The following is a 72,089-nucleotide window of genomic DNA, read 5'->3' as shown; positions in this document are numbered from 1 at the left end:
CACTGCATCTCTCTTTGTACACTGTGTCCCGTTTCTGATCGTCGAAATGCCTCATCAACTCCAGCAGTTCCTTAGTCAGCCACACCTCTGGACGTCCTTGGATAAACTCTTCTTCAGATTCTCCAAGTTTGGAATTGGACTCAGGAGTAGGCTTGTCTTGTTCATCGGTCGATGGAACTTCGGTCACTAGGGAAAGGGTCTCCTCAACCTCCTCGACGGAGGGAGCCTTCCCTTTCCTTGCCCTTTCCTTGACCAGGCGACGATCCTCTACCACTTCAGCTTCTGTCCCTCGGGCAGGGAACTCCTCCTTCTCGGAATAGACCAAGTCATCCACTTTGTCAAGCAGACTCCTCCTGGCCCTTCTCCTCTCTGTTCTCTCGTCCACGCGGGGTTCGTCTTCTTCCTGGTCGTCCACCAGGTCCACAATTAGATCTAGCCCTTCCTCAATGGGCTCCGGTACTCCAATAGTATCTAGGTTTGTTTCTTCCAAAAGCTTTTCCGGGGTTTCCCCCACATCATCCACCATCGGGGTCCCCCCTTAATATAAACAAGGGTTTCCCTTCCGACATCACTCGGGGTCGCCCCTTCCTCCATGGGTTCAGGGGTCGCTCCCTAAAATCCTCTGGGGTTTCATCCCCAGTCTCCATAGGGGTTTCCCCATCAGCCATCAACTCTATAACAGGGGGTTCCCCTTCAGCACCTTCTACCAAACCAGGGGTTTCCCCCTCTACAATCTCTTCCATAACAGGGGTTTCCCCCTCAGCAATCTCCACTTGAACAGGGGTTTCCCCCTTTTTCTCACCCTCAGAGTTAGGGTTTCCATTACCTTGTCGTTCGGCCTCCACCTCCATTTCACCGTCGTTCCGCCCACCATCCGCCGGCAGTTCATTCGTGTCTCTTCTTTGTCTGCCTCCAGTGAAGCGGTTTCTGCTTGTTGAGAACCAGAGTCCGGTACCCTGGTTGAATCTTGAGGCCTTTCTTCTTGGGGAACTGCGGGTTGTGCCGCCGAATTCGCTGGGATCGTCGGTGGTGGTATGGCTGCCGCGGATGTCATCAGGCTGGTGGAGAACAGAGCGTAAACTTCTTTCCCCTTCTCGACGCTTCCTAATTTTTGTGTCAATTCCGCCAACAGAACCGCGTCGTAAACCGCCGGCTGCGAACTTCTGGTGGCCTGAGTTGGATCCATTGTTGTAAATCTGAAATCAAAAAGAAAACTTGGTCGAATTTGGTTAGGGTTTGTGCTTCTTGAGAGAGAAACAAAGTAGAGAGAAGGGAGAGAGAATGCAGTTCGTCGGTTTGGATTATTGGAGAGAGAAACTGTCGGTCAGCCCTTTTTGGTGAAAAGATGGTGCGGTTGTAGGCGTGATGTAAGCAACCGTACACCTCCCATTAATATCGGCTAATTTGAAATTCAAATTATCTCCGTCCCTCCTTAACTCCCTTCTCTAGACTCTCCTTCCCTAGCTGATTTCTCTGACCATGACGTTATACTTAAAAAAATTGAAGACGCCAGACTCCTAGGACAAGGTTAGAATATAAGGCATCGGTTTTCCTATGGAGTCTGGTGCTTCGAAAATATTTTTGGAAGATTTAAATTGCATATACATTTTTTTGGATTTTCCTCTGTTTGAAAAGCAATTAAACTATTTACACACTCCTTTTGAGTATTCCCGAGATTCCCTGGTTCAGTGTATATATTTAAAATGTCAACCAATTTACCTGACCCAAGAATTCCTCGAGAATATCTGCTTGTCTGACTAGGTGATAATAGAGAGTGCGCGTAGTGGCACTTCCTCCACTACACACAGCTCAGAATTATCCCTATAGACTTTCACTCTGTGACCATTAACAAGAAAAGGGACAGTGTTAGAGGCACTTCCCTGGATCTCTACTGCTCCATTTGCACGGAGGCCGACAATGGTATATGGACCGATCCACTTAGACTTCAACTTCCCTGGCATCAGCTTGAGTCGGGATTGGAAAAGGAGCACCTTCTGTCCCACATGGAGTTCCTTGACCCGAAGATTCTTGTCATGCCATAATTTTGTCCTTTCCTTATACCACATGGCGGACTCATAAGACTACAGCCTCAATTCTTCCAGTTCTTGTAACTGTAACTTTCTTTCTTCCTCACAAGTCGAAGGCTTCATATTCATCTTCTTTACTGCCCAGTACACCTTGTGCTCGATACCCACGGGGAAGTGGCACATTTTTCCAAACACCAGCCTATAAGGCGACATTCCGATAGGAGTCTTGAAAGAAGTTCTGTAAGCCCATAATGCATCACCGAGCCTCTTACTCCAGCCTTTCCTTGACGGATTAACTGTCTTCTCCAATATTGCCTTGATCTCGCGATTAGAAATTTCTGCTTGGCCGTTAGACTGAGGGTGGTATGGGGTAGATACCCTATGGTGAACACCATATTTCTTCATCAGAGCCTCGATGGTGCGATAACAGAAAGGTGTTCTTTGATCTGAGACAATGGCTCGAGGAACTCCGTATCTGTTGAAGATATTGGCCTTCAGAAATTTTGCCACCTCCTTCGATTCACATGTCGTGGTGGCTTTAGCCTCTATCCATTTGGACACATAGTCTACTGCAACCAATATATATGTGTTCCCACAGGCTGATGGAAATGGTCCCATGAAGTCCATCCCCCATACGTCGAAGATTTCACAAACAATCACTGGGACCTGGGGCATCTCGTCCCTCCTTGAAATTCCCCCTGTCTGTTGGCATCTCTCGCAACACTGACAAAACTCAAAGGCATCTTTATTAAGTGTCGGCCAGTAGAACCCATTGTCCAATACTTTCCTTGCTGTCTTCCTTGGTCCAAAATGTCCTCCACATGCCAAAGTGTGGTAATGATTCAGCACATCTCTTTGTTCCCATTCGGGAATGCAGCGTCTAATCACTTGATCCGAACACATCTTCCATAAGTAAGGATCGTCCCAAAAGTAATATTTGGCTTCACTTTTAATTTTCATCTTCTGGGCTCGGGAAACTTCGTCTGAACTTGGCACCTCTCCCGTGACCAAGTAGTTTGCTAAGTCAGCAAACCATGGTTCTGCGTTCAGTGTTCGCTTTCCCTTGTCGGATTCTCCTAGACCGGTTAATGCCAAAACTGCCTCCCAACTGATCTGCCTAGGGAATTCCCCTAGATAATACAAATGCTCTTCGGAAAAGCATCGGGTATGGCCTCTTCTGTTTCCCCTTGATGAATTCTGCTTAAGTGATCGGCTTCTCTATTCTCCATTCCTCTTTTGTCTCTCACTTCCCAATCAAACTCCTACAAAAGCAACACCCAATGGATTAACCTTGGCTTAGACTCTTTCTTAGCCAGTAAGTACTTTATTGCTGCGTGATCTATGAAGAATATAACCCTCGACCCAAGGAGATAAGGTCGAAATTTTTCGAACGAGTAAACGACAGCCAACATTTCCTTCTCCGTGGTATCATAGTTCTTCTGAGCTTGATTTAGAGTCTTGGATACATAGAAGATCACATAACTTTTTCCGTCTATCTTCTGCCCTAGGACAGCTCCCACAGAGAAATCACTCGCGTCGCGCATTATCTCAAAAGGGTGATTCCAATCTGGCGCCCTGATTATTGGAGCGGACACGAGTCTGTCCTTAAGCAACTTAAAGGCCTTCTTACATCCTTCGTCAAAGACGAATTCCACATCGTTGTGCAACAAATGAGTGAACGGTTGCGCGATTTTCACGAAATCCTTGATAAACCTCCTATAAAATCCCGCGTGACCCAGGAAGCCTCTAACTTCTTTTTGGTTCGTGGGGTAAGGTAACTTTGATATCACATCTACCTTTGCCTTGTCCACTTGTATTCCTCTTTCAGAAACCACATGACCCAGGACAATACCTTCAGTCACCATGAAGTGGCATTTTTTGAAATTCAAAACTAGGTGCTTCCCTGGCATCTTTTCAATACTAGGTCAAGGCTGGCCAAACAGGTATCGAATGAATACCCGTATACGGTAAAATCATCCATGAATATCTCAATGCATACTTCAAGCAAATCCGAAAAAATACTCATCATACACCCGCTGGAACGTTCCTGGTGCGTTACACAATCCAAACGGCATTCTTCGGTATGCATACGTACCAAAAGGGCACGTGAACGTGGTTTTCCCTTGGTCCTCTGGGTTAACGTAGATCTGGAAATAGCCACTGTATCCATCAAGGAAGCAAAAATATTGTTTGCCAGCCAATCTTTCTAACATCGATCAATGAAGGGTAGGGGGAAGTGATTCTTCTTTGTGGCCTCATTCAGCTTCCTGTAGTCGATGCACATCCTCCACCCCGTCACCAGCCTAGTGGGCACCAACTCGTTCTTGTCATTCTTGACAACCTGTATTCCAGACTTATTGGGCACCATATGGACAGGACTGGCCCACTCACTGTCCGGAATGGAGTAGATGATCCCTAGAGAGAGCAATTTCAACACCTCCTTCAGAACTTCCTCTCGCATGTTTGGATTCAGTTTCCGTTGTGCGTCTCGGTGAGCCTTCACACCTTCTTCTAAACGGATGTGGTGCATGCAGAGATTAGGACTGATTCCTACTAAATCAAAGAGGGTCCACCCTATTGCTTTCTTGTTCCGCCTGATAACTTCAAACAGTTCCTTCTCCTGCTCCTCAGTCAAGTTACTGTTGACTATCACTGGGAATGCCTCATCCTCCTCCAAGTAAGCATACTTGAGGCCTGGTGGGAGTGTCTTCAGTTCCTTCCTTGTGTTATTCGTTTCCTGGGGCAAGGGATTATTTTCTGCAATATCAGGTAATGTTTCCTTCCCAGACTCAGGAGAATTCTCCAGACTAGCCACATGGGGTGATCCCCTTGATCTAGCTGACTCGGGATTTCTGCAAAACTCCATGATGGCCTCTGTTAGTTCCTCATCTGTCAATTCCGTTGTGTTCATTGTTGCACACCACCTAACAACTTCTCGATCGATTAAATAGCTCAACTCCGAGTTGTCAATTTGTTCCTGTATCAATTCTGTCTCAAGATATTCTTGGACCAAAGGGTTAATAACATCTATAGCATACAAATTCTCAACATCCAATGGCCTTTTCATTCCCTCATCTATGCTAAATGTATATTTTTCCCCATTATAATCCAAGCAAATTGTTCCATCGAAGACATCGATAATGGTCTTAGCAGTGCGCAAGAATGGTCTCCCTAAGAGCACGCCACTCGACTCAGCAGACTCATTATCATTCATTTTGATAACATAGAAAGCAGCAGGATATAGAAAATCATGGACCTTGACTATGACATTTTCCAACACACCTTCAGGACTGATGCAAGTTCTATCTGCTAACTGGATTACCACCTTGGTGGCGACCATCCTAACCCCTGTCAGTTTCTTGTAGATTGATAGCGGTAAAACATTTATAGACGCCCCTAGATCACACATAGCATGCTCGACTTTGATATCCCCTAGAGAAATGGGTAATGTGAACATACATGGGTCTGTGCATTTTGAAGGCATCCTTCTCTTTTGTATCACAGCAGACACGTTCTCCCCGATCACAATCTTCTCGTCCAGCTTGGTCTTCCCAGCTATGAATTCCTTGATGAACTTGCTAAAGGCAGGCATCTTCAGGGCTTGCAAGAAAGGTAGGTTGATTTCCAGCTTGCTAAAAATCTGCATGAGGTCCTATGTATCATCCTTCTTCTTCTTTGCTTCCCCTCGGTATGGAAACGTCTTTGCTCGCTTCACCGCATTTGTGGAAATCCCAGCTGGGGTTTCGCCAGCTTCCCTGCTTCCTTCCTTACTTACTAACTCAGGCTCTGGATCTAGGAAAAATGGATCAGTTGCTCGAGGTAAGGATCCCCCTAAATCTCCTTTCTGGAGGTCATCCTGAACAGGAACTTCTCTGGGTCTAGGGCTATCTCCTTGAAACACCTGACTCTCCTTCCCTTTACTTGCCTGTGTGGGTACTTCTTCGTCGATCTCCAGTGTCGGTCCTTCATAGCCCCTCCCGGATCTCAAGGTGATGTGACTAATGTTTGCTCGGTCGGGTGGCTTGACCGTGGCAGGAAGTTTTCCTTCATTTCCCCGCATCTCATTCAAGGAAACCGCGACCTGGGACAGCTGTTTTGCCATCATGTCCATGGCTGCTTTGTGTTCCGACTGAGCGTCTTGCAGTTTGTGCACCACGTCGTTGTTGGAATGTAAGTTATTCAGCATGAACTGCTGTGAATTCACTAGGTCGTGGACCATGTCATCCAAACTCCTTTGTGGCCTGGCGTTGAATTGATTAGAATTTGATCCTTGACCTTGGTTCTGTCCTTAGGTTTGTTGATAGTTCCCCTGATTTCCTTGGTGGTTATTGTACTAGTTGCTAGACCCTTGATTCCCTTGGTGAGTTGGTTGGGAATTCTGATAGTTCTCTTGGTTATTCCTCTGGTGAGGTGGCACATAGGAGTTCCCTGGATTGTTCTGATTCAATGTTTCCCCAATTAGTATGGTCCTGATTCCTGTACCCCAGTTGCAATTGTCCATCTTGATTTCTCCCTGAACAGTTGGACTGCCTTTCTGGAGGGTGTGCATAATTTGTGAGCTGCAGTGGGGGCGGCTGACTTTGATCATTGTCAGTCCATCTAAATTTGGGGTGAGTCCTCCATGGGGCCTCCTTTTGTCTCCCTTGGTTCCAACTTCCATCCGGATTCCAGCTTCCCATTGAATATGTCTGGGCTTGGCATTCCCCTTCACACGGTTGACTGTAATAAGGTTGAAGTTGTCTTTCCTCCGGACCAGGGGTTTTCTCATTTTCTGATGGAGCATGAGGGTTGTACTTTTCAATTGCATTCAGCAGTGCTTTCTCCAATTTATCTATCCTGTCCTCCACCTTCTTGTCATCTTGTTCTGTTACTGCATTGGCTGATCCCCTCCTCAAAATGCTCCGCGGGTTATCATAGGCCTTCTTCGCCTCGATCAATCTTCCCAAAGTTTCTCTGGCTTCACTAGCTTTATTCTTGGTAAAATTTCCCCCGCTCGAGGAATTCATCAAGTCTTTTGATTCAGGGTTTGCACCTTTGTAAAACAGATAGTAAGTCTCTGCTTCAATCATCCTGTGGTTCGGGCAAGCATCCAACAGTCCCTTGAACCGGGACCAATAAGAGCTCAGAGACTCATCATATTCTTGCTTGCACTCCTGGATCTCCTTCTTCAAGGCGTTTGTCTTGTTGGACGGAAAAAAATAATCCAAGAACTCCAGCTTGAAGTCCTTCCATGTGTTAATCGAGTCTGGTGGGAGCCTCAACAGCCAAGTATTAGCCTCCCCCTTGAGGGCAAACGGGACTGCACGCAAACGGTAGTCCTCCTCAGTCGCCTCGTTGGGCCTCTTTTGAATGTTGCACAGCTTACTAAACTCGTTTAGGAATTCGTAAGGACATTCGTTCCTTCGTCCAGATAATGTGGGCAAAACCCCGAGCACATTTGTCTTGATATCGATAGACCTCCGGCGCGGGTTTGAGACTATGGCATGGGCGGGCTCACCGTCTAGATGCGCGTTGAGTGAATCTATCTCCGGATCGGGATCCACTAAATATGCCATATTCACGTCTTCCTCTTCCTCAGTCTCGGAATGCTCCATTTCTGTGGACGACTTCGGGTCCTCTTCTCCAAACGAGTTCCACTCCTTCTCACTTTCTGATTCGAACGGAAACGGGTCTACTGTCCTTAACCCTGATCTGGTAGTGACAGTGGACGTAGACTCCTTGGCTACTTGTATCGGGCGTTTCCTGACCCAGATGAACTAGCCCAACTTCCAAAATGGAAGCCCGTGTTCATAAACTGTCAAGAAAAACAAAATAACATAAATTAAATTATTTACACCAAATCCTCAAACGCATAAACAATTAACGCCATCCATCCCCGGCAACGGCGCCATTTGAAGTTGGATACTTTTGCTTTTTGTTTAGACTGCGTGCACAGAAAGGAATAACAAGCCTCCTAGGTCCAGCGAATCCACTAGATCACAGGGTCTAGGAACTCACGGATCGTTGGAAGATCTCGGTCGTTGGACACACAAAATATCGCTTCAAAACCCTCAACCACGTATACTAAAATTAGCACAGGGAAGTAGGGATCGATCCCACAGAGATGAATGCGCAATTAAACATGCTCAAGGATTCGGGACTATTTTTGGGTTGGCTGCTGCCACGCATTTTGGGTTGAGGAAATTAAACTAAACTTGGAGTTGAAATCTGCTACGCTAACAACTAGATCTAGGCAGAACAGAAATCATGCATATAAACTGGAAAACGAGACAATCACTAGATCTAAGAAACAATTTTCTAAATTACCTAGACCTGGGAAATGAACTGACGGTGGGGACCATTTGCTGAAAAGGTAAAGTACGGATGAAAAGCTGGAAAACAACTAACTAAAGTACTAACTAACAGCGACATCATCTTCTCCAACAATTTGCATAAAAATTTCAGTAGAAACAGAGATGGAACGTAAATCGAAATGAAGCAGACTGAATTTAAAAGCAATTAAACGAAGAACAATTAAAACTAAGCAGATCTGCGACTACTAGACGAAGTAAAATGAAAAGAAAGCAAAAAATTCGAAATCCATGCACAACTTGATTGCCCTGTTCAGATCCAACCTCGGATGCTAAATCCACTCCGGATCCAAGCATCCGCAACAAACTCCGACCAAAAGTATATCCATAGCTACAAATTCGCCAAACAACCACCGATCAACAACAACAACACAGATCCACAACCGATTTCCCAGATCAAGCACAGAATTATCCAAACAGAGAATAACATTCAACTTCCGAAATTAAACCTCAAAAAAACACAGAATCAACGTAAATCAACACATGATAAACACCATCAGGACATAAACTAAATGCATAGATTATCGGTAAGTAGCCAGCAACTAAATCGACTTCCAAAACGTTGAAGTTCGACGGGATAAAAGTGCAAAAAAAGAAACTGAATATAAACTGATTGTATCTTCGCTCTCCCTGAGGATGGTGTTACCACTAACTCTCTCCGAAGATGAACCCTTAAAAACCCTTAACTACCCCAGAATTCCCATTTTTCCGAAGTGTGTGTGTAATGGTGTGAGCTGAGAGCAAAATCATCTCATGGTGTGTGCTGCATGCTCCTCTATATATAGGTGTAGAAGTGGGTCTAGCGAGGTATGAATAGTCTTTGTTGCCCTCAGCTATTGACTCCCTTCGTCCAGCCATTTTTTTCTCTTCAACTCTGCTCACTTTCCTTCGTTTTCATTCGCTAGTCCATTACCTCTTCCTGGATCTAGCGATTCCTTCACACACCTGGCTTAAAAACTGCGTTAGACCCAATAAAATAAAGTGTTTTTTCACCACATAACGATGCATGAAATTAGCCTTATCAAATACTGGGAAGAATTTATCCAAATATGAGTGGAAAACCCGATTCATCAAATCCATGAATACCGCTGGGGCATTCGTTAAACCGAACGGCATCACAATGAACTCGTAGTGTCCATATCTTGTACGAAACGCAGTCTTCGGTATGTCCTCCCTTCGAACTCTTAGCTGGTGATATCCGGACCTCAAATTCATCTTTGAAAACACTCCGGCTCCTCGAAATTGATCGAACAAGTCATCTATCCTCGGCAGTGGATACTTGTTCCTAAGGGTCAATTTGTTCAACTCCCTATAGTCGATACACATTCTCATCGACCCATCCTTCTTTTTCACGAAAAGTACTGGTGCGCCCCACGGCGAGACACTAGGCCTAACAAAACCTAGGTCCATAAGCTCCTGGAGTTGTATCTTGAGTTCCTCCAACTCCTTAGGCGCCATTCGATACGGTGCTTTGGATATAGGTGCGGCTCCCGGCTCGAGATCGATCATGAACTCCAATTGTCGATCTGGCGGTGGTCCAGGTAACACTTCGGGAAAAACGTCTGGAAATTCCCGCACAACAGTGACATCTTCCACTTTTCTTTCATCATTCTCATTGCCGTGAAGATAGACGAGATAGGCAGGTCGCCCCTTTCTTATCATCGCGGTTCGTCGGTTCATCGAGATTCTATGATACACGATGGGTTCCCTTCCCGGAGCATGTAGGGTTATTTGTCTCTCCTTACAACAAATCGTCGCAAAGTTCGCGGTCAACCAATCCATTCCTAGGATTACATCGATATCTCCCATCGCCATTACTTGCAGGTCGTGAGCGACTAATTTAAGATCTCGTAATAGAATTTCTACGTTCGAGCATGCTCGAGAGATTTATATCGTCCCACCCACTGGTGAAGACACCATCATCTTATCGATAACCAATTATGACATCAATAGTCATGCCTTGATCATCCGCTATTCATACACATATTTCCTTTCTCAAGAGATTATTGTATAAGTTCGATCTTCTAGCAGCTTGTGACAGGTAGTTCGTTGTTGCAGAATATCTAACGTCTCGTTTATTGGTTATGTCGACGCTTTTAGTTGGTGTAAAAATTTCCGCGCGTGATTGGCCATAGGAACTCATTCCTCGTGCGTATCCGAAAGCACAACTCTAACATTTCCTTGAGTCTAGTATTAATAATTTTAAAATTGATCAAACAGTCTTACTTGGATAGAAACTGATTTTAACTCGAAAAAAAAACACCACAAAATGCCTTTCATCGGAAGGCTCCAAACTTAATCAAGGAAACAAGAATAATATTTCTAACTCGATACTTTCAAATCTCATCATTCACAATTGGTAAGCAAGGACTAAGTTCCATTGAACTTAACTCGTACATTCTGAGAATTTAAATGGTTTTAGAGGGATCAAGTAAAACCCATAGAGCTTGAGAATTTACTTCTGACGAGAGTTCGAAAGAACATGAGGTAGGTCATGGAAACAAGATGAAACTGCAATAAATCTCAAATTCCATAGCAGACTGCCCGATCAAAATTTGCAAAAATTTCGGACAGCAATGAATGATATCGTTCAAACATGTCAAAGCCAAAAACAATCAGTCACGGCAGAATTTAGAAACATAGACAAATGTCATGAAGTAGCACTAACAATGGTTCAACGACATCATGTTATTGAAAAATGAAATCACATCAATGGAGTCACGGGTTTGTTGAGGGCACCTCAAAGTGATTGGAACTTTTCAGAAAATTAACACGATCAAACCCGTTAACGAAGAAGATAACATCATAGTCTCAACTTGGTGTTTCCGAAAGAAAAATCACTGTGCTAAAAAGAATTTCACTTCTACAAGAAAGAACTGGCGAAATGAAGAGGTGAACAAAAATTCCAAGAAGAATATTCCATCATTTGAAGAAAACAGGCCTGGAGATGTGATCATACTGAAGGTCATAACTGCAAACAACTTTAGGATCAACGTTCAATGACGGAAGCTCATAAAATCAAAATATCGTCCTTATGATGAATCAAGGGAGACTACTCAATCAAGATATCCAAAGTTACCAAGGCAAACACCAACTTTCGAGACAAGTGACTCATGACTCGATATAGGCAAAGAGATAATGGGTATTACATGCAAATTGTGAGTCCAACAAGGTCTTAGATAAACAAGGGCTCACTGTTAATCGAGAGGTTCCAAAAAATTTTCTAAGGATCCAAGTAAGTACTGTTGACTAAAAAGAATCGTTCATTCCAGCTACGAAGGTCTCACTCCCTCGCACATTGTTTTTTTCCAAGCCTAAACATGGCAACATCGTTCTATGATACCGTGGATTCCAAGTTGAGATTCATCGTATCATCGAAATTAATAACTATTTTTGATGGTCGCATCTTCAAAGTCTTCTTCTTTCCATTCACATGGTCATTTTCGATTGCCATTATACACGTGGTCTTAATGTGTCATAAACGTCGTCGTATTTGTGTCGCGTCGCCACTTGGCATGGTATGCAAGACTGCATAGTTTCATTAGATCTTAGGTATGATCTCACCATTGTAAGGATACACCAAGTTTAGCATATATATTTTTTTGTTAGTTCTATCACTCAGGAAAGTGATATTGCGGTTGTCCTCTTATAACTAAGTTCTTAGGCACTTGATAATTTCAAGCATAGCTTGAAGTCTCATTACGTCAACATATATTTGATCATTACTTAAATGCTATTCAAGCTGCATAGGGCTTCTACGTTCGCAACATAGTTCACAAATTTCACATTTCACTCTCATAGTGATTCTATACGATACCTTGTACTTCATTGGTCATAGATTATCACCACATGAGACTTCATTCATTCATAGCACAATCAAGCATGTTTATCCCCATAAGTCATATGTCGTTCCATAGCATAACATCCATCGTATATTAATATATGTAAAGATTAACACTTAATCAATGCATCATCCACAAAATCGCGTTTCCAACTTCATGCAGTTCATGTCCATCTATTTCACAATCACATAATTGCAACTACACATGCGTCATACTTCGCCTTCACATTTTCAAAATGATATAATTTCAACCAAATATGCATTAAGCAACACGTATTCACAATCATACTTCAATATGTGATACATCATGCCTCATTATTAAACAAAAGCAATTACACATTTGCATAGTGTCTCCCGTTTCATAACTTCACCACATTTTCCAAAAGTCGTAGTATTTACTTCATATTTCCCCTAGGAGTTGCTTCGTAGCAGCCAAGTAATCACAATCATATAGGATTTCATTCATCCAAGCACATAAAGTCTAACACATATTTGCCGATTTTCTTTATCGAGTAAAATACAAGTTCACTTGCACAACATCATTCATCATTCTTGGCATAGTCGCATTTAGCAATTTCATATCCATGCATATTCATCATTTCATACTCCAAGAAATCTCCAAATGTCACAACAACTTCCGTTCGCTTCAATTTCCAACATTTCATAATTCAAATCAATATTCAAAGATACGGGTTACCTCATTCTTCGTGGTTGAGCGGAGACGAGTCATGGTGTTGAGGTTTCGATGATTATCACTTAATCATTTTACACATTTTTAGACTTCAATTCAAAAGACTCTTGGGTCCAGAGCGGAAAGAACTGAGGCTCTGATACCAACTGTAACAGCCCGACATTCTAGGGCATAATAAACGCAACGACTGCTACATAGGCAGACTTAAAAGCAACACAACATAGGCTGGGGTTCCACTTAAAGGGATTTGACCAAAATAATTGATGCACTATTAAAGCAATAGGTCAACGGCTTAATCAAGAAAATAATAATGGATAGATATCATGGAATATGCTCAAAAGGCAAGGGTTTAATATAAGTCCAACAAAACTCAATATTTCACAATATTCTAATTCAAAGAAATAAGTTCAAATCAACCCAAAAGATAATAGGTTTCAAAATTTAGCGGAAGCAACCAAGAGAAAGTGGAGCCATGTATGAAGACATAACTACACTTGAAGTTCAAATTATCCATCTTATTCAATTCAATTCTACTCAACACCGCCGACCGCTCGTCGCTGCTCAACCTGCACATAGGGAAAACACATGCAGAGCTGAGTATTTTTGACATACCCAGTGGACTCATGCCAAAACATTTTAATAGTTATGCCACCCTTACCATAGTGAACTCGAGTTTTGCATTTCATTAAAAGAATATCATCGAGTATCACAAAATAATTTCATGGACTGGTCGGTCAAACAATACCTCCCATTTTCTCATCAATCAACAATTTCATGGTGCGACGAAGTGTGGCCACACTTTCGCCCACGAGACCGGCCGACTAGCAAGGATGGCTCCCGATCTCTCGTGTACACTAGCCTGATAGGGTTTGCGGCCCTACTCAGACCCGAATTCGTTTATATAGCCCTATAGCCTAATAGAGCGCACTCGCAAACTAGGCACCAGGCACACACAATATTCAAAATAATCATAGGCATGGCATAACAGTTTAATCCACCCTTATCGCTCTACTTTCATATATTTGCAACATAAGAGAGAGTTTAAGAATAAAGCCCACCTCGATTCCTAGATCACAAGTATGTTCTTCTTCTTGCTATCACTCCGTGAGCGCGAGGTATCACCTTTAATTTATGTATTACAAGTAAGTCTCAATCATTGATCAAAATCATGCATGTTCCCACGTTTTCCCTTTTTCCCATCGATTAGTTTTAATATCACCATTCAAAATCAAAATACGATAATCATATCGCTTTCATTCGCACAACAACTCCAAATCAAAACATGTCACGCATGAATGTTCTAAAACACACACACACGCACACACACGAACACACACGCACCAACACACACACACACGGTTTCACACACACACACACACACACACACATGTGCATCCCATTCAACAATTAATTTCCCCTTCACTCAATCTAAATGCATGTGGACTCAAGAACACCGATTAATCGGTACATGATGAAAAGATCAAAATAAAAATACCTTTTTCGATAGAACGAACGGTAGAAACAAAGTAGTAGCCTTGATTCTTCAAAGATTCTTGAGTTTCAACTTCAATAATTCTTCTCCAAAAGATGAAGAAATAATTGAGAAAAGTAGAAGAAAATTGAGAGAGAGTGGGAGAGAGGGGAGAGACGTGATTTTGGGAGTGGGGGCGTGATTTTGGTGTTCTAGGTTTAGGTTTTGCCTCTTATTTATAGAGTGCAAGATATAATCCCATAATTAAATAAATAAAAGATCTGGAAGAGATTTTGGAGAGGAATGGCGTTAAATCTGGTGAGGAAAAAGGGGATTTCGAATTTTAGGCTGTTTAATTAGCCTATGATTTAATTTAGATATTTCACGGAGTAGAATAGTATATCACGGAGCAGAATAAAAATAATAATCTTCCACTAAGAATAGGGAATAGGCGTGATTTATTGATTCTCTACAAGGAATCAATTTCAAATATTATTTAAAATAAGATATGGCAAGATCTCCTTAGATATGGTAAGATATGCTAGGATATTTGAATTTATTTATGGAAGAGAATAAACAAGGGATCAAATAATATAATAAAATAATCCCTTCTCCCATAATATAGGAGATTTTCGAAAATCTCCTTGAATTAAGCGTAGGGGTCGAAAATTCCATGTAAATAAATAGTGATCCTATTAAATCTCACTCAACCCTTAGAACAATAATTCGCCAAAATATTATTTCGCCCCGTATCAGAATATTCACATAATCACATCACAAAATCCACCATTCAAATTTTACCGCCACGTCATACCTTCAACGACTTTGACCATTCCACGGCCACGTCATATTTTCCACCATATTGACTATTCAATTGCCACGTCATATAACAACAAGTTTGACCATTCAACTCCAATTTAACTCCAAACCGCAATTAGGTCACAAGGAATCATGCAATAAATTACTCATAATTTCATCCACATATTTCATAGCATTAAAAGCATTTAATGCAAAATTTTCACATCTCAAAAATTAAGGTTCGAAAAAATGGGACGTTACAATATCACCCGTAAAGATGGAATAAAGAGTTTAGAAACAAATAAGGAGATTTGCAGTGAGTACAACTATTAACGTGGAGACTAGCAAGCAAGCGACAATTCTATGAGGCTTAATTAATCAATACATTTATTCAACTCTAGAATTCATAACCTAGGTTTTAATTTTCTGTTACGTGAATTATTTAAATTTTAGCATGCAATTTTATGTGAATTAACATGAATTAAATTAATCTTATAATCAATCAAATAGATTATGTTCTCTAAATTTATTTGTATGGATCCTACCAGTAGAGTCATGGTTTTTGGATTCCAAACTTGGGAAACTTGGGTTAATTCTGAAGAACGTCTCTTTTATTTTACCTATTTTTCCTATTTTTATTAAAAAAAGTTGACAACCTCTTTTAAATAATCGATTGATGAACATAATTATTAAACGAGCAAAACTTATTTAAAATCAAATTAACCAAGATAAGTCTACCATTTAATACAAAGTAAAATAAAAATATATTGATGTTCAAAATCAATTTCATAAAATAATTATCTTTTAAATCACCTGTACAAAGATGACAAGAATAGAAGTAGCATAAAAAGGTACGTATATTTTTTACATAAAGTATGACATGTTCCACCAATATAAACCACTCAATTCTCAAAATGTTTCTGATTATGCCCTATATGATATCCCCTATAATTGAAGTGGCAATGTAATAGAAGTACAGTAACCCTCGTTACTATTAAAACAAAGTCTAAACTTTTTTCTTTGCTCTTTTCAATTTCAGTGTACCATATGATTGGATATTTAGACTAATTGGAAATTCAATATTTGCTTCCCCTTTTGTTGTATTGTTGGGTGGAATGTTGCCTAACAAATTCAAATCAATAAGTTCAACTCTATATAACGATGTAACAAACGTGCTTACGCATAAATGCATATAAATGTAACTTATAGAAAATGGAAAAATGATGCAATTTTCCCCTTACTATATTATAGAAATCTATATAATCTTTGTCATCTTCTTGCACAATTTTCGTTTTCCCTTTGTAAAGAAATTTTGAAATATAGGAATGAAACTGAAGAATTGAAAATATGCATGCGGAAAAATAACGAACCGAGCAAAAATTGATGACACGTAAGGGCAGTCGCATTAGTGTACTTAGTAATGTCAAGTACGCGCAGAAGTGTTTGGGCACTAAGAGTGTCCACTATAGGGGAGCCGCGGCCGGGCCACGGGAGAGCCGCGAGCCGCGGCTCCCTATAGTGCGGGGGGTGGGCAGCCGCGGCGGGGGGGTGGACGTGGGCGCGCCACGATCGTGGTCTGGCCGCGGCGCTTGGGCGCGAGCCGCGGCCCTCCTATAGTGATGGCCACGAGCCGCGGCTCTCCCCTTTTTCAGAATTTTTTTTTTTTTTTTTTTTAAAAAAAAATTTGAAATTTTTTCTATTTATACCTAAAATTCATATCTTATTTTTACTCTACTCTCACACACAATTTACCCTATTCCCTTCAATTTGAATTTTTGTGAAATGCAAGGCGGAGAGACGATCCCGGTTATGGAGATTCGGGACAGGGGGGCTTTCCACCCCCCCCAACGCTGGGGATCGAGTCCCACCCCTCCTCCATCCCAGATGTGGAGTCCGCCATCGCCGGCGCCGTGGCTACAAACACCCCAAAACCGGGGGCAGTCCTCGGCCTATCAGCAGAGATATGCGGGTCGTACCCAACCAGGGATGGGCGACTATCGACCCAACATGGATGCAATTAACTTCCCGTCCCAATTTCAAGCCTCCCCATTTCAGAGCAGTCATTCTCCGCTTGATGAATCTGATAGATTCACATGGGAACAATTGATGGGGTCGCCTGATACCCCGACGCCGACTCCCGGTCGTGTAGAGACGGGGAGAGGAGATGGTGGAAGAAGCGGCGGTGGCGGCGGCGGCCGAAGTGGCAGCGGGAATGGCGGGCGAAGGGGCGGCGGCGGCGGGCGTGGCGGAGGACGACGGCGGGCAGGGCGGCGGCCGCAGTGGTCGCGGCGATGGCGGCGGCGGCGGTGGTCGACGAGGGTTTTTGTACACAGACGCCGAGTCCGTTGCTATTGCTAGGGCATGGGACGCGGTGACGATTGATGCCATAGTTGGCACGGATCAGACCGACTTATGCTTCTGGCGGAAAGTCTTGGTGGTGTGCAATGAATTCAAACCGTCGGGGAGCGTCGACCGTACACCCGATCAGATTCGGAAGAAGTTCGGCATGATCACTACAGCTCTTCGGAAGTTCATTGGTATATACGAGAACCAACTGCGCACTGCTGAGAGTGGCCGCAGCGAAGCCGACATAAAATCCCTGTCGATGCAGTTGTTCACTGTGCAAGTAGGCAAGAAGTTTACCTACTGGGCAGAATTCCTCGTTCTGCGGGACTCCCCAAAATTCAGAGCCATCTGCGAGAACGCGTCTGATTCTGGGCCAAGCAGTACAAGACGGGACAGGGGCGGCAAATACAGCAGTAGTAGCGGCGGTTCAAGGACCTTCGACCTCAACGACGAGGTCATGGAGGAGCCCCCCCCCCCCCCCCCCCCCGCTGTCACTATCCCGGCGTCCACGTCCCCTGGGTCAACAGTCCGCCATCCGAGCCGCTAGATCCGCCTCCGCCGCTGCCTCCCAACACTCTGCTGCGGGCCCGTCTGCACCCCCTCCCGGATCGGCCCGAGCGGCGTTGCAAAACACCCTAGCCGTGCAGATGATAAAGGAACTCAAGGACACTCTGGCCTTGTATGAGAAGTCGACCGACCCGACTACTAAGATGATGTACTACGACCTCATAGTGAGGCTGAGGTCGTTGTTGGGGTGGGAGGACACGGCGGCGGCGGCGACGGGATCTCAGAGCGGTGGCGGTGGTGGTGACGATGATGACGTTGGCGTTGACGATGCAACGGGTGAAGATGAAGTGGCGGATTCTGATGATGAGACCGAGTAGTCGGCGATGGCGGTGTTTTTTTATGTTTTTGTTTGCGTGTTCCTAAATAATTTTCGTTGTATAATTTTACCCCGTTCTATAATATAATGAAGATTTGGTTTTCGATTTAGTTTTCATTAAATTATGCATTTTATTTAATTATTGTAGTCTAACAATTTTAATTGTAGTAGAATTAAAATATAGACAAAATGAAAAAAATAAAATTTTTGGTGGCTTGGTCATATCCACTATAGTGGGAAACATGGGCATTGGTGGCCCGGCCACGTATAGTGGACACCCTAAGCACACCTCTGCGGCATACTAAGCATGCGGCATTTGCACGCATACGCGTGCATACCTAAGCATGCTTTTTTGTTCGACCAATTGATGGCCAATACATGACCACCTATTTTTTTAAAATTCTGAAATCTAATTTAATAAAAAGAACTTAAATCTTCAAATGGACTATTTGTTTATGTTTAAATTTTTTCAACTATATTTCCATTCATTCAGTCCCTATAAGAGCATACGCAGTGGGGGTTGGGAGGGGGAACTGCAACGCGATCGAATTGGCGATTGCTACATGGCGTGGTAACGGGCATGGGTATATCGTGGCATCCGGAGCGGGGCGTGTAACGGGCATGGGTATATTGTGGCATCCGGAAACGCGTTGTCAAGCCGGGATGGGTGAGGGGGTGGGGGTGGAGGGGGGATGCCATGTTGATTTAAGCCGAGAGAGACGGACAAGAAAAAGAAAGAGGGGTTTCAGTGCTTTCATTTTTTTAAAATTTAATTTATTATTTTGAATATTTATTTTGTATTTTAATTTTATTGCTTATTTTTTTAATTCAATATTTTTTTTATTTACATAGTATTTAAATTTTAGTTATTAGTTTATGTATTTATTCTTAATTTGTATATTTAATTGTGGGGTCATGTTCAAATGCATGCAGTACTTCGATCCAAAACTAAGACTATAATCCTACACCATTAGACCTTAAATGAGTGGATGAGATTAAAGCTTACGGATTTCAATAAATAATAGATAATATGTCAATAAAAGGATAAAATCATCAATCTATCATAATATGATTATTTTCGTGGTTTTCTGATAACAACATAGTGTATTAAACATATCAACACAATGATATAGGTATTTCAACATACGTACGCGAAAACTTCAACACAGTTTTAAAGATATTATACATGCATTGTATTATAACTTTTTGATGCATTTATTGATAGAAAATCAGCATATACGAAAATTGAACTAAAATCTGTAAAATTTAATCATCCGAACATCGTCAGAACATATGCAATTGAAATCTCATTAGAATCCTTATAAAATCACCTTTAATTATAATTTTTAAGAAATAACCAAAATCGAGAAAGTTACGTAAATTTAAAGCTTTAAAATAATTTTGTTGAGAGAAAGCTGTTAGTTTTAACTACCATTAATAAGAATTAACATTAATACCCTCAATGTTTATTAATAATTTTTTAAATTAAAAATATTATCCACTTGTCATTATTTCAACTACTAGATATCCTAATCTAATGTCTACGAAATTGTCTTAGTTTGAGATTGTTAATTAGTTATCGATTGATCACAACCATTTTATTATGATAATAATAAATTATGTATTTATTATGTTAGCGTGAGAGTCGTCGGGGAGGGAGTCCACTGTGGGAGTTATGACTTAGAGCAGATAAAGAGAAGAATTAGGGATGTCAATGTAGCCCGCAACCCGTGGGCCGGCCCGAATAACCCGCCAAATTTACAGGGTTAGGGTTGAAAAATTCTAACCCGATAAAATTACAGCCCGACTAGCCCGCAACCCGTTAGGGCCAGACCCGAAAACCCGATGGGCTGGCCCGGAAACCCGATAAAATTTCTATCGTTCTATTTGTTTGACTCTAATTCGACACTTCATTGGTTATTTTATGGTATAGATTACTAAAAAAATTACTTTCAATTTTATATATTAAATATATAAATTATATATTAAATTTTTATTAACATAATAATAGATATATAAATTAGAAACTTCAAATTCACTAAAAAAATATATTTAGATTTCTAAAACATGCTTTAAAATTTCTTGATGTTTATGTTTTATTTTGCATAAATCTCAGATATTAGTATATGATCGTGTTTATGTTTGAGTTTAAGCATATATCTCAAATATATCATAATTAAATATTTTACTCCCTCCGCCCCATAAAAGTTGAGACAAAACTTTTGGGCACAGAGGTTAAGAATTTATATTACATAAATAGGAGAGATGGAAAAAATAGGAAAGATTAGAGAGAGTAAAATAAATGATGGAATAAAAAAAGAGTGATTAGATGTTTTGTCTTTTGTTAAAAAATGAAATGACTCAACTTTGTTGGGACGGACTAAAAAGGAATACGACTCAACTTTTATGGGACAGATGGAGTACATTTTATAAATATAACTAATTTTCACCATTATTTATTGGATTAATCGCATGTTAATTTTATCGGTAGCAACCCGATTAGCCCGCCGGGCTAGCACGAAACCCGAGCTTTTATGGTAAGGGTTGAACTTTTATAACCCGAAAAAAATCACAACCCGATTAGCCCGCACCCGATTGACCCGCAACCCGAATAGGGTTGGCCCAAAACCCGCTGGGCTGGCCCGATTGACATCCCTAAAAAGAATGATGATGTGGCGTGGCGGAAGGTACCCCATTGCGGATGCCCTAACTTCCTGCACTCCAATTTCTCATTTTAAATTTTCTCTTTCAAATTTCTGGCTTTTCAAATAGATCCCTATAGCGGCGACGATGCTAATAGGGGTGTCGAAACGGGTACCCGCGGGTACCCAAACCCGATTTTGCGGGTACCCGTACCCGAAAAATTCAATATTATACTACCCAATCCCGATCCGTATAGTTAAATGGGTAACCCATACCCGCATCGGGTATCCCAAACTCATAGGCATAATTTGAATTGTGTATTATGGAGTATTATTCAATGATATTATGCTTTTTAGTTTTCGCTTATCATTAATGCTAGTCATCTAATACAATAATTTTATATTGCGGGTACCCAAACTCGTAGGCATAATTTGAATTGTGTATTATGGAGTATTATTCAATGATATTATGCTTTTTAGTTTTCGCTTATCATTAATGCTAGTCATCTAATACAATAATTTGATGTACATGTTTGAAATTCTATAATGAATTTTGGGATTGTTGCTAGTTGCTACACTATGATTTTAGATTTGTATTTTTTTTACTTTGTTGTATTTGCATAATTTTAACTACGCACAAATATGGTAATTCCTCATCTCTTAAATATAATATGATTACGTATGAAATATAATGCAAATCCAAATTTCAAATAAGCAAATATGATAGAACATCAAGCATGTCCAAAATTAAATCATCATTCAAAAATTTAATATAAAATCAAAAGTAATCCACTTTCATAAAAAGTCCAATATAAATAACTTCAACTAAAAGTGTAAATATTTTAAATCTCTAATCCAAAGCCACTAAACTAATAAAAATTTTACTTTCACCAAATAATTGGAAATAAAGTGTATCATTGGGGAGTAAATATAGATTTGAAACTTATTAACTAAAATAAAATATTTGAAAACCTTAATCCTAAAAATAACGGGTATTATATACCCGCGCGGGTAGCGGGTATACCCATACCCGCAAAAATTTAAAACAAACTATCCGATCCCGCCCCGTTTCCCATTATCGTCGGGTAGTGATACCCGCTACCCGGTGGGTAGCAGGTCGAGTTGAGGGTTTCCCAATACCCGCTACCCGTTTCGACACCCCTAGATGCTACCATGATCTATTGGACACCAATTTAAGCTACTTTTTTTCGGTCAGATCGCAATGTGGTGGCATTGTCGATGAGCCACATGATAACTCAGGAATCCAATCAATGGTGGTTAAAATAATACATACTGAGAGAGAGTAAGTCGACCAGCTAGGGATCGACGACAGTGTCAAATTATGTTTTTTTCATTTATGTTTTAAATCACTAATCCATTAGTTCCATAAAAATAAATAATTTTGGATATATTATTGATTTCAATGTGAAATTGATAAGTATAAAGATAGAAAGAAAAAGTGACTAAAGTATCGCTAATGAAAAATGAGCCTCACTTCATTAGAATAGAAAAAGTTGCCAAAAATATAAATTGTCTTAAATTCTAAACTTCTACTGCTTAAAAACGTACCCCCTCTGTCTCACACTACTTGACACACTTCTTTTTCACATTCATTTTGGATAAATGATAACCTTCGTCCCCAATAATTAACCATTTTGATTCTGGCGCCGATTTTAAGAAATGTAAAGAAAAGTGAGTTGAAAAGGTTAGTGTAATATGAGTCTCACTTTTATATATTAATTTTATATAAAATGTGAGTGAAATGAGTTAGTGGAATGTGAGGCCTACTTAATATTGTGGTAAAAAGTAAAAGTTGACAATTAATAGAGGATGAATGAAAATATCAAAAATTGACAATTAATCGGGGATAGAAAATGTAATAAATAGTTACAGTAAAAAAATTAAATAAAAGAGAAAATAATATAATAAGACTGTTTTTCACATTACTTAAAACCAATCTTATTCCTTGAATATCAATATCCAAGGTATCTCAGTTATATCATGTGTCAGTGGAACATTTTAAATTAGTCTTTAGTTTTATTCAAAAATAGTATTATTGACAAAGTACGATATATTTTTATATTAAAAAATCAAACCAACATTATTTAATATATACAATTGAGCATATCAGTTTTACAATACATAACATATAAGTTCGTTTTAACATCAATTCCACTTAAAATCTTTAACATGTTTTGGTAACAATTTTATCGTATTTTTACACTAACCATATAATTGTGTATATCAATTTATAACGCAACACATTGGTTCTCTTTAACATCAATATCAGGTAAAAGAATTAACATGTTTTAGTGCACTAACAGCATATTTGGGCTACATTATTTCTCTATAACATCAGTAGTATTAGTTAAAAAACAACTTATTTTAGTAACGGTTTATCGTTTTTATGTTAATAACATGATTGAGCATATCAGTTTATAATATGAAACATAACAATTTACAACACAAAATCAAAAGAGGCATAACAATTTACGCACCCGGTGAAGTCCTTCATTTTCTTAGTGCGAATATAATTTTAAAAAGAAGCCTACGCACTATAATAATCTTATTATTAAACAAAAATGAAAATATGCATATTTGAAACATCGATCATATGCCATTAATTCTTATAATGAAAATTGCATAGAACATATATATCATGTGCAGCTCGTGTTCGTGTTTATCTATTTTATTTAGGTTGTCTTAATATGTGAATAATTGCATACCTTTTGCTAACTATTCATGAATAGTGCAAGATCATATGTATGTTATTTTGTACAATTATGTATAGAGAATAAAGTTTTGATAATATTCAAATGTGATATCGCACCTTCCACTATAGTGACTAATGGAGTGAGTATCCACGTGATTACGAAATAAAGCTCTCTTTGGAGTAAAATTTGGTCCTCCATCTTATTTTTCCAATCAAAATCCCAAAATCTTTATATAATTAAGTGTATCCTTGATTGGTTTCCTTTTTGTGTAGCCAAAAAAGGCTAGCTATCTGACCCTTATTTTAGATTTTAATTACTGTTTATGTTCGCTGTCTATTGTATTCTAGTTTAATTTGAATACGCCACTCCAAAAATAATAATGTTGCATTTCATTTCATCTTTATATGAGTGTAACGTATGTGTATATATATAGTTGATAAAATAATGTGAGTTGTAACGTAGCACGAGAAATATTGAGATAAAGTTGTGATCAAACGAGAACCATCACAAAATTTTAAATATATTCATAAATTAAAAAACTGGTTATTGAGTTAGAAACTGATAATACAAACTGATATTAATGATTCAACAGCTGGTATGATCCTTAGTTTTATTTTACTACCAATTTAAGGAATAGGACTAATTTTAAGGAATAGGACCCATTCAAGATACATACTCCCTCCGTCCCACTTAAAATGCAATATTTGAGAATCGGCACGGGATTTTGTGTAGTGTTGTTTTGTGAGTTAATGAAGAGAGAGTAAAGTAAGAGAGATGAAAAAGTAGAGATAGAGTTGTTTCCATTTAAGGAAACGTTTCATTTTTAATGGGAGAACCAAAAAAGGAAAACGTTGCATTTTTAATGGGATAGAGGGAGTATAAGTCATGAAATTCAACTATTCATAAGATAGGTGAGGACCCATTAGACCAACATGGGATTAAAGTTTATAATCTTGCTCAAAATACACCGAACAAATGGATATATATTCATAAGATAGGTGAGGACCCATTAGACCAACATGGGATTAAAAAATCACATGACATGATGAAAAGTAGAGTAACACATTCAATTGGGGTATGTATGTTTTTCAAAGAATTAAGGGTAGATGGTTTATTCCATGAGTTTCTATCAACATCTTTGCCACACATGCACCCAAAAAAAATCCCTAATTCCTATAATTAGGCCTTTGTAACTCTAAATTCCCCTTACTCACATAGTAGCACAACCTTTATTCCCCAATCAAATATCATTAGTATTAAATATCCATGGCCAAAGCCCTAGCTCCAAACTAACCAAAAAAACCAAAAATGGAGTCCGATCTCCTCACCTTAGACCTCAACCTCCCGGGCGACGTGGTCGAATCATCGGAGCCACGCGTCTTCTCATGCAACTACTGCAACAGGAAATTCTACAGCTCCCAAGCGCTCGGGGGCCACCAAAACGCCCACAAGCGGGAGCGCACCATGGCGAAGAGGGCCGGGGCCGCCTACACGCACCATGAGGCGCTCGGCTACCCTAGCATGGCTTCGCTCCCTCTTTATGGCTCCAACTTCAATAGGTCTTTAGGGATTCAAGTCCACTCCATGATACATAAACCGGCTTTTAATGCGCGGCCGAGCTGGGGGAGGAAGCCGCTCCAGCAGCACCCGGCCATAGGGCGGCTCTCGGCCGAGGTAGGATCGTCGTCTAGGAGGTTCTCGGCGGCGGTGGAGGGCTTTAGATGGGATGGTGGTGGGAATCAAGATCATGACTTGAAAAAGTTGGACTTGTCTCTCAAGTTATGATTTTTTCTTTCTATATTTCGGTTTGATTTTCTTGCTTTTTTTAGATTTTGGATTCTTTTTGCTGAATTTCTTTAGGATAAATGTGTAAGTATGTATATTAGATTAGAATTTTGTTGCTTTTTAGTTTTTTCCTTTCATTTTCTGCAATTTCCGGTGTAGATTTGGAATTGAATTTCAATAATGAGAAGTGACTCGAAGCATAATAAGTACTTCCTCCGTTCCGTAGTAGTGGAGTCATTTTGTCATTTTGGTACGTTACATGTTAGTAGAGTCATTTCCCTTGTTAGTAAAAGTCAATATATTTCTTCTCACTTACTTTACTTTCTTTTACTTTATTTTATCTTTATTTCTTTATATTTTTCATTTTCTACTTTATTCTTCATTTACTTAATTCCCTTAACAATTTTTCTTAAATCACGCCTTGAAAAGTAACGCCTCCACGGCCACCGCCTAGGGCGTACAATATATATACTCACGTATCCATTTTGTAGGCGTTAGATCTTAAAATCGCACGATCCAGATTTGGTTTTAATTAAAATATAGTAATAAGACTTAATTTTTTACTTGAATACAGTCCTGTATAAATACATATATTTCCTACAAAATTAACCAAAAATCTAAGCCAAAGGCCAAAAAGGGGTGATGTGGCGGTTGTCTCTTTTTATACAAGTGTACATTTTTATCCCTCTTGTTTTTCTTATATGACCAAAGCGTAAAATATTGTGCTATTGTTCTCAAAGAGATCTCAAGAATCTTATGATAAAATTTGTTGTCTGCAACTTCTTTATGTTTCCATATTGTGAACAATTAGGCATAAAGTCATGGACCCACACACATACTATAAATTAAATTAATCTGTTTATGTGAAGTGACTTGGATCACATAGTTCTAATGGACGACTGTGATTTGGCTTCATCAGAGACCCCACCTGCAGTTGGGAGATATTGACTATCTATTAATATGTCTTCATCAACAGGTTGGTGTGAATTCATGTACAATCTTCAGTTTCTAACTCACTATTAGTCTTCAACTTTCACATTAAGCTTCATTTTTGGGATATTTGTAAGATTTAGTCCTATGTTTGGATTTTTATTACAGAAATATGCCGACAAAGATTGCTGTTTATTTAATAGTACTCTTCGTATTGAAGTCATTTTGTTATTTTAGTATGTTTGTTTACAGTGGAGTCATTTCCTTCTCTAGCAAAGTCAAATACATTTTGTTTTCATACTTTATTCTTTTTTTATTTCTATTTTGTTTATTTCTTAGTATTTCATTCTTACTTTATTTAACTTACTTGACATAAACTTTTTTAAATTGTGTGCCGAAAAGAAATGCCTACACTATTGCAGAACTAGGGAGTATGAGTAACATGTATTTTGAAAAAAAAAATAGTAATGGAGATATTAAAAATAACATAAACAGAGGCCACAGCTTTAAAGTGGCCCCTTTAAGCTCTGAAATCACATCATCCTGTTCACCTTTCTCATTAAAAATGTATGAAATCTTTGATTGCATTGATTTCTTACCTAAGAGATCTTCAAAAACAGGATTTCATGTTTAATGGTGGGACCAGCTAACATTCATGATTCATGTTAAACTTGATACTAATCATGTCATTATCCAATAACTTAACTGAAATCTAGTCATTAATCATGCATTATCTCCATCTCTGTCTCACTACCACTCTCCTCTCTCTCAAGTACCATCATTGCACACCTAAAATAGACCAATCCATAAACAGGTGTTTCTTTCATATTTGGACTTTTCTTTTCCATTTCTTTTAAATGACAACAGATTTTAATTGCCTTCAGTAATTTGAGGATAGGTGGGATCTTTGATCTTTCTTTATTTGAGGATAGGTTCATTCGACATAAATATATGCATATTTATTTTGATTCAATAAAATTATAGTAGTACTATGTTTTATACATACATACATGCCCATATATTTCAGATCTCCACTCCTAAAATTATATGTTTTCCAATTTATTGGTTAAATCATTATTCTTGTTACCAAATTTTATGGTCTACTACTTTAGGTCTCCATTAAATGTCTCATATTTGAACGGGGCAAATTTTAAGAAATTGTTTGATTTTATAGATAAAAGTTGGTAGAAAAAGTTAGTAGAACGTGAGTCCAATTTTTATATATTAATTTGATAATAAAATATGAGTAAAAATGAGTTAATAGAATGCATGGTCAACTATTAAAAATGATAAAAGTGAAATGAAACACTACTTGAGATCATTCAAATAAGAAAATACAAGATATTTAATGGGGATCAAAGGGAGTAGGAGTATTATTTTTCTAAAATAGTCATCCATTATACGGAAACAATGAACCTTCTCTATGGAAAAATGGCTGTAAAAATTAAAATTGGCAACAACAAGGGTTCGCTTTGAAAAGTAAATTTTAGGTTGCTTTAATGTTTCTTGAGATGAGGAAGGAAAAATTAGGTATTTTAGATCTACTCTGAAACACTCATATAGGAGTATCTTTTAAAGATGAACAATATCACTAAGTTAGAAAACTTAATCTACGAATCCTACATTATTTTGCATAATAATAGGAGAAATATTCAATCAGCTAAAACATTTGAGATCTTATAATCAAACAAAATGTTGCATAAAAAACGTCTGTGCACTGAAACAATATTTCCACTTTTCCAGTCAATGGATTTGCTAGCAAATTAATCCTACAAACGACACACAAGTATGTTATTTAAAGTCAGCATTAACGGCTTACATAAAGTTTTAAACAAAAGTCAGGATTTTGGATTATGTTTTTTTGTCTTTTTAATACGCTTTTAGTAACTCCAACTTGAGGTCCTTTGGTAGTAATAAGATAAAATATTCCTCCTTCCGTCCACAAAATATAGAGCATAATTACCATTTTTGACCGCCCACAAAAAATAAAGCACATTCATTTATGGAAAGTTTTCAACAAAAAATAACCCTACACATCATTCCACTAATACTACTTCTCACTTTTTTCCTTTTTCTCTTAAACGAAGGATGAAGGCTGTAAAAAAGCTCATATAATCAATTGAAGTCGTATAAAAATTGTTGTCTAAAAATTCCAAACTCGGAATTTAAAAACCAGTGACGGCAGAGGTTTTTTTCTGCATCCGATCATGTGAACGATGTAGACACATAAGAGATTCATAGATGCTATACTAATTCTTCACCATGAGAAGTATTGATGAAGTTATGGCTTCAAAGCATGCTACAATATTTCCCCTACAAAACCATTTTTGAGTAATTGAATACTATGATGGTGTGGGGTTGGTGGGTAGGTAGGGCACCACCAGCTTCATCAATTATATCAAAAATAGGACGACAAGCACATTTTATGCTACTTTATTCTTCACCAGTGCTGGTGGAATGAATTTAAAGTAGTACTGATAAAATAAGATAAGATCTAGCTAAGAGATTATGTAATACCTGATGAACAACAACAATCACTTTGGATTCAAGTACAAGATTATGGAATATAATTATGTTGGGGAGGTGATCTCAATGGAACAAATTGAAATCACAACACATGAAAAAGTTAACAGCTACATTATATAAAAAAAAAAAAAAAAAAAAAAAAAACAACTTTCAGTTCCAACTGCCCTTTCAGATTTTTAAATGTGGACTAATCTATCTCTTGCAAAGTTCTAATTAGCTCAATGAATGTTGCTATTCAATAAGGACAATATTGGGGACCTCTTACTGATATCTAGTCTTGTTGATATCATACTCCATTCGTCCAAAAAAAATTAGTTTCATTTTACCATTTTTGGATGTCTACGAAAATTAGTCTTATTTCTAAAAATAAAAGTTTCTCTCTCATATTTTACCCATTTTTCTCCTCTCTCATACTCTACTTACATTTTCATCATATCTCTCATATTTTACCTAATTTTCTCCTACTCTCTTACTTTATCAATTTCTCATTAAAACCGTGTCATCCACAAATGAAACTATTTTCTATGGACGGAGGGAGTATTTAATTTCCTTGGCAAAAAATTTAAATTATCTTGCCTCAAAAGTCTCGAAGAAACTGATAGAGACTCGACTACACTAGCAATTTGATACACCATGGAGAGTTTATAAGCGTGGAAATAGAGAGGTGGTTTGGCCTGCAAATTCGGCGGAGTAAAGAAAGGGAAGCGGTTGCAAGATTATCTCGACTATAGTTATTAGCATATTTAATTTGTTACATTTATTTGCATATCAGTTTGTTGCTAGTTTTCCTCATTCAGTTAATTGTAAAGTCTATATATATTGAATAGCCCAAAGGACTGAGATCATCTTTGGGAAAAGACAGTATATTGGACGACGTAGTCGTAAGGCCTCTTTGGAGGATTTCTGCATTGTTACATTCTCTTTTTCAATCAATAAAGTCGAGTTTTCCCTTTTCCATCTTCCTTGTTTTAGTAAATCTGTTGAGCACCTCTCGTGCTCTTCCTAATCGGTCACCTTCACTCTATCAATTGGTGCGGTGAACGATGGTAGTAACTCGGAGTACGGACTCTCGCCTAGACGGATTAGAGAAGGCGGCTGGGGAACTGGAGACGGGAATTGATGCCCTCCGAAATCAACTCAAGACCACTGATGAACGCGTTTCAGCGGTCGCATCTCAACTGGAGTTATTTATCGCGGAGGTACGGACTGCTCTGTCAACGGGCAAATCGAGCGGGGCATCAGCCTCAGGCACTGCCGATTCAACCACTAAGGAGGACCCACCTACGGCGAACCCAGGGGGAAACTCCACCCTGACCATGCCCACTTTTGACAGCACAGAGGCGGTGGCTTGGCTAGCACGAGCTGAGCAGTATTTTCTAGTTTCTGCCACGGCCCCCGAGAAGCGAGTAAAGGTGGCTATGGTAGCATTGGCAGGCCCGGCTTTGCCATGGTACCAGTTGCTTATTAAACGCACCCCGAATTTGGATTGGGACTGTTTTGTGCAGGAGCTTATGAAGCGCTTCGGAAACAATGGCGCTGTGGATGAGTACGACGCGTTTGCGGCAGTCCGTCACACTGGCACCCTCGCTGAATTTGTGGCAGCATTCGAGGCCCGATTGGCCTTAGTTCCGGATTTGGCTTACCACCAGTATTTGGGTTTCTTCATGGCAGGCCTACGTCCTGAAGTTCGGATGCAGATGAAGGCTGCCAAGATCACAAACTACATTGATGCAGTCCAGTTTGTACTGGATGTCGACCAAGTGGCCGGAAATCCACCGGCCCAATCCCAGTCACCGTTAGGTACGTTCCAGCCAGTGTCACAGGCTCCCACATACGGCAGATCATTTAAGAAAGGGCCCCCTTCTTCCAACTCCTCAAATTCTGTAACCGGTCCTTTCCGCAACTCACAGCGGAATTTCCGGGAAATGTCTTCGGAGGAGTATAAGCGACATTTGGCAGCAGGTACTTGTTTTAAATGCGGTCTTAAGTATGGACCAAAGCATCGCTGTCCTCCTAAGACGCTGAATGTACTGGTTTACGAGGAGGAGGAAGACCTGCTGGATGACATGACTCCAGAGGAGAAGGAGGCAGTGGAGGCAGAAATTGAACTTCGGCTGTCAGAATTGTCTTTCAATGGCCTTGACACATCCGAGACTATGAAGCTTTTCGGATCCCTCAATAATCACGATTTATTGGTCATGGTAGACAGCGGTGCCAGCCATTGTTTCGTGTCGGATAGGGTGGTGGCACAACTGCAGTTACAGGTCACTCCTACCGCGCCTTTCTCTGTCCGATTAGGTGATGGATCATTAGTCCGAACAGCAGGCATTTGCCGCGACATTCCCTTATTATTGGCATCTGAAGTTTTTGTGGTATCGTGCTATGTTTTTCCTCTGCGAAATATCGATATCATACTGGGTGTTTCGTGGTTGAAATCTTTGGGAGACGTCACTGCAAATTGGGATAACCTCTCTATGAAGTTTCCTTTCAACGGGAGGCTGGTCATACTCCAAGGAGACCCCACCCTCACGCGTCGGGAGTGCTCCGCACAGGACATACATGCCTTGGAATACGGCGATGAAGGCTGGGTTTTGTGCTCCTTAACCAGCCCCGCCGAGCCCAATTTTGATTTTGCAGATACCCTGACTGATGCGGCCCGACGTCAGCTTCGTGACCTCACGGCAGAATTCCCAGCGGTCATGAACCCCACGACCACTCTGCCCCCGAGCCGACGAATCGACCACCAGATTCCACTTCAGCCAGGGTGACTCCCTGTCTCCGTTCGTCCTTACAGATACAACCACTTACAAAAGGACGAAATGGAGCGGCTGGTCGCAGAGATGCTTGCCTCCGGGATTATCCAGCCAAGCACTAGTCCTTACTCAAGCCCAGTCCTCCTCGTGCGGAAAAAGGACGGGTCTTGGCGGTTCTGCGTCGATTATCGCGAACTAAATAAGCGCACTATACCGGATAAGTACCCAATTCCGGTCATTCAAGAACTCCTCGATGAATTGCATGGTGCACGATGGTTTAGCAAATTGGATTTGAAAGCCGGGTATCACCAGATTCGCGTCGCGGCCCCGGATATACACAAGACAGCTTTTCGTACTCACTCAGGCCATTACGAGTTCCGGGTCATGCCTTTTGGCCTGACCAACGCTCCCGCCACTTTTCAAGGCTTGACGAATGATATTTTTCGCCCTCTCCTCCGGCGGCATGTGCTCGTTTTCTTCGACGACATATTGTTCTATAGCAAGACTTGGGAGGCGCATATTTCTCACCTTCGCCAGGTATTTCGGCTGCTGCAAACCCACTCCCTCGTGGTCAATCCCAAGAAGTGCCTCTTAGGGCGGAACGAGGTCGAATATCTTGGTCACATTGTGTCGGCGGCTGGTGTACACATGGACCCATCCAAAATATCTGCAGTGGTTCGTTGGCCTACTCCGACGTCACTGAAAGGAGTTAGAGGATTTTTGGGTTTGACGGACTACTATCGGCGATTCATCCGTGACTATGGAAAAATCGCTGCTCCTTTAACTTCCCTTTTGAAGAAATCAGAACACACCACTACAAAAAGGGCGTGGGTATGGCCTGCCGAGGCGAGCAAGGCGTTTCACGAGCTTAAGTCGGCATTGACTTCGGCCCCCCTCCTCCGTATGCCCGATTTTTCAAAAGAATTTGTCATCGAATGTGATGCATCAGGGCGGGGCCTGGGGGCAGTTCTTATGCAGGAGAAGCAGCCAGTTGCCTATTTTAGCAAGCCCCTTTCGTCGAGATGGCTGACCAAATCGGCTTATGAGAAGGAGTTGATGGGCCTTGTGTTGGCGATCCATCATTGGCGACCCTACCTGCTCGGTCGCCGCTTCGTAGTCCGCACCGACCAGCGGAGTCTGCGGCACCTGTTAACTCAGCCGCTGTCCACTCCTGCTCAACAAGATTGGGCAGCCAAACTTTTGGGGTACCAGTTCTCGGTGGTTTATAAAGAAGGACGTTTAAATCGGGCGGCGGATGCTCTCTCTCGTCGCGATGACGATGCTATCGAGCTCTCCGTTGTATCTCGTCCTATGTGGGTCGATTGGTCAGAGGCCCAGGCTTCTATTGACTCCGACGCCTCCTTGGGGAAGATCAAAGCAGCTTTGGAGGCCGGTGAGCCGTCAACGCCTCATTACGAACTCAACCATGGAGTCCTTTTCTACAAAGGTCGTTTCGTCATTCCTGCTTCATCTCCTTGGACAACCAGGCTGTTGGCAGAGTTCCACATCACGCCAAGCGGGGGACATGCTGGAGCCTACCGCACTTACCGCCGCCTTGCATCCAATGTTTATTGGCCCGGCATGGTGAAACACGTCACAAACTTTGTTGCTGCCTGCGCTACGTGCCAGAAAAATAAATCCGATACCCAAGCGCCGGCGGGCCTCTTGGCCCCACTGCCCATCCCGGAGAGAGTTTGGGAAGATGTGAGTATGGATTTTTTGTCGGGCCTCCCCAAGGCTGGGGGTGTGGATTGCGTGTTTGTCGTGGTCGATCGTCTTTCCAAATATGCCCATTTCATAGCTCTGTGCCATCCGTTCTCGGCAAAGCAGGTGGCAGAGAGTTTTACTAAGGAAGTGGTCCGGCTTCATGGAATTCCCGTTCCATCGTCTCCGACCGCGACCCAATTTTTATCAGTTCCTTTTGGCAGGAGTTGTTTCGCGCCACAGGCACCAAGCTCAAGATGAGCTCCGCTTATCACCCGGAGACCGATGGCCAAACGGAGGTGATGAACCGCTGCCTCAAGACTTATCTGCGGTGCTTTTCGTCGGAGAAGCCACGCCAGTGGAATAGATGGTTGGCTTGGGCGGAATATTGCTACAACACAAGCACTCATTCGGTGTTAGGCATATCACCATTTGAGGTCGTTTACGGCCGTCCACCCCCCACAATACATGATTTCTTGCTGGGGGAGGTGCGTGCACAATCTGTCCTAGATCACCTCCGGTCAAGGGACGAGGTGTTGGCTCAGCTCCGCCTTCACCTGGAGCGGGCCCAGCAACGAATGGCAGTTGCAGCTAATAAGCACCGACGTGACGTTGAGTTCGCGGTCGGCGAAATGGTCTACTTGAAGTTTCGGCCGCATCGTCAATCGACGCTGTTCAATTCTGAAAATCGGAAGCTGGCACCTAGATTTTTTGGCCCTTTCCGGATTGAGGCACGAATTGGTCGCAGTGCTTATCGCCTGGAGCTCCCAGCCGGCTCCCGGATCCACCCAGTCTTTCATACGTCCCTGTTGAAACGGGCGGTGGGAAATGAGGCGGCGGCAGCCGCACTTCCAGAGGAAATCGAGGAGAGTGAGGCCCCTGTTCTGCCAGCGGCGGTGTTGGATCAGCGAACGGTGACTCGGGAGGGGGAGGATGTGTCCCAAGTGTTAATTAAATGGCAGGGCTGGGAAATGACGAGGCGACATGGGTAGACGTCGCTGACATGCACGGACAGTTTCCTTATTTTAGCCTTGAGGACAAGGCTGTTTTGACCGGTGGAGCAGTTGATACACCATGGAGAGTTTATAAGCGTGGAAATAGAGAGGTGGTTTGGCCTGCAAATTCGGCGGAGTAAAGAAAGGGAAGCGGTTGCAAGATTATCTCGACTATAGTTATTAGCATATTTAATTTGTTACATTTATTTGCATATCAGTTTGTTGCTAGTTTTCCTCATTCAGTTAATTGTAAAGTCTATATATATTGAAATATTGAATAGCCCAAAGGACTGAGATCATCTTTGGGAAAAGACAGTATATTGGACGACGTAGTCGTAAGGCCTCTTCGGAGGATTTCTGCATTGTTACATTCTCTTTTTCAATCAATAAAGTCGAGTTTTCCCTTTTCCATCTTCCTTGTTTTAGTAAATCTGTTGAGCACCTCTCGTGCTCTTCCTAATCGGTCACCTTCACTCTATCACAATTACTCGAGCCATCCAACCAAGCCCGCCCAATCAGCTCGGCAACAGCAACGTCAACAATCTGCATTATTTCCTATTTACCATATCTTTTAGATTTAGCATATCTTTTACAATTTCATCGAGTATTATAGTTCTTCTAGATTAAGATTTCATCTCCTATTTAAATTAAAGGAGATCTTGCAGACGATGAATTATTGAGAATAAAACTAATTTCTCATTTCCGTTGTCGGCGTGAAACTCTACCCCTAGAACCTCAACTAGAGTTTATCTCCTTTTCTCGTTCGATCAGTGGTGCTCAAGCTCGATAGGTTGAGAACTTATCAAAAACCTACTGTATTCTAGTGAAGTTTCAGTTGCAAGATAGCTTCTAAACTGGTCATTTCTGCTGTATGAACGAGGCTTCATTTTGTAACCTAACATTTGCATGTCACCCAAAAAGAAGAAGTTCAATCAAAATTTTTATTACAATCAGCTGTATTTATCTAAACTATGCATTTCAATCCAAACTTCTTTTAAAATCATAGAGAAATCCTATGACAACAATCAAATATATTTTATTTGTGAAAAGCTCGTTTCTTGTTTAACTGTTGTGCATGTTCACGCAATTATGAAAGGAAAATTATCGCAGATAGATCAAGGGGATATCGACGGACTGATCAAGACGACTCCTAAAGCTCTATCTACGTGTCATCGGTGTACAACAAGAACAGGGAACCTTCAAGGCCTTAACCCACAATACTATTAATTAGTAAGGGAAGTAAGAGTCGAATCCCACAAAGATGAAGGTGCTTCAGCATGTGTCGCGGACATTTTGGGATAGCTGCTGCCACGCAAACTAAGTAGGTTAGTTTTATCTACTTGACTGAATGAAATAAAGGGAAGCTTATCTTAACTACGTGAAAACATGACTGAGCTACTACCACTCCTGACTGATCAATCGGAAATGACAAAAACGGAAAGTATGTTGTAAACAACAGAAAGGCAACGGCACCACTTCCTAATTACTCCCTCTGTCCGTGAATAGGAGTCCCGTGTTTTCATTTTAGTCCGTCCGCGAATAGAATTCCCGGTTCACTTTTACCATAAATGGTAATAGGGTCTCACATTCCACTAACTCATTTCACTCACATTTCATTTAAAACTAATATATACAAGTGGGACCCTTATTTCACTAACTTTTTCCTACCCACTTTTCTTAACATTTCTTAAAACTCGTGTCGTCCATAAATGAGACTCCTAATGGCGGACGAATGGAGTAATATGCTGGCAAATAAAGCTGAAAAACAAAAGGCATGTAGCGAAAAACAGGAAAACAACAGATTAACACTAGATCCATGTGAGAAGTCCGCTCTTTTTGTGTTTTCCTTTCTTCTCATTCTTCTTTTTCTTATGGTTGTAGCTTGCTCAAGTTGGATCGTCAAGCTGACCTACAACTAGTGAACGGGTCAAGTGGAGACTCAGGCTGATCAACTCAACATAATCCTACTCGAGTGAGATGAATGGAAAAGCTTAAGAGCGTTCTCAAAACCTTTAACCCACAATACTATTAGCTAGTATAGGGAAGTAAGGATCGATCCCATAGAAATTATGTGTTTAGCATTTGTTGTTGGACACGAAATGGGAATGGTTGCGGCCACGCTTTCTAGGGGTGGGTTAAGTTAACTACTTGACTAGAGAGATTAAATTAACTAAACTGATCAACTCACTAAAGCTTAACTAATCTACTTGATCAACTCAGCTGAAACTTTCCATAAATGGACAAATAACATAAAAGGGACGACTGTCAGTCTCCTGCAAAAAGTACTGTAAAGTAAAACTTTTCTAACAACTTCATCTTCTTCACAGAATCAACATGAAAAGCATAGTAAAATGGTAATCTGAAAGGTTACGAAAAAAACGAAACACCATAACAGCTTGTAATCTAAACTACATCTACGTAAACAAGAAACTAGCTCATACTCATGCAGAGATAAAACATCAACTACTAGATCTAAACATCCTAAAGTAACTTATCAATAATTTCCTTCACAACTAAATAGAAACTCGGATCTAACTAAATCAACGCGAAACAAAACATTCTGAGCTAAGACTTGCAACATAAAACGAAAATCAAAACAGATCAGAAGTATCATGCATGGAAACTAGAACATATCAACTGGAAACAAAAACATAAAGAGTCGAATATGTCAAAAGTAACTAAAAACAAACAACGAAAGCATGAAATTGTTTCATCGCTTCTTCTTAAAGCGGAATAACAGAACCGAAGGCTAAAAGTGCAGAAAACCAACACCAAACTATGACTAAACTAAACTAAAATAGGACCAAGTGTGTGTGCAACGGAAATCAAGAAAATGAACTAAAAGAGCTCCGATTTCAGCCTAGAAGAGAGCTGAATTCCTAAAGATATTCTAAGAATGCATGTGAGACCCCCTTTTCACCCTCGACTTTCCCCTTCCTCTTCTTGTGTTGGGCTTCTTTTATATAGAGAGGCGTAGGGCTCTGATCCCTAGGGTACCATCCTCTCTGAAATGTCATTCATGTCCTTCACTTTGTGGTGGGGTCTTCTGCTGGGGTTTGGTGCCCCTTGCACAGCGGAAGTCATGCATAAACAAATAAATCAGATCTACGGATCTATTTGACCGATTATGGGATCAATTTATCACATGTTAAACAATCAATTGCATGCTAGAACACACATAAATCATGCTTTAAGGAATTAAACCCTAATTCATGATATTCTACGGATTAGGGTTACCGATCTGATTCTCCAAAGAATCGACGATTGCTTGCTCCTTCTCCACATGAAGATCTTCGTACTCGACCACAAATCTTCTAATCTGTATCCCGAACTCAGATAATGACCTTTGGGTGGGCAAAGCTTGTCAGAATCCAAAAGGGCTTGATTAGAAAGAAGACAGAACTTCAGTTCTATGAAGAACTGAGAAAACCATTCACTCCAGAGAGGGGAGAACGAAATTTACGTGTTAAATCACATTAAATCTCCTTTCTAATCTCCTTTTATATTGAGTTATGATGGGCCAGATTAGGGATCCATGGAGGTTGGACTTGGGCCAAACCTGTTGGTCTTTTACTAATTAAATTGAGCCCCAATTTAATATAAGCCCAAACAGAATATTATTATCATCCACTATAGTATAATAATATTGACTGCCCGTCCAATCCCAAATTACGAGTAATCCGGGCTTTACCTCTTTAATTTATTATTTCCCGTGTTTAAGATATAAATATCCATTAATTAATTTAAGTCTGCTATTTGACTTTAATTAATTAATATCTTTTTCCAAGAGTTGTCTAGTTCAAAATCTTTATTTATTATTCTGGAATATATTCCAACCGGCCGGGTTTCTGAATAATAAAACCTTTTTCGAACACCTCTTGAGGATATTATCAAACTGGACTCACCCAGCACACGATTCATTGCAATAACAATACTAGCACCTCTAGACATTGATCACCACTACCCAAGATATCAGGATTCTTGGATTGCGAAAAATCCGCACCATTTGATAAATCAAAGTAGTGCATAATCAATATCGTATGCTCAATGTTATGTCAACAATGATTAAGAAATAACAATCACCGAGACTTCGTCTTTCGGTAAATAGCAAGAAAGACTTATCTCAACCGTTAGATCCTTCAGTGCTATACCACACCAGTGTCGTTTATTTCCTAAGGTAAGAAAATATGCGGACTGACACTGCAACCTTTCACGATAGGTAGCCAAGGCCTATCTAGGTTGTGAAATTCTATTTCTCTTCTACAAAGAACCGACTGCGTCACCTTCTGTGAACGTCGTTCACGACCAGTCTACTATATAGAAGAATTAGACTTATTTGCTTCTTATACATTTAAATGTTTGAGAAACATCTTATAAATGCACAAGCAAACATCAATGCGATAAAATTACTTCTTCTCGCCTTGGGTTAAAAATGGATAGTAGAATTAATTGTATACAAGCAATTCTATCCGTGCGGCATGCTCGAAATATACTTTTCAGTATACCAATCCTAACAATCTCCCACTTATACTCAAAATCATGCTTTCGAGTATACCCACTGCCAAAACTCTCCCACTTATACTCTAAGCAGGTCTCGGACCATGATACATCGAACTACCATATTTTTCACCTCATGTGTAAAACATGCTGCCATATAGGCATTTTGTGAAAAATTCTGCCAGGTTGTTCTCTGATGATATCTTGGTAACAATAATGTTTCGCTGTGCACTTAATCCTTAATTAATTTCATACTTCCTCTCGATGTGATTGCTTAACTTTATCAGATCGAGTTTCCCTCGAGTTAGACACATGTCTAGAGTAACCATAATAAAATATAATACTCATAGGCATACTCGGAATCACGGTCAAAGCTATTAAAAAGTTACTGAGATGAACAACTACCTTAGTAGTTTCCTATGAAACCACACTTGTAATTATCATAATAGAGCCTGTGATGTAATCACACTCCTTCAAGACTCAGTTTTCAACTCCTAACGTGAGCACATAGTCAGAAGATAACTCGATCACCGATCAATAATAAAATCGAGTCGATGTAACCTAAAGGACATAACATAGATGTCTGGTAAACTAGAGCATACCGTTTAGCCTTCTTCAAGTACTATAGTATATTCTTTACCAATCCAATGTCCTTGGCCATGGTTAATATGATATCAAGCTTCTATGCCAACGGCAAAGCTAATATCTAACTCAATTCACATCATAGCATACATGAGACTTCCAATTATAGAACTTGTCTCATTCTTCTTATCTCATTCAGTGTCGAAAAACACTTGACTAGAGACAAGATAATTCCATCCAGAGAAGTAAAAACTTTTCTTGGAATTTTCAATGCTAAAGTGTCTAAGTATGATGTAGATGTAGGATTCTTTAAGAAAACTTAACATTCTTTTTCTAGCAATCTAATGACTTAGATGCTTAGAATGTAACTAGTTTATCTTAAATCCATCATCATTAAACTGGGTAGACGACCAGTTTCCTACGCTAGATAACCCTTTGAGTTGTTTATCAACTTTTATAGATGTCAACATCGTAGAATACCATATATAGTGCACTTTCAAATTTCTTGTACTTGTAGCACATAACCATTAAGATGTTCCATGTAGATGATCTCCTCAAGACTTCTACTTAAAGAAAACTGTCTTGACAATCATAATACATACATCCTAATTTATGTAAGCTACAATAGACAATATGATACAGATCGTCTTAGGCATAATGGCAAGCGAGAATATCATTCTTTCTGGGTATAACCCTTAGCCATTATTCTAGCCTTTCAAGATCCATGTTTACACTTGCAGATCCACTAGCTCACACTGGCTAAAATAGTCTATGGGTAGTATCGCAAGTCTTGCAAACATTCTTGTCTATCTTAGATTATTATTCAGAATCTATCATCTTATCAAGAACGATTATCTGAATGAGTTAATGTGTCCTTGTAGTTACAGGGATTAGATTCAAGTCGATCTAAAACTGAGTCTAAAGACTCTCTTAGACCCATGAACTTGTTATGTTCGCAAGGAACGCTCCCACTACGACATGACTCTTATAATCTTAGGTACAAATGTTGATTTTCTAAGTGCATAAGCATCTAATGGTATGACTTCTTGGTTAAGATGGAAAATAGACATTCTCATTATCTTGAGAATTATCATGCTTGTTAGGCTTGTAGTTCTTCTCATAATCTTCATCAAAGAATCTAGTATTGATGTAAACAAACACTTATCTTGCCGTGAAGATTATAGAACCCGTACCTTTTCTATCAATTGGGACAATCTTAAAACATACCTCAGTACACAACTCCAATTACTTGGATACCTTTTCCAAAACATGTGTTGGAATAACTCCACACTTTGAGTTGTGCTGGACTAGACTTACCTCTAGTCCACAACTCGTGTGTTGTAGAAGGTACTGATGTTATGGTAGTTTCTTTAAGATATAACTCGTTGTTTCCAACGTATATCCCATCAATGATAAGGTGTTATTGAGTGAAACTGTTCCCATATCGAACTTGTCTTAGAGAGACTTCGATATCTTCTTATATGACTATTCCATTCTTTAGAAGAATGCTTGGAGTAGGCAACTAGGATTTAACTCCCACTACTGATCTGAACTCATTTCTCGTCTCCCATGGTGTAGAACATTGAGACTTGCTAGTCTTTCTATGTTGCATCTCTATAAGTATTATGAATCCCTTGAACCATCAACAGATTCTAACTTATAATGCATCAACCAGACTTACTTGACTTTCAAACTATTTAACAAGCAAGTTGTTAAAATCTCAATAGCCACTTGAGTTAGACAAAAATCAGTTTGAACAATAATTAAGTACTTTCTTGGCCTTATAACTAAGTGCCATAAATACTTTATTATTCATTGTTTAAGAAGTTGAACTGTTGTTCAAAACTCAATCTTGTTGCATTTATATTGTTTAGGTACTATGATGCATAATTTGTTTTTCTATGGTACTATGATAGATATTCGAATCACATTTCTTAATAATGCACGCATTATAAAATGACATCGAACATCGCTTAATCATAAACAAGTTTTAGAAACTGAATATAAATTCATTCTAAACAAGACTGTACCAATAAAACAAAACTCTAACATCAGAACAAAATAATTAAGTGAGCATAAATAAATAGCTCCCATTGCAACAATTGCCCAACTGGATTAAGATCTCTCCTTTAGAAGTTACATTGTTATCTAAGTCATTGTCCTTCTTTAGAAGAGGTCAATCCGACTTACAATGCATCTTCACTTTGCCTTTTCACCCCATTTATCTTGCCTTTCTTGCTTTCAGCAGGCATTGATGACAATTCAGCTCTTCATTCTTTCCATTGCTAGTCTTCTGTTCGATTGAACTAAGACATAGGAAAGATGTAGCTTTAACGAATTTGTCATCCATCATGTTATTTTCCTCTATTAGTAATAAAGTGAATATCATGTAGAAGGTTTTAAGTAAAAACCTTCATACTATCACTTCCTATACATTTGACGAAGAACTGAGTGAGAAACTATTTGAGTAACTGAATCAGAAGATTCCTCAAAATATTTTATCTCTCTCGTGGATATTCCAATAGAATCTGGACATCGTCCTTATTGGATATTCCTCTTTCATCAATATAAACCAAGACGTGTCTTACTACTTAAAAGATTAAAAGAAAGTAGTTTGACCTTCTATCTCAAAGAACTTGTCAAGTACATGCATAAAATGCATTCATGAACTTTCTTTATAGAATTTTGTCAAGGAAATAGAGGACATGAATTGGTGAATACAAACTTTAAGTTTTCATCAGTGAGAATCTTATCCATTTACATTTCCAGTCTACATAATTTTGGCCTTCGAGTTTGATTTCTTTAAGGTTCGCAGACATTATTAAGAATTTGGCTGAGAAGAAATAAAACTATTTATCACATACTATGCTTGATACATAATCGCAAATAACCACAAAACAATTTATGTATCTCGCAACTGCCAAAACCGAAATAAGTATGCCTCTAGGGAGGTCATACAAATTCGGATTCCAACAATTTCCTGGTCACAATATCGACGAATAGTCCAGAGACCACTAAGGTGGCATGGCCGCCAAATATTGCCTAAGCTTTTACCATAAATATTAGCATCTAGAAATTTCGTTTCTGTTTTGATACTCCTTCTAGGGAAGATCGTACGCCACTAACAAAATTCCATAGCTATCTTATAAATAGGTTTAAACAAATGAACTTGCAATTTCGTAGGATTATGGCCCCCACTAGGGTGGGTCGCGATAATATTAGAAACATGCTTCTAGTTTAAACAATTTACGGTTAAGAAGTCTAATCTAATGAACTTGTTATTTCGTAGGATTATTGCTCCCACTAAGGTGGGTCGCGATAATATTAGAAACTGCTTCATATATAGACCAATTTATGGAGACCATATACAACACACTGTTGTAATTATCGCTTAGTCATTTTAAACATGGTTTTTGCATAATTATCAATTAAGCGGATAAGGAAGATAATCCACTTAAAGCAGATTAACACCAAATAAACAGATAAATCCATTTAATCCATGGTAATTAATCACACTTGATAATTATTTAAATTATTTAATAAATCTAGGGAGATTTAATTAAATAATTAATTCCTTATCTTATTCCAAAATAAAAAATTCGGATTAAATAAATTTATCTTGGATAATGGTTATCCAAATTAATTTAGGATTTACCTAGATAGAATTTAATCTATCCAAATCCACTTATGATTATTCTAGATTTTATAAAAAAAATCAAATCCTAAAATTCAAGATAAAACTGATTTTGGATTATCATTATCTAAATCATACTAGGATATTTAAGGATAGAAACAAATTTATCCATATCCATAAGATGAAGATAAAATCCAATCATTCTAAGATTAACAAAAATCTTAGAGTATTTAGAATAAGAAACTAGAATATATCATATCTATTAGGATTTATTCTAGATAAAATTAATTTTATCAAAAATCCATTAGATAAGGATTATCTTGTATTATCTTTATCCAAATTTATCTAGGATATTTTCTAAATAGAAATAAATCTATTTATATCCATAAAATTAGGATAAACTAGAATTAATATTAATTAATTCAACTAGGATTTAACTAGATAGAATTAAATCTATCCTAAACCCAAAAGATAATAACATTTCTGGATTAATAATTATCTCAATCTACTAAGATATATTCTAAATAGATTTAAATCTATTAATATCTATAAGATAGAGATAAATTTAATTATCTAAATCTACTAGGATATTTTCTAAATAGAATTAATTCTATAAATATCCACAAGATAAAGATAAACATGGATTTTAATTATCCACATCTACTAAGATACATATGTTAGATAGATATAAATCTATTAATATCTACAAGATATGGATAAACATAATTAAAATTTATCTTAGTCTTTCTAGGATTTATTCACATAGAATTAAATCTATATAAATCCATAAGACAATTAATTATTATCCAAATTTATCTAGGATTTATCTAGATATAATTAAATATATCTAAATCCATAAAATAAAGATAAAATCCAATTATAATTAACTATTTATCTAGTCTATCTAGGATTTATTCACATAGAATTAAATCTATATAAATCCATAAGACAAATAAAATTAATTATAACTATCTTAATTTATCTAGGATTTATCTAGATAGAATTTAAACTATCGAAATCCATAAAATAAGGACAAATATCCCATTAATCTATAATTTAATATTAATCCAATTAAATTGATATATTCAAAACTTATTCCAAATCATATCTTGAAATATATCTAAAATTGATTCCTAGGTTTTAGGAAAACCCTAACTAATTTTAGATTATCTCCAAAACTAATTCCTAGGTTTAGGGAACCCCTAACTACTTTTGAAATTTCCTCCAAATTGGTTCCTAGGATTAGGGAAACCCTAACTAATTTGGAGAGTGGCACCGCCACTCGAGCCTGGGAACGCCACCGACGAGCTCCCACTCAAACCGCAGCTGCGGCACAGTCTCTCCGTTTTGGGGCTGCTGCTGCCATGATCGACCCAAACAGGCATTGCTGCTGTCACGATTCTAGGCCAACCCCATCACGCTACTGCCTTCTGGAGGTTACTTGTTGCTGCTTCCGTTTGATCACGGTGTGCTCTCTTGTCGCAAACAAATCACAAACAGACACCGATTCAACCGAAAGCCATGCGATCTGATTCTCCATCGCGGTATGCTGCGATGCTGCTGTCATGATTTTCCTCCAACGCGCTCACGGTGATGACAAAATCACGTACAAGAATTACATTCAATGTCAATGACTTGATAAATTAAATCACTAAATTCATGTAACGATTACACACGTAATCATTAGGTCTTGATGAACTAACCAATGATTACTACTTTGAAACATCACCGCCAATTGATTGTATATAAACCAAATCAATTCACGCAAAAGGGGAACTAGGTTTTCATCGTCTGTTCGAAATTAGTTTTTATATACGAAACATATAAACAACGAACATACAACAAAACCACAAGCGATCATTCGTTCAAGCAATTCACATAACATGAAATTAATCCACATAATCTGAGCCAAAAATTGGCTCTGATACCAATTGCTGGGGTTTGGTGCCCCTTGCACAGCGGAAGTCATGCATAAACAAATAAATCAGATCTACGGATCTATTTGACCGATTATGGGATCAATTTATCACATGTTAAACAATCAATTGCATGCTAGAACACACATAAATCATGCTTTAAGGAATTAAACCCTAATTCATGATATTCTACGGATTAGGGTTACCGATCTGATTCTCCAAAGAATCGACGATTGCTTGCTCCTTCTCCACATGAAGATCTTCGTACTCGACCACAAATCTTCTAATCTGTATCCCGAACTCAGATAATGACCTTTGGGTGGGCAAAGCTTGTCAGAATCCAAAAGGGCTTGATTAGAAAGAAGACAGAACTTCAGTTCTATGAAGAACTGAGAAAACCATTCACTCCAGAGAGGGGAGAACGAAATTTACGTGTTAAATCACATTAAATCTCCTTTCTAATCTCCTTTTATATTGAGTTATGATGGGCCAGATTAGGGATCCATGGAGGTTGGACTTGGGCCAAACCTGTTGGTCTTTTACTAATTAAATTGAGCCCCAATTTAATATAAGCCCAAACAGAATATTATTATCATCCACTATAGTATAATAATATTGACTGCCCGTCCAATCCCAAATTACGAGTAATCCGGGCTTTACCTCTTTAATTTATTATTTCCCGTGTTTAAGATATAAATATCCATTAATTAATTTAAGTCTGCTATTTGACTTTAATTAATTAATATCTTTTTCCAAGAGTTGTCTAGTTCAAAATCTTTATTTATTATTCTGGAATATATTCCAACCGGCCGGGTTTCTGAATAATAAAACCTTTTTCGAACACCTCTTGAGGATATTATCAAACTGGACTCACCCAGCACACGATTCATTGCAATAACAATACTAGCACCTCTAGACATTGATCACCACTACCCAAGATATCAGGATTCTTGGATTGCGAAAAATCCGCACCATTTGATAAATCAAAGTAGTGCATAATCAATATCGTATGCTCAATGTTATGTCAACAATGATGAAGAAATAACAATCACCGAGACTTCGTCTTTCGGTAAATAGCAAGAAAGACTTATCTCAACCGTTAGATCCTTCAGTGCTATACCACACCAGTGTCATTTATTTCCTAAGGTAAGAAAATATGCGGACTGACACTGCAACCTTTCACGATAGGTAGCCAAGGCCTATCTAGGTTGTGAAATTCTATTTCTCTTCTACAAAGAACCGACTGCGTCACCTTCTGTGAACGTCGTTCACGACCAGTCTACTATATAGAAGAATTAGACTTATTTGCTTCTTATACATTTAAATGTTTGAGAAACATCTTATAAATGCACAAGCAAACATCAATGCGATAAAATTACTTCTTCTCGCCTTGGGTTAAAAATGGATTGTAGAATTAATTGTATACAAGCAATTCTATCCGTGCGGCATGCTCGAAATATGCTTTTCAGTATACCAATCCTAACATCTTCAGCTCTATCTCCCATGCGGAAACTCCTGCTAGCTCCATTTTGATTCTGTCTTGATCAACTCAATGCCGCAGTTTTTGACTTCTTTCCTTGATCCATTCATCCGCCCAACTGATCTGTTCCTTTTCTGAATATGGCGGATTTTCACACGCACCTGGCTCAAAATTGGACGTTACTTTCAGAATTTGATGTAGTTTTATGATAGAACACATGTGTGAAACGAGCCTCATCATCATGCAATTCAACCGATTACTCTACTTCCAAGCAAATCTGATATACGTAAATTCAGATCCAACGTAACTAAATCTAAGAATTCGAACAACGATACTGCGAACCTAGATCTAAGAAATCAAACGACAATCAAAGATAATACACCATGAGCAAAACAAAATTGACTTTGAAATTCCAGATCTAACCAAACCAAACATCTGACAGAAAACTTCATTGCACCGAACATTTCACATAAACTTAGAATCAAAACAGCTAATCGAACTCAGATTCAAAAATTCAACGACAACCCAACTTGCTAAAGTGATTAACTAAGAAAACTTGAAAATAACAGTAGATTCCAAACGTGTATCTCGAAAACAGAACGAAAACAGTATGAAACGATTGTAGCGGCTCCTCGGAGCTTAAAAACACATGAACATATGGTAGATTCTTTCTAAACTAAGCTCTCTCCCTCCAAGTTCGGAAGAAGAGAGTATTCTCCCGGTAGGATGCTTATCATTCTTCTATCTAGCTTCCTTTCTCCATGATTGTTGTGTCTCTCCCGGTGCAAAATCTTGAACTAAGTGTGTGTGTCGAGATTTTTAGGCTCTCCATGATCGATGATGATTTTCCTTTAGGTTCCTCCTCCTTTTATAAGATGGCTTCAGCTCCAATCCCTAGGGAATACCCTCCATGATTTGGCATTAATACTCTTGCAGAAGAAGACAACTCTGCAATCTCTCTTGTCTGACTCGTCCTTTGCAGCTTCATCATTAGCAGATCCTATTGATCAATCAACACGGCTGCCTGGCATTCGTCTTTCACCCACTTGATCAGTTTATCTCGCTTTTCGGCCATATTTCTCCTTTTGTGTTCACTTGATAAAGTCGCCTACTGTCCGATCAACCTGCTATTATGCACATTAAAAGTTACTCCTTCCATCTGTCATTAGGAGTCTCATTTCTTGACGGCACGAATTTAGAAAAATGTTAAGAAAAGTGGGTGGAAAAAAGTTAGTGGAATAGGGTCTCACTTGTATATATTAGTTTTAAATTAAATGTGAGTAGAATGAGTTAGTGGAAGGTGAGACCCTATTACCATTTATGGTAAAAGTGAATCGGGACTCCTATTCACGGATAGACTAAATTGAAAAAATGAGACTCCTATTCGCGGACGGAGGGAGTAACTTTTCTTGTATTATTTTCCCCATTCAGCATATCAACCACCACTAAAATTATGCATGAAACGAACCTTATCAATTTAGGATACCAGCCTCAACATCAAAACTCATTTTACTGCTCAAGTTCAAATGATCATGATTTTAAAACTTTATCAGGTATAATTAATTCTCATTTGTCAAACCACATAGCTTCCTAAATTTCGATTGAAATGTGAACTTTTCATGGTTTCAAGCAAGATTGAGTAAAAATGTGGAATTTTACAAAGAGCAATCAGAGAGCTTTTCCTTTTCCCTTTACTAATCCCTCAATAATTCAGGCAGTAAAAAACAAACAAGGGTCTTTTACAAGCTAAACTCAACATAAATCATGGTGAGTAAGATCCTTACAAGCATCAAATTCAACGAATTTTGCATAGGTGAAGGGTTGATAATGAGAGGTCAAATGCATGAATGCACACATGTTCGAATGATAAAGACATCCATTTATTCAAAATAGTTGTGTAGTTTTTGAGAAACTAGTTCGTGAACATCATTCCAATAAAAAAGAAAATAAAAGGTATCATCACCAAACTAGGCGAGTACTCAAATATGCTACAGTATCTTCCTAATACCATAACAAAAAAGTACAAACTACCCGATCTATGATCCATGTCGAATTCATTTCTAGGGTCGAATGTCGAACCCTTCATTTTTAGTTTGTTTTACTTCATTTTATAACATCATTTATTCATTTTTGGTCCGTTTTACTTCATTTTATTTTTGGTTCATTTTTTGGGATTATTTTACTTGATTTTAGAAAGAATGAAGTTAAACGATCTTAAAAGAAAATGTAATAATGAATTGAAGATCGACGACTGACGGGATTTTGTGCATGCAATTTTTCGTACGCATCAATTTAAGACAATTTCCGTAGAACTAACATAACTTTCAATAAAGAACTTCGATTGTAGCGTATAACATGTTCGTGCAAAGCTTTCTCAACGACGAGAGATCGTATCAGGCTCTCTAAATGCAACAAAGATCATCTGAAATTGAAGGGTTCATAAACAAGTCGATGAAGAAGAAATAATACATGGCTTCTCAGCATGCGCTATTATTCGACTTTGCAAAACAAACATAGACTGGAAAATAGATTGCAATTAAACACTAGTTCTCCAAAAACAATGAATCAACTCTACTTTCTCTACCTCTCCCTTTATTCTAGCATCCGCACAGCTAGCTCCACATTCTCTCCCTATATATGTATATATATCCATCCCTCTCTTCTAGCTTCTCACACCGTGTAGTTCTGGTTTATCGTGTCGATGTCGAGCCCCTTGAGCTTCACCACAGACTCAACATGCCCCTTCAGCGTGTTCAGCTCCCTCAATCTGTTATTTCGATCAAAACAAATTCTATTTAATTAAATAGTTAAAGTGGAGAAAGATTAAAGTAAGCAAGGGAATACGAACGAGAAGACTCTTCTCTATATTATTTTATCTCTTACTTTACCAAAAATGAGTGCTAATAAAAATGACTCAAGCAACGTGGGACTTTTATATATGGTTATTTACAAGATGAAATGATTCATTACCTTGCAACTTCTGCGCGTTTCTTGGCCTGTTCCGCTATCTCAGAGAGTTCTCTATAGTTGCTGGTGTCATTTAACACTTCAGAGCTATCCGGAGCTTTGAGGCCATGGAGTGTGCGTTGAGCTGTTGCCCATTGCGCTTCCCTCTCTCCCCGCCCGTAGTCCTTCTTCGACGTGAAGGCCGTCTGCACACCAATTCCAAGTTTGATGTCACTAATCACTATGTGTGTTTGATTTGATGTGGAAAGAGATGGAAACATACCCTGTTGTCAATCATGTTCTTCCATGCTTTCCCGCTGAGCGCGTATTTAACGAAGAATTTGAATATGTCGAGAGGAATGTAGAAGATGACGCTGTATAGCCAGATCACCCCTGCCCAGCCCCACCCAATCCCCTTGATTCTTGCAAACTCCCAGTTTGCATACACAGCAATCAGAGTTGCAATCTGTGTGTTGTATCATAACACAATATTATCAATGGCCATGTTGTTGAATCATATACTCCTAATAAAGATTTCTTAAGGAAGAGACTTACCATTTGGGCTACAAGGAAAGCAAACACGAGAAGAAGACCGGGTCGTTCTATGTACGACCAGCTTCTTGACCGGGTCACGAAGATTAGAGCTTGGCTCACAATGCTCACTTGAAGGTATATAGCCGAGTTGAGCTCGTGGTAATGGCCCTTGATTGGCCTCACACCAAATTTATCCTGTAACAATCATAAATGTTTACTAGGACTGTTACACACTCATTAGAGCATTAAGTGTAACATGCTAGTCTTTTGGTATGAGTTGTCTCGTTTGGTCTGTGACAAGGACATTGTAAAAGGCAATATGATAATGAAGGGGGGCTTACTGTGAAAAAATTAGATTCTTGAACAGCCCAGAAGAAAACAACAGTCATCACAGCAAGGTAAGTGCCAAACACAATCCCGGTTGCGAAAATCTCCCTGAGCTTCCACGAGTCGGGCATGGGGGATGGCTTCACCTTGTCCTTGGAGATGGTCATGATGGTTCCATCGTTGAGGATTGCAATGATCAGAACCATGAAGGGCGAGAAGTCGAACTTCCAGATGAGCGCAAGTAGCATGAAACCAAGCACGATACGAATGGTAATGGAAACTGCATAGATTGTGTAGTTCTTCATCCTCTGGAAGATGGCTCTGCTCGTTAGGACAGCGCTCACGATGACACTCAATCCTGGCTCGGTCAACACTATGTCTGATGCACCTCTCGCAGCGTCAGTAGCATCCGCCACTGCAATGCCGATGTCTGCCTTCTTCAGAGCCGGGGCATCATTCACTCCATCTCCGGTCATCCCACATATATGCTTCCTCTCTTGCAACTTCTTCACAATCTCGTATTTATGCTCTGTGCCATAATTCCGTTAACGAGTTAGTATTCGATGGAATGGACAGCGAATGCACTAAAAGTTTGTTAAGGCAAACCAGGAAAGACTCCGGCAAAGCCATCAGCCCTCTCAATCAACTCCTCCACAGGTAGGTTGGCAATCGCTTCATCCTTGTGCTGCCCAAGAAGTGAGGAAGAAGGATACATGTTCGTGCCCATCCCAAGCCTCCGGCCAGTTTCTTTCGCAATAGCCAACTGATCGCCGGTAATCATCTTAACATTAACACCAAGATGAAGAGCGCGCTTGATTGTCTCCCCACTGTCGTGCCTTGGAGGATCAAAAAGTGGCAAGAGACCGGTAAACACCCACGGGCTGCCAGCACCCTCCTTCGTCTTCTCAGGTACAGTCTGAAAAATTAATCATAAGCATTAGTTCTGATTTTTATATATGTCCATTTAAAACATAAAGATTTACCTGTTCAGCAACAGCCAACGAACGAAGTCCACGATCAGCAAACTTGTCGATGATGGAGAGGGATTTTTTCTTTACATCATCCTTGAGGTTACAAAGTTCAATGATCTAGGAAAATAGATTAACAGTTAGGCCAAATGATTATGCAAAGAGATATAAATATTCCCCTACTATTTACGAAAATCAATTACCTGCTCGGGAGCACCTTTGCTCACTCGGTGCCAATCTCCTTTACCGTCGATATAAGTAATAGCAGTCCGCTTCTCCACAGGATTGAACGGAAGAAAATGCACCTCAGTAATCCCCGCTCTTGCCTGTAGTAAAATTTCAAACAAATTATGCGTAGTAGTTCGCTTCAACCAAAAAATATAATCCATACAACTATAAGTATACCTCTTTAGGATCAGCCAACATTCCGACAATGCAAGCATCAATAGCGTCCTGATTCTCCACCCTCGATGCTCTAGCTCCTTGAAGGATGACATGGTCCTTGTCCGCGTCTTTTGAAAATACCTGCACGCGCATTGTATGTAAACTCTGATTCATTAGATTTGATTATATATTAACTAACCTCGATTAGATTTCTGTCAACAGTGAGCTTGTTTAGAGTGAGAGTCCCGGTTTTGTCACTGCAGAGGACATCCATCCCGGCCATTTCCTCAATGGCTGTCATCCTCTTAGTGATAGCACCCTGCTGCGACAATCTGTGGGAACCGATGGCCATGGTTACAGACAACACCGTTGGCATGGCGATCGGAATGCCTCCAATGAGAAGGACCAGCAAATTGTCAATTCCACTCCTATACTTCCTGTGCTGAATTGGATACATAACTACAATCTCAATGACAATCCCAACGGCGATGGAGCAGATGCAGAAGTTGCCGATGGCAGTAAGCACCTAAACCAAGCACTCAAGATTTTCAGACACAACAGATAGACCGAGGTTACAACTACAAAGAGTGATGGAAATGCACAACCTTCTGAAAGTGGCCGACATTCTGAGTGCTGTCAACGAGATGTGCTGCCTTACCAAAGAAGGTATTGATTCCGGTGGCAATGACAACAGCCTCAATTTCACCTTGCTTGCAGGTGGATCCTGAAAACACTCCACTCCCGGGGTTCTTAGTGACAGGCAATGACTCGCCAGTGAGCGCGGATTGATCAATCTTTAAAGGATCGCCTTCAAGGAGACGTGCATCAGCCGGGACAATGTCTCCCAACTTGATGCTAATTATGTCTCCAGGGACAAGAATAGCAGCTTCCTGCTCACTCCATTTCCCATCTCTCAATACCTTGACAAAATATATATAATGTAATTAGTTTCGAACGAGCCTAAATAGAAAAGTGCGAATAACTTGAGACAGAGGGAGTATAAGTATAATTAACCTTAGTCTTGGGTGCAAGACCAGCCATGAGTGCTGCAGCAGCATTGCCTGCATTGTTCTCCTCTATGAAACTAATGGTGGAGTTGATGATCAACAACGACATAATTCCAACGAAATCTTGCCAATCTGGTGGTTTACCCTGAAAACAAAACAAGATGGAGTCACATTCTCTTCACAATGCAATGCTAGTTTGTGGATAAGGGATATTATTACATCTCCATTGGCCAAAACAATGGCCATGATAGCAGCAATCTCCATAACCCATGAGAGGGGATTCCACATAAACCCCAAGAATATTAAAAGCTTGCTCTCTGTCTTCTCTTCTAGCTTGTTTGGCCCGAATAGCTCGAGCCTCCTTTCCGCCTCTGTCGACGCCAATCCCTCCCTCGAACAATGCAGCTTAGCAAACACTTCCTCCAAAGGTAAGTGTTCCTGAATTCCTCCCAAAAATCGACAAACACTTTTATCAAAATCCAAATTCAATTCAATACATTGTCATAAGATGTTACAGACTCAACGTCCCACATCAGTTGTGAGAACAACTATGTGACGTATAAAGACTAAATGGGCTCTCTCTCCTAACATGCTAGTCTTTTGGGCTGAGTTCTCCTATTTGATCTGTATCACAAGACTACCAAAATACAAAATTTCAACATGCACATGTAACAACGATTTTTTGCATATCAAGATTCAAAACCAAATCAAAATTTTGGTAAATAAGAAAATCAATAAAAACATTACCAGATCAACATTCTCGTTCTTGATCTCCTCCAAACCACTGGCTGCCATTTTTCCTGTGTATGTCACGTTGAAATAGTCAGAGCATCAAATTGGCCTCAATAATATGGTGTCAACACACTTGTTCATTGAAATGGAAATTGAATTAAGCAGTTATGTACGTTAAAAATTGGAGTATAATTGGTAGCTGCCTTTATTCAGTGAGTGAGTGATTATCAAAATCTGAGCTTTAAGGCCGATAGCTTTTATACTGTTGGATTTACTATTTTTGAAATTTACTATTTCTATAATTAGGGAATTGAATTTGGACCACAACAATACCATGCTATACGAAATGACTTTGTCAATCAGTAATTAGTCTGATTTGGAAATGAAACCAATGTCCAAGTCAATACCAAAGTGGGAGAAATAATGATATATAAGTGCATGGGTCAACAAATATAATATTATTGGAAAAATAATTTAATGCATGTAATAATTGGATATATTTTTCAAAGTGCCTTGTTTTTAATTACAAAAATTTGTTATGCCCGTTACCACAAAACCAGACTTCTTTAGGAGTACAATAAGGATTTCTCCACTATCTTTTAATCTTTTAATCTTTTAAAATACACTAAACTGCTAATACTACATATTCCTTTCATCTCAATGTAGTTGAGTCATACTCCCTGTCTCCTAGAAACTTTTTTTTTTTTGGTTCGTCCCCTAAAAATAGAAATTTTAACTTTCTATTTAAGGAAATTTCTTTCTCTCTAATGAGGTGGACCCATTTTCCACTAACACACTTTTCTTTCTATCGGTCTCTTATTTTACCAATTTTCATTAAAATTCATGTCAATTCAAAAGTTCCTATTTTTAGGGGATAGAGGGAGTATTTCTTTTTGTATTATGTTGAGTTTTTTTTTTTTTTGCAAAAAGCAATCACCGCTTCTCTCATAATTTATTTTCTCTTTATATGTGAACTTTATTCTATTTTCTAACTTTATTTTTTCTCCCCTTAACTTACATAACATATTTTTTAAAATTCATATACCCAAAAAAATGCTTCTACTATAGAAGGACAGAGGGAGTAATACTTTTGAGCAATTATCCAATTTTATAAATCGATGAGCTATTATCTGATTTTATGAATCGATGTTCATGACCGAGCCAACAAAGTTAAGCTAGTTTTACTTGGACGAAAAAGGAAAGGAGAGTTGAGGTCTATGTGAAATAAGGAGAAAATATTCAGTGGTCCTTCCACACCAAAGTGTTATAATGAGGTGGTGTACTCAACCATTTAATTTTTAACAAATGGAAAAGTAAATGACTAGACATGCCAACTAATAGAGTTATTTTTAGAAGATATTTATTAAATCACTTTTATAGAATATTGCATAATCTTAAATTCTTAATTCTTAAAATATGAAAATTGTCAATATTTTTTCTTCTTATAGTATATATAAATATAATGACACACTTATATAGTTATAATTTAATTTTCATTTTTATATTAAGTTACTAAGTAAATATATAACCTATTTAATGCATTAAATCTTACAAAATTTATTAAACCACTTTTACGTAATACTGTATAATTTTAAAATCTAAAAATTGCTAGCAATATTTTTTGCTCCTATGTATAAATATAATTACTTACTTAAATAGTTATAAGTTAGTTTTTAAATTCATATCAAGTTACTAAGTACATATAACTCTTAAAATGCAATACAAAAATAGAAAAATTAAATTATGATCATACTTTTTATTTGTGTGCATTTTCACTTACATATATATTTTTATGTATAAACATATAAGATAAAGAAAATTATAATCATAAAATTTAAATAATACTAACAAAGTATTGCACTCCGTGATTATACTACTTTTTTTTTTTTGGCCAAAAGATAATGAATACATATAAAATATGATTATTATATATATAAGTATGTAGTGTATACATAAGAGGCAAAAAAGTATTGATAATTTCAATATTAATAATTATGCATTATTTTATAAAAGTTATTTGATGCATATCTTCTATAAAAGTGATTTAATGAATATCTTCCATAAATAACTTTATTAGTTGACATGTCTAGTCATTTATTTTGATATTTGTCAAGAATTAAATGGTTGAGTACACCACCTCATCATGACACTTTGGTGTGGAAGGATCACTGAATATTTTCTCGTCAAACAAGACTTCAATATATGTCTAGCCAGTAAAATATTTTATGTTAACGAATATCGAAGCCACTAATTATATTTGTTTTGATTCCTTTTATGTTTTGGAAAATAAGGAAATTATGTGAAGCATTATTCGGAAAAATGATTCTTTAATGTGCCGAGACATAATAGTAAATAACTCTGTACTATCACTAAAAAAATGTTAATTAGTGAGCACCAAAGTACTCGTTAAATAAGAAATATTTTATCAGTAAAATAGATTTACTGAGCACACTCTCTGATCCAACAAAAGCATTCACTCCATTCCATAATAATGGAAGTGTTTCTTATTAGCATAGAGATTAAAAAAAATTGTGTTAGGTGAGTTAAGTAAAGAGAGAATAAAGTGGAAAATAAAAAAGGTAGAGAGATGAAGAGAGGGTAAAGTAGACGTGGAAAAATGTGTTGACTTTTACTTAAAAAATGAAAATGACTATATTATTATGGAACGTATCAAAATGGCAAAATGACTCTATCAGCGGCGCACCGCCGGCCAACTAAGACATGGGGAACTCCATTAGTTCTGGCATTTGAAGTCTCCGCCGACCCCGCGGTGCGCCGGAACGGGAAATAGAGCAGTCACGATTCTTGGTGGTCATGTGTGTGAGACGAGAAACTCATAGACATAGAGGAGTTATTTGAATAATTTAAGAAGAATTTTTAAAAATTGAGTTGCAGAGTGAAAATGGAGTTACTGGTGAGAAGAGGGAAATGGTGAGAATTGGGAAAGAAGACGATGAAAAGGAAAATACTCATTGTGGGACCCAACTTGTTAATAAGGCACTTTTATCTCTTTTGTTAAATGTGAATTAACGTATTCAAAATTAACAAAATAGTTTTAATATTTCAAATAATTCACTCTAATTAACGTTTTATAACTAATTAATTAACTGTGATGGCCTCTAGAATCAAATTAATACCAAGAAATTTAATTACTACTACTATTTTTCATATAATGGATTGATAATTATTTATACATATGTATCTCATTTATTAAAAACAATAAAAATACTAGATTTCATTATATTTAAAGGTTATGTTTAATAATTTCATAAAATTTTAATTAGTTATGAAAGACAACATACTACTCTTTATCAAGTTTATGATCTCACATTAACAATGAAGTAAAAAAAGAATACAAATGTTATGTAAAGCGAGGTGCTATTTCTAATCCATGTATTTATAGATATGATTACTTTAGTGGAGTAGGATTTATGAAGATGACGACAGAGGAGGAAGCAACAAAAAGGATCAAAGTCGAGAAAAAAAGGACACCATCAGAGTCGAGAAATAATAAAAATATTTTTTGCTATATTCGACCCCACGAATTTCATTTTCTGGATCCGCCATTGTGGACTCTATTACTATGGAACGGAGGGAGTAGTACTACTAATCATAGTACATTATTTCTTTTAATGTTGTAAATTCAAATTGATTTTAAAGGGTCGAAATTGAAAAGTCAATTAAATGTATTATTAATTTTTCCTCTGGCTATATTGTGATTTTTTAATTTTACGTACGTTCCATCTTATTTATGAGCTTAACAATTTTTGTACTGTAGCTGTTTACTATATTATTAATGTCAAATAAAAAATTGTTCTTAAACTATCAATATTTAATGTGTTGTTTATGTAGTCATGTATTCTCCTTTTGTCATTAGATGTCTAATTTCGTATCAACATGTATTTTAAGAAACATAGGTGAAAAAGTTAATAGAACATGAGACTCACTTTTATAGTAGTACTCCATATTAATTATAAAATGAAATTTGAGTAAAATCAATTAGTGGAATGTGTGTAAAAATAAAATGAGAAATGATATTAATGAATAGAATATGAATAGTGAGTGTCCATTTGTAAGAAGGTATATTAGTCGACTAAGTATAGCATGAGAGAATAGTTAGTTAAGGAGTGGTACAAACACCTCTCCACCTTGCAAGGATTTCTGTTACTTACATATTCCAAGATTCAAAATACTGCGATTCTGGTTCTCTCTCTACTCCTAATTCCATTGTGATTTTCTTTAGAGGAGATTGATTGAATCTACATTGTTGTGAGGTCCAAAGATGGCCAAATTGCAAGATATCAAGCCGGTGGAGATTGACCTGGTATTGGTTTGATTATATATGAGATTTTTGCTAATCTTCCTTCATAAATAGAGTACATTATTTTCAATTGGATTTGGATTTCATAATGCTATGTGTGTCTTTTTTGTTATTAGATCATGAATGTGCATGCTATGTGTGTCTTTTATGTTAAATCTGTCACTTTCTTCCCTCAACTTATGGTAATAATATATGATGAGAGTGTTTATGTGTGTTGTGGTGAGTTCAGGGAAACATACCTTTAGAGGAAGTGTTTGAACAACTACACAGTTCGAGGGAGGGATTAACATCAAGAGAGGCCGAAACCAGGCTAGAGGTTTTTGGGCCAAACAAGCTAGAAGAGAAGACGAATAGCAAGCTTTTGTTATTCTTAGGGTTTATGTGGAATCCCCTCTCATGGGTTATGGAGATTGCTGCTATCATGGCCCTCGTTTTGGCCAACGGAGATGTAATCTCATTCTACCACTCAAGTATCCAACTGCCATGTGATTTGTGAACTCAGTCACTTTGTTTTGTTTTCAGGGCAAATCACCAGATTGGAAAGATTTTGTCGGAATTGTGTCGTTGTTGATCATCAACTCCACCATTAGTTTCATCGAAGAGAACAATGCAGGCAATGCTGCTGCTGCTCTCATGGCAGGTCTTGCACCCAAGACTAAGGTTAATTATACTCCCTCTGTCTTATGTTACTCGCACTTTTCTATTTAGGCTCGTTCCAAACTAATTACTACATTATTTATATTTTGTTAAGGTATTGAGAGATGAGAAATGGAGTGAGCAGGAAGCTGTCATTCTTGTCCCTGGAGACATAATTAGCATCAAGTTGGGAGACATTATCCCGGCTGATGCACGTCTCCTTGAAGGCGATCCTTTAAAGATTGATCAGTCTGCACTCACCGGTGAATCATTGCCTGTCACTAAGAAGCCCGGGAGTGATGTGTTTTCAGGATCAACCTGCAAGCAAGGCGAGATTGAGGCTATTGTCATTGCCACCGGAATCAATACCTTCTTTGGTAAGGCAGCACATCTCGTTGACAGCACTCAGAACGTCGGCCACTTTCAGAAGGTTGTGCATTTGCAGTAGTCTTTGTAGTTTTAACCTCGGTCTATCTGTCGTGTCTGAACTTTTTCTTGAGAGGTTGGTTTAGGTGCTTACCGCCATCGGTAACTTCTGCATCTGTTCCATCGCCATTGGGCTCGTCATTGAGGTTGTAGTCATGTACGCAATTCAACATAGGAAGTACAGGAGTGGAATTGACAATATGTTGGTCCTTCTCATTGGAGGCATTCCGATTGCCCTGCCAACAGTGCTGTCGGTAACCATGGCCATCGGTTCCCACAGATTGTCGCAGCAGGGTGCTATCACGAAGAGGATGACAGCCATTGAAGAAATGGCCGGGATGGATGTTCTCTGCTGCGACAAAACCGGGACCCTCACTCTAAACAAGCTTACTGTTGACAAAAATTTAATTGAGGTTGGTAAATCAAATCAAATCGCATAAAGCTCTCGGGTTGACATACAACACGATAACTCTCGTGGTGCAGGTATTTTCAACAGATGCGGACAAAGATCATGTGATCCTCCAGGGAGCTAGAGCATCCAGGATAGAGAATCAGGATGCTATTGATGCTTGCATTGTGGGAATGTTGGCTGATCCCAAAGAGGCAAGAGCCGGGATTACTGAAGTGCATTTCCTCGCGTTTAATCCCGTTGAGAAGCGTACTGCTATTACTTATATCGACAGTAAAGGAGATTGGCACAGAGTGAGCAAAGGTGCTCCTGAACAGGTATTTAATCTTGTAGATGAAGGATAAGAATAGCCTCTCCCTTTCTCTTTCTCTTTCACTTTCTCTTTCCCCTAAATGTTTATCTCTTTGTTTAGATCATTGAGCTCTGTAACCTCAAAGAAGACGTGAAGAAGAAAGTTCTCTCCATCATCGATAAGTTTGCAGACCGTGGACTTCGTTCCTTGGCAGTTGCTGAACAGGTAAATCATTGTTTCAAATGGAGGATCTAACTGTTAATGCTAATGAAGATCCAACTTTTCAGACTGTACCTGAGAAGAACAAGGAGGGTGCTGGCAGCCCGTGGGTGTTTACCGGTCTCTTGCCACTTTTTGATCCTCCGAGGCACGACAGTGGGGAGACAATCAAGCGCGCTCTTCATCTTGGTGTCAAAGTTAAGATGATTACCGGTGATCAGTTGGCTATTGCGAAAGAGACTGGCCGGAGGCTTGGGATGGGAACGAACATGTATCCTTCTTCGTCACTTCTCGGGCAGCACAAGGATGAAGCGATTGCAAACCTTCCTGTGGAGGAGTTGATTGAGAGGGCTGATGGCTTTGCCGGAGTCTTTCCTGGTTTGCCTCAACAAACTTTTAGTGCATTCGCTGTCCATTCCATCGAATACTAACTCGTTAACGGAATTATGGCACAGAGCATAAATACGAGATTGTGAAGAAGTTGCAAGAGAGGAAGCATATATGTGGGATGACCGGAGATGGAGTGAATGATGCCCCGGCTCTGAAGAAGGCAGACATCGGCATTGCAGTGGCGGGTGCTACTGATGCTGCGAGAGGTGCATCAGACATAGTATTGACCGAGCCAGGATTGAGTGTCATCGTGAGCGCTGTCCTAACGAGTAGGGCCATCTTCCAGAGGATGAAGAACTACACAATCTACGCAGTTTCCATTACCATTCGTATCGTGCTTGGTTTCATGATACTTGCACTCATCTGGAAGTTCGACTTCTCGCCCTTCATGGTTCTGATCATTGCAATCCTCAACGACGGAACCATCATGACCATCTCCAAGGACAAGGTGAAGCCATCCCCCATGCCCGACTCGTGGAAGCTCAGGGAGATTTTCGCAACCGGGATTGTGTTTGGCACTTATCTTGCTGTGATGACTGTTGTTTTCTTCTGTGTTGTTCAAGAATCTAATTTTTTCACGGTAAGCCCTCCTTCATTATCTATTGCCTTATACAATGTCCTTGTTACAGACCAAACGAGAGAACTCATCCCAAAAACTAGGCTGCTAGGAGAAAGATCTCATTTAGTCTGATGTGGGACATTGAGGCCGTAACAGTCCTAGTAAAGTTTTATAATTGTTTCAGGATGAATTTGGTGTGAGGTCAATCAAGGACCACTACCATGAGCTCAACTCAGCCATTTACCTTCAAGTGAGCATTGTGAGTCAGGCTCTCATCTTTGTGACCCGGTCGAGAAGATGGTCTTACATAGAACGTCCCGGCCTTCTGCTCGTGTTTGCTTTCCTAGTAGCTCAGTTGGTAAGTCACTCATTCATGACTCCAAATCTTGCCATTCAACCACATAAACACATTGTGATGCATCAAACAGATTGCAACTCTGATTGCTGTGTATGCAAACTGGGAGTTTGCAAGGATCAAGGGCATCGGGTGGGGTTGGGCGGGGGTGATCTGGCTATACAGCCTCATCATCTACGTCCCTCTCGACATATTCAAATTCATCGTTAGATATGCTCTAGCCACGAAAGCTGGGAAGAACATGACCGACAACAAGGTAAAATTCCATCTCTTTCCCCATCACACCAAACACAAGATGTAGTACAAACTTGAATTCGTGTGCAGACGGCCTCCACGTCGAAGAAGGACTACAGGCGGGGAGAGAGGGAAGCGCAATGGGCAATGGCTCAACTCACACTCCACGGCCTCAAAGCTCCGGAAAGCTTCAAAGACGACAGCAACAACTATACTGAACTATCAGATACGGCTGATCAAGTCAAGAAACAGACAAACGAGTCACTATAACACGAGATACATAATACTTATTGAGCTCCACACCCTCGCTGAGTCCGTGGCACGATACAGCAGAAGTACACGGTTCAAACAACAAGAAAGAGAGTATAGTTTTTGCTCTTTTACTTCCATGAGCTTGTGTGGTGTTGTTTTTTGTAGTTGAAGTGAATAATGAAACTCTAATTAACTCAAGAAGCAAAGATGTAGTAAAACTTAAAAAGAAAGATAATAATTACTATACATTCAATAGTCTTCACAAATACTATGCAAACCAGGGTGCCAATTATCAATAGACATAAGAGATATTCTTCCTGTTACAGGAGAGCCTCCATTTCCATTTCCATCACTTGAACTCTCACTCACAGCACCACCATCTCTCTTTTCTCTCACCTCATCCTTCTTCCCTATATTCCTAAACAACCAACACACACTCCCCGCTTCATGATCACAATCACGGTTGTCGTTGCTTATTGGTGGGGGATCAGGGGCTCCTTTGCGTCGGTGCTTGAGGCGGAGCTTCCTGATCGTTCCGAGTGGCACCACATAGTACTTCCGGCCGAGGAGGAGGGTGGTCTCCGGGGAGACGACCTCGTGGGGCTGCTGGAACACGGTGGGGTGGGCGACGCAGCATTTGGGGTTGCGGTCGAGCACCTCTGACGCCAGGATCGGGCGGTCGTGGAGCTCCACGTGCCCGCCGGGATGCACGATCTTCACGAACATGTTTTTGGTGCTGTTCTTGCATAGCCACCTTGAAATGTTGCTCATGTTTGGTCGATGCTGATATTTGTTTCATTATATATCTTAGTGAAATTAATTGGTTGGCATTTTGCTGTACCATTATTCTTGTTGCTGGATTGTATTATACAACTTGATTTGGTGTTCTAGTGGAAATCACTATGTGTTTTTGGTGATTCTTGGACACTGACAGCTTTGTAACCACGGTTAATTAGTGACTCTGACAAAATTATATCATGGTAATTGGGAAATTTGGATATTCCTATTAATATATAGTTAATGGCATAAACAAACATGCATAAACAAGTACTCCCTCCGCCAAGATTTAAGATTCCACTTTGACTCGATGTGGACTTTAATAACCGTGAAGAAAGTGAATTGAAAAGGTTAGCAGAATGTGAATGTCACTCTATATATTGGTTTATAATAGAATGTGAATGTAATGAGATAGTGGAAAGTGTAATCCATATGCCAAAATAAAAAACGCGAATGTGGACATTATTTTGTGGACGAACCAAAGTAGCAAATGTGAACATTATTTCGTGGATGGAGAAAGTAACAAACTGAAGATAGATATTACGACAGACATCTCCATCTTTTGGAATGTCTCAACTATACATTTATTAAAATAGAAACATTATTCTTTATTTTATTCTTTCTCTGCTTAACTCACAAAACAACATTATTCTCTTTTTACTATTTTAGGAAGTTACAAATTAAATTGAGTCATTTTTAATTTCGGCAAAAAGTAATCATCTCTGTTATTTTAATCATCTCTGTTATTTTATTCTCTCTTACTCTCTCGACTTTATTCACCACCCACTTAACACACTATTATTAATCTATGTACCGAAAGAAGCGCTTCAATTAACAAGGAACAGAGGGAGTACCAAATAAAAAATGCTCCACCTAGAAATTAGAATGGAAAGGAAGTAGTATTTGATGATTATATCTTCAACTTTAAAACAAAAATCAAGTTACCTAAAATGTTACATGTTAGTATAATAAGATGTTTCGCTGCCTAAAACATAATGTTATTTTAGTAGACGGCCGATTGTGTTACATACAAACAAATCAATAAGAACAAATTAATAATTCAATAATTTACATGGAGTTTTTAAACATGATATGAAATTCATATTACAATTCAGAATAAGTGCATGCTTTTAATCACCTTTAACGTAGACTTATAATGGTCATTAATTGAGAATACAAATAAATTATTCCTTTTTCAAAAAAGAACGCTAAAGACAATGGTACATCATTTTAAAGACGAATATCTGAAACCAAGAATATAAGACTATGACATTCTTGTTATTTTCTACTATGTACAAGAACTACTTTGTCATTATGAAGATTCAAGAATACGCAAAGCGAGGAAACAGAAGCTAAAAAAGTGTTGATAAAATTAACTTCTAAAACATAATTTACATTATTGGATGATCGAAATTTTCCAGATTTGGGGTGTTCAATTACCCCCATATCCATGCTTTAAAAACCTCGAGTTCCATAAAGAAAACAACATATTTCTATTGTTCAAACAAAATGTAGCCCTCAAAAAAAAAACCAAAATCACGGCAAAGACTGAATAAATCTACTACAGAAATTTCTTACCTGAAAACTCAATTTCTATGGTAGCAATCACCTAGGCTTTAACATCAGGGTTATCACGGAGACCAAGCTTTGTTAGAACAAAGCAGTACGAGTCCCAGTCAGTCCGTCTGAGATATTTCAATAACTTCTTCCTCCTTTGAACCATTGCTAGAAGGCCCCGTGTAGAATGTTTATCCTAGAACAATCACAGTGGCATGTGATCATGAGTTGGTATTCGAGGAAACATTAAACCACCACACAAGAACTCGAGGACATTTAAATTCCACTTGTATGGTGTCCTTGTAGATAGAGACACTAACCTTTTTGTGTAAAACAGACGACAGATGTTTAATCTTTGTTGTCAATTGAGCAACTGCAATAGGAAGAAGTGTCGTTTTAGAAAGTATTCTTTTGTCAAAAAATAAGTGACCCCATTAGCAGGAAATGTAACAAGAAGATGTTAATACAAGCAATTCTTCAAACCTCCACTGTCAGAGCCTTCTAACTATGAAAGATAACTTTTAATCATCTGTGTTAAATGTAAGTTTTCAATCAAGAAAAGGAAAGTGTTCTGTGAAATACTACATCCGTCGACAAAAAATAGTCATGTTTTTCCATTCTTTGGCTGTCCACCAAAACTAATCACTATCTATTTATAGTAAGTTTCTCTATCTTATCAGGTGGGTTTTATTTTCTACCAACAATACTTCAACCACCATTTCTCTCTATCTCTCTTTTACTTTACCAATTTTGCATTAAAATCCATGTCGTCCACAATCAAGACTATTTTTTGTAAACGAGGTAGTATAAAGCACAACCCATGTGAATAAGAGTTGCAATAGCTTTACCTTGAACACGAGCAGAACCACAATCTGACTCTGACATTTTAAATTCATCTCTTACTTTTTTAAGCTCCAACTTCAGTTTCTCAGCAGATGACATGTTGTCAGGATGAAAATACTGTGCATCCCATGGAAAAAAATAGTAAATCAGAAAGCTTAGATGGGACAAATTAGAAGAGTGATATTAAAAGGAACCTTGCAATTGTGTGTAGATAATGCTTCAAGAAAACTATTACTATATGTTACGGGACGCAGAAGTATATAAGTAAATAGTTGCAAGAACATAAATCATTATACAAGAAAATTATTAGTCGAATGCTTATAAAAAATCTATTCTTCATAAAGCCATCGGCATTGTACAAGAGAGTACAGTGGAATCACCATATGGGGGGTCTTCATTTCAGCCCCAGATGCTTGCCATTGTATGACCGGCGCTTGTTCAAAATATAATTACATAATTTTGAAAGTGACAAAATACTACTCCCCCCCCAAAAAAAAAAAACTAAATCAAGTATAGCACATTTAACTTGCATAGGTTTTAATAAAATAATTGGAAGATGTGCATGGTTTAAGTGTATAACAGGTATTACTACGGATTCCACTATGGAGAAAAAAAAGTGCTTGTGGTGAATAAGAGATGTTTGGAAGGATGATATACTCCCTCCGTCCCAAAAGAATATGCACTTTGGGTTCAACACGAGTTTTAATGCAAAATTGGTAAAGTAAAAGAGAGGTAGAGAGAAAAAGTAATAAAAGTATTGTTAGTGGAGATTGGGTCCCACCTCATTAGAGAAAAAAGAGTTTTCAAAATTAGAAAGTGCATATTCTCGTGGGACGGGCTAAAAAGGAAATAGTGCATATTCTTGTGGGACGGAGGGAGTATGAAGTAGAATGTGGTGTCATGTTCACAAATGGAAAGTACTAATATACTTTTTTGGGGGGGCACCAAATATAGTACTACTACTTGTTTTATACTCTCAGGAGACAGAGAGAGGGCTATGATGCATTGTCATGTATATTACAGTAACCTACTGCTGAAATACATGCACTTGTGTAACAGAAAAAAAATGCCAGGAATAAAAGTATACTAATGACTACAAGCAGAATGAAAACCAAATTTGTTTCTAACTTTTCAGAAAATATTCTCAATGAATTTGAAAAAATATATATCGTGAATAAAGTAATAATTAATAAACTGTGGTTACCATGTAGAGAGCACAAAGTACGAACTCGATATTGAATGAAAAACACACTGAGGCTGCTTAGGAAACTAACTGGACATATCTCAAACTGCCACAGCTTTCAAAAAAAAAAATTTCTTGCATTAACGTTAAACTTGACTGCAGCACTTCACACTAGATATTCCCTCTATAAAGAGCCACAAATATGGTGACAACTGACAAGATTAGACCATATAAAACTTACCTTCTCAATTAAATGATCTTTTGGTGGTCCGGCTATCTTCTCATCTAGGGCGGCACCCATGGAACCCAAGATATTAATATTCACTGCAATAGTTTAGCCATCATCAAGATGATAGACAGCAAATTTGTTAACTGTTTATCAAGAGCAACCATCACCTCTAATGTGTATATCATTGCAAGTATAATTTACAAGCTTATTTGACAAATTCTGAAATCTTCCATAACCAGTCAAAGAAAAAATATTGTGACAGAATAGTCCCACGCCAATAAAATATTACGGCCATGCGAAACATGTGCAAGTGAAGTATATAAATCAAAGAATCAGAAATAGCATGAGAGAGGTAATTCCAAGTTCTAACATGAGTCCATGACAGTATAAAAGCTATTGATTTTGTCACACTCTAGGTTCACTTACAAGTGTACTTATCAGTTATCTTCCATGTATCATATTCATAGTACATAGCTGCTGACAGCAGTTTCTTTTGCAGGTTATTAAATCAGTCAAAACTTCTCTTCCCCCAATACTCTCACAACACCTAACTGAAACTCCAGAATGATTGTAAATGCAGTTTCTAAATCATACTGATTTCCAGTGCCCTCATTATATCTTCTCCCAAAACATCCATAAGCCACCCAAATGCTTGCTCAGAATGTGTTTCCTAATTTCCATGCCTATTAACTCTCTGAAAACCAAGACGTTTTCATCACTATGCCTCTTCGCATGCTTTAACCTGATCTAATATACAACTGAGAAGCCCAACTTTCTTACCAGCAAATATGATAAATAAACTACTCCTATTTTACAGTTCCAGTAAACATTAAAATCAAATGTATTCATACAATAGCATACAAACATGATACAAAACGCCTAATACATCATTAGAACAAGCAAATTCCACTGCGGTAACGAGTTTCTAGTAATTTAAAGTTGCATAAAGCATTAATTTTCTCAGTAAATTCAACCCCAAATATCAACAGCAAAACCATCACTAGAACAATAAAAGTAGTAAAATCAATCAGTATTACGCAAACTAAACTGATAGAGCAAATTAGACAAAAGCAAAAGAAAATGAATAGACAAAATGCCAACCTGGGTGTTTCTGTTTTTCCCTTAGCACACTGTCCTTGTGCATTTGAAGAAGACCATCCACAACTCCAAATGCAACTCCATGCGGGAGTCCAGACCTATTCCCAAGCTCCTTATTCTGAGCCTCCCTGACCTTAGCAAGCCGGTCGCTCATTTCCTGCAACGAAAACCACTTCCCCTTGCGCTTCTCCGGTCTCATCGCCTGCAGCCTCTTCCCCAATTCAGAGCGATCATGAATCTTCCCAAACCCCAAACCTTTCCCATCCTTGTGCGAAAAGGGGGAGACGAAACCCCCACCCCCCGCACCAAGCTTCCCGTCCAGATCCGCTTTCATCTTCAAATCCCTGGTAAATTTCGAAATCGACCACGAATCAACTGGCTTCTTTTCAGAATCCGGGCGATTTCCGTCACCAGGGGGAGGAAAATCGAAGCTACGACCCTTGGATTTGATGTTCTTCTCGTAGAGCTCATGAAGCGAGACGTATTTATCGACGGAATTCGGCGGCGGCGGCGCGGAGCGGGCACGGAACTCGGAGAGCAGCTGACTGACATCTTCTCTCGAGCTGGATCGGGGCGGCGGCGGGTTCCGAGGCGGGGGAAATGAGCGAGGAGGCGGCGGCGGGGTATTTTGGAGGCTGGCTCTGACATCGTTGAGGCTCGAGGAGACTGAAGAATGCTGTGGCAATTGATCCGATTCTGGAGTGTCGGAGGATGAGAAATGGCGGAGGGGGTGAGAATTTGGGTGAGAGGTGAAGTGGACGGTGGGGCGGAGATGGAGGAGGCGTTTGGTAATCGCCGCCATGTTCAAGAGGGTTTAGGGTTCTGCCGAGTTACTAAACGTCAAGACGCTTCCCCATTTCAACATTCATTAAAAATTTCCAATCTTAATCACTGTAAATCTGTAATTACCGATAAGAAGGTATTGATTTATCCAATAATTATAGTACCCCCTTACTTTCCTCATATTTGAGACGAAACTTTTTGGTACGGAGTTTAAAAATGGATGTTGAGTGTTAAATAAATTGATAAAAAAAATAAGAAGGAGAATAAAATAGAGAGAAAGTAGAAAGTCTAAAGTAGAGAGAATAAAGTAAGAGAGAAAAGTAAGAAAGAGAAAAAAATTGTTATATATGAAAATGACTCAACTATGAGAGAACTTTCCGAAAGTGAAAAATGACTCAACTGTGAGGGAACGGGGGGACTAATCATGGTCCTTTTCACATTTTTTACACAAACTTCAAACTTGACAAATAATATTACAAACTTTAACATTGATCAGGATATCAATTTTCCACTCGTTAGCTGATGTGACAAAAAGATGGTTTGTCGGGGCTAGTCGAAAAGTTGACGGGAGAGAAAGAATAGTGAAAGTGAGATGGAGATGAAAGAGAATGATGGAGAAAATTCAATGACATATCATTTTCAGTTTAGGGTTTAACTTTAAAGTGGAAAATTGACACATTAGTTAAAGTTCGTATACTATTTTGTCAAGTTTGAAGATCGTTAGAAAAATCAAAATATTTAAAAGTTGTGTGATATTATACGCTAATAACACTTACAAGTATTCTTTCTGATAATATTAACTCGTTTCTCTCTCCTACTTTATTTTTTTTCTCTGTTAATTTATTATAACTAGTATCACACTCGTACGATGTACGGACTAATAAATTAAATCATAATTTATAGATAAGGATGATTAAAATCATGTAGGCTTAATGATCTAGCGCTTGGGCCTTTAGTTGCAAATGCAAGGTTTCGGGCTTGAAGTATCGTTCATATCCATGTTGCTTGTAGAGATTGGCGTTGTCGTAGTTTCAGCAAGGACTTTGGGGTGCAAGAAATGGAATGCGATAGGTTTGCTCAATTCGATTATAATCAAACGTATTTATTTCATATTAGAATTTACTTCTACTCCTTAGTCCGTCAATAAGTGTCTCATTTTTTCATTTTCGTATGTCCACCAATATATGTCTCATTTGTTTTTTTAGTACATTTGGTGATGGAATCCAAATTCCATTAAATTTATCTCACTCTCATTTTATTATCAAACTACTCCCTTCGTCCGGCATTAGGAGTCTCAATTGACCATTTTCATCCATCCGGCATTAGGAGTCCCGGTTAGATATTTCCATAAAAAGTGAAATAAAAATATTATAAAATAAAACACTATAAAGCACAAGTAAAAACACATCCAAAGAATAAAGCAAATAATAATGCAAATGGGTCTCACATTCCATTATCACACACTCCAATTATTACACACTCAAATATTTCTTAAAACATGCATCCAACTCAACTGGGACTCCTAATGTTGGACGGAGGGAGTAATATATAAAAGTTGGATCCACTTTCTGCTATATTTATCCTTTAATTTTTTATTACATTTCTCAAAATTCGTGCACAGTCAAAGCAAACCAACTATTGGTTGACGGAGGGAGTGTAATCTATACTCCTTCCGTCCCAAGATAAGCGAGTCATATTCCTCTTTGGAATGTCCCACTATAAGTGAGTCATTTCTTTTTTTAGCAAAAAATCATTTGTCTTACTTTATTTTCCACTTACTTTATTCTCTCTTTAGTTCTATACTTTTCTATCTCTCATACTTACTCTCTCTATTTTAACTCTTTAGAGCACTCCCAATGCTCTCCCTAAAAACTCCTGTATTTCTCCCTAACTCCTACCACATCAGCGCCACATCAGCACCAAAAATTATCCTCAATTTTTAGCCAACTTTTAGCCAACTGCTCCAATGGTTTCTCCCTTATTTTTCCCTAACTCAAAAAAAAAAAAAAAAAAAAAAGAAACGCCGAAAAATCGCCGAATCGCGCCTACAGTGGGCGCCGATAATTCGGCGATAAATCGGCGATGAATCGGGAGTTGGCGTTAATCGCCGAATTATCGCCGAAACACACCCAACGGCCGGTGATAACTCAGCGATTTTCGGCGAAAAATCGCCGAGTGTTATCGCCGAACCATTGGGAGTGCTCTTAAATATCAATTCCTTAAATCTCGTTCCCAAAAAAATGTTTCACTTATCATGAGACGGAGGGAGTATCATACTTGGAATCAGTTAAAAATCAAATAAGTGTTTACAACATCCACAATCGTTATCCCTTAACTATTCACGAGCCTCGCACCATTTTTTATATCATCCTTTATTTAAGAGACAACACATGCAACCATTTATCCCTTAACCATCCATTCTCATCACTGTCCATGGTCCCACTACTTTATTTCGTTTTTATTTTATTTTTTAGCAATAAATCTATTTAAAATTAAACATTATATTTAAATTATAAAAATGATATTTCATTATAAAAATAGTTATGTTCAGGACCAATTTTGACTTTTACTCTTAAATTAATTAATGGATATTTATATCTTAAACATGAGAAATAATAAATTAAAGAGGTAAAGCCCGGATTACTCGTAATTTGGGATTGGTCGGGCAGTCAATATTATTTTATTGTAGTGGCTGTCTGGCTGATAATAATATTCTGTTGGACTTGTATTAAATTGAAGCTCAATTTAATTAGTTAGAAAGGAGATTGAATAATTAATTTTTAGTAAAAAATCGTTCCTCTCTCTGACTGGACGAAATTTTCTCAGTTCTCACGGAACTGAAAATTCAGTCTTCTTCTCTAATTCAGTTTTCTTCTCTAATTAAGTCCTTTTGATTTTGACAAGCTTTGCCCACCCAAAGGTCAGATTCTGAGTTTGGGATACAGATTAGAAGGTTCGTGGTTGAGTACGAAGAGCATCATGTGGAGAAGGCGCAAGCAATCCACGATTCTTTGGGGAATCAGATCGGTATTTCTAAACCGTAGAAATTCATGAATTAGGGTTTTGATTCCTTATTTGTGAATTATATGTGTTCTAGCATGCAATTGATTATTTAACATGTGATAAATTGATCCCATAATATGTCAAATAGATCCATATGTGTGATTTATTTGTGAATGCATGACTTTCGCTGTGCAAGGGGCACCAAACCCCAACAATACATTACTAATTTAATTTGGGATACAACCTTGCAAAGCGAACACCCCCTACATATTCTCAATCCTATTTTATCTCATCTTTTTTTAAAAACACCGAATATTCATGTTAATTAAATTTAATAAAAAAATTATAATAACATTAATTAATTTATTTAGAAGTTAAGTTAATTAGAACATGCGAAGAAATACGCGTATATAGCGTTTACTAGTCATTTTATTTGTTTTAATAATTATTAGTATAAAATTTGTACGGTCAATATTAATCTTATAGTGCTTTTCGAGATTTATCATGTTTATATCGGATTTGTATATCCTAATACTTCAATATTTATTTTCTTTTGAGTGAACTACATCAAAAATTCCTAACCTTTCCAGTTTTTCCAGTTATGGCACTGCAGGTCCATTAGAAAAAAAAATATCTCCGAATGTCTCTAACCTTAAACATAATCACGTATCTTGTTTTTTCTGACTAAATGACCCTTTAGCCCTAAAAGGGTATTTTGGTCATATCAATTAGAATATGCAGTGGCGCATGTACTCTTTATCACTGTTCATGTCAAGGATTGATGGGATTTGATATTGTGTAGCATTGTCGTGCGCATAATCCAATTAATGAATGAACTAATAAAATTCAAATTTTAAAAAATTGTAAGAATATTTCTTTTGAAAATAAAACAAATAAATAGAATAGAATCAGTTAATTGTAAAACTAACTATTTTGCACTATGTCCATGTGTGTAATTGCATAAATATGAATATGATTATAATCTTCATCCAATATATAAATATCATGAATATATCACACTAATTTCAAATTTATTTGGATATTTGTTAAAGTGAGATAA

General features: G+C 38.5%; 4 protein-coding genes and 1 pseudogene across 4 annotated transcripts; 3 read left to right on the top strand and 2 right to left on the bottom strand.

Annotated features, from left to right (window-relative positions):
• Window positions 1-24,870: 24,870 nt before the first annotated feature.
• On the top strand, window positions 24,871-25,757 carry LOC125193791 (zinc finger protein 1-like). The gene has a single exon (XM_048091673.2). It carries the CDS (start codon window positions 25,072-25,074, stop codon window positions 25,546-25,548), a length of 477 nt encoding a protein of 158 aa, XP_047947630.1. The 5' UTR covers window positions 24,871-25,071; the 3' UTR covers window positions 25,549-25,757.
• A 4,290-nt stretch (window positions 25,758-30,047) lies between these two features.
• On the top strand, window positions 30,048-32,257 carry LOC125194970 (uncharacterized; annotated as a pseudogene).
• A 16,715-nt stretch (window positions 32,258-48,972) lies between these two features.
• LOC125195945 (plasma membrane ATPase-like) lies at window positions 48,973-53,672 on the bottom strand. Its single transcript, XM_048094247.2, has 14 exons — window positions 53,479-53,672; window positions 52,951-53,169; window positions 52,739-52,876; window positions 52,330-52,644; window positions 51,924-52,250; window positions 51,746-51,865; window positions 51,544-51,666; window positions 51,356-51,460; window positions 50,979-51,288; window positions 50,387-50,901; window positions 50,067-50,240; window positions 49,795-49,977; window positions 49,536-49,717; window positions 48,973-49,332 (listed from the first exon to the last, which is right to left on the bottom strand). Exons 1-14 carry the CDS (start codon window positions 53,524-53,526, stop codon window positions 49,236-49,238), a joined length of 2,856 nt encoding a protein of 951 aa, XP_047950204.1. The 5' UTR covers window positions 53,527-53,672; the 3' UTR covers window positions 48,973-49,235.
• A 3,975-nt stretch (window positions 53,673-57,647) lies between these two features.
• Window positions 57,648-61,762, top strand: LOC125196524 (plasma membrane ATPase 4-like). Its single transcript, XM_048095072.2, has 12 exons — window positions 57,648-57,787; window positions 58,014-58,232; window positions 58,307-58,444; window positions 58,536-58,850; window positions 58,933-59,259; window positions 59,330-59,572; window positions 59,668-59,772; window positions 59,835-60,144; window positions 60,222-60,736; window positions 60,900-61,073; window positions 61,144-61,326; window positions 61,395-61,762. Exons 1-12 carry the CDS (start codon window positions 57,746-57,748, stop codon window positions 61,572-61,574), a joined length of 2,751 nt encoding a protein of 916 aa, XP_047951029.2. The 5' UTR covers window positions 57,648-57,745; the 3' UTR covers window positions 61,575-61,762.
• Window positions 61,763-63,686: 1,924 nt separating this feature from the next.
• On the bottom strand, window positions 63,687-68,106 carry LOC125196804 (uncharacterized). The gene is made up of 5 exons (XM_048095431.2): window positions 67,247-68,106; window positions 66,158-66,240; window positions 64,739-64,850; window positions 64,211-64,263; window positions 63,687-64,086 (listed from the first exon to the last, which is right to left on the bottom strand). The coding sequence occupies exons 1-5, from the start codon at window positions 68,043-68,045 to the stop codon at window positions 63,943-63,945; spliced, it is 1,191 nt and encodes a 396-aa protein (XP_047951388.1). The 5' UTR covers window positions 68,046-68,106; the 3' UTR covers window positions 63,687-63,942.
• Window positions 68,107-72,089: the final 3,983 nt, after the last annotated feature.

The sequence above is a fragment of the Salvia hispanica genome, chromosome 4, assembly GCF_029641045.1.
Source record: "Salvia hispanica isolate PSC_SH4W2 chromosome 4, Shi_PSC_v1, whole genome shotgun sequence".
NCBI lineage: Eukaryota > Viridiplantae > Streptophyta > Magnoliopsida > Lamiales > Lamiaceae > Salvia > Salvia hispanica.
The sequence above is the reverse complement of the archived record's forward strand: the minus strand, read 5'-3'. Positions and strand labels throughout refer to the sequence as shown.

What these genes read in the sequence shown, in the direction of transcription:
- LOC125193791 (XM_048091673.2), top strand. Translation starts at nt 25,072, where the DNA reads ATGGAGTCCGATCTCCTCACCTTAGACCTCAACCTCCCGGGCGACGTG.
- LOC125195945 (XM_048094247.2), bottom strand. Translation starts at nt 53,526, where the DNA reads ATGGCAGCCAGTGGTTTGGAGGAGATCAAGAACGAGAATGTTGATCTG. An exon ending in CTTTGCCGGAGTCTTTCCTG is followed by an intron (nt 50,902 to 50,978) that starts GTTTGCCTTAAC and finishes ATTATGGCACAG; the next exon opens with AGCATAAATACGAGATTGTG. An exon ending in CTTTCCTTGTAGCCCAAATG is followed by an intron (nt 49,978 to 50,066) that starts GTAAGTCTCTTC and finishes TACAACACACAG; the next exon opens with ATTGCAACTCTGATTGCTGT.
- LOC125196524 (XM_048095072.2), top strand. Translation starts at nt 57,746, where the DNA reads ATGGCCAAATTGCAAGATATCAAGCCGGTGGAGATTGACCTG. An exon ending in GTCTTGCACCCAAGACTAAG is followed by an intron (nt 58,445 to 58,535) that starts GTTAATTATACT and finishes TATTTTGTTAAG; the next exon opens with GTATTGAGAGATGAGAAATG. An exon ending in ACGTCGGCCACTTTCAGAAG is followed by an intron (nt 58,851 to 58,932) that starts GTTGTGCATTTG and finishes AGGTTGGTTTAG; the next exon opens with GTGCTTACCGCCATCGGTAA.
- LOC125196804 (XM_048095431.2), bottom strand. Translation starts at nt 68,045, where the DNA reads ATGGCGGCGATTACCAAACGCCTCCTCCATCTCCGCCCCACCGTCCAC. An exon ending in GGAAAAACAGAAACACCCAG is followed by an intron (nt 66,241 to 67,246) that starts GTTGGCATTTTG and finishes AAACTATTGCAG; the next exon opens with TGAATATTAATATCTTGGGT. An exon ending in CGTCTGTTTTACACAAAAAG is followed by an intron (nt 64,087 to 64,210) that starts GTTAGTGTCTCT and finishes TGATTGTTCTAG; the next exon opens with GATAAACATTCTACACGGGG.